This window comes from Sciurus carolinensis, chromosome X (assembly GCF_902686445.1).
Source record: "Sciurus carolinensis chromosome X, mSciCar1.2, whole genome shotgun sequence".
NCBI classification, from domain to species: Eukaryota; Metazoa; Chordata; class Mammalia; order Rodentia; family Sciuridae; genus Sciurus; species Sciurus carolinensis.
The window spans coordinates 113,276,556-113,348,644 of record NC_062232.1 but is presented as its reverse complement, the minus strand read 5'-3'; the positions used below and the strand labels follow the sequence as shown (position 1 = coordinate 113,348,644).

Genomic DNA, 72,089 nt, shown 5'->3' with positions numbered 1-72,089 from the left:
TTCTTATTCCAATGGGGGAAATGTTGTGGGATAAACAATGGAGTTGTAGAAAACAAACTGTATTGGGGAGAGGGGAGGAGAGAGGAACACCCCAACTCCTTGCCATCTAACAGTGTGAGCTTAGAAGTGTTGTTTTTCTTTTCTTAGTGTGTATCCAATTTGGTAAAAAACTTACTTAAGCTACATACAGTGTCTGGTAATAAAATGATCCCAATACATATTTTTCTGAATAAGTGAGAATGAGAGAGGAAAAAAGCAAGAGAGTGAATGAATCCATGACGGAACAATAAGGATCTTTGTGGTTCATGGAGTTGGTTTGAAGCTTCATTGAAATAATCATTATGAGTTTGCATGTTTTCAACAATTTTATGGTTGGTCAATTACTTGCATGTTCACTATTTTAGCTGAATCTTACAAGGCATCTATCTACCTGATAGATACGCAGGGTGAGAATCATTAGCTGCCTGATAGAGCAAAAAGAGGCTCAGAGAGGGGACGGGGCAATATGATAGAACTGAACTAGGACTCTGGAACCAGCACTCCTTTAAACACACCATACAACCTCTTCTGCTGGGCGCGGTGTTGCACACCTGTAATCCCAGTGGCTCGGGAGGCTGAGGCACGAGGATCACGAGTTCAAACCCAGCCTCAGCAATTTAGCGAGGCCCTAAGCAACTCAGTGATACCCTGTCTGTAAATAAAATATTTTTTGAAAGGGCTGGGGCTGTGGCTCAGAGGTTAAGCACCCCTGGGGTCAATCCCCAGTACCAAAATAAATAAATAAAATTAAAATTAAATTTAAAAACCTCTTCCTTCCAAATTGAAAGGAAAAGTGCTACAGACCATTGCATTAGATCTATTCCTTACAACTAAGTGTCCTTTATGTGAAGGCTTGAACACTGGAAGTGGGTGTAGAAGAAAAATCAGGCTGTAACTAACAATGCTATTCAAGATCGCAGTAAGACTCAGTCTACTCACAGCACAAGAGGCCAGGGGGAAATGGCCTTGGAGTGACTTGAGTTGGGATTATCTAATATTTTTGTAAAAGAACAATAGGGCCTCTAGTTGGCAGGGAACTGATAGTTGCTATTTGGAATAACATGGGACAGTATAAGAAAGTTTACTGTACAGTCAGGTGAGCGAGCCAATATATACTGAATCGGGCCCCTGGGCCCTCATGAAACCATTGCCTGCTTAACAGGGGCAGACTTGTGGTCCAAATTGTCTCCAGGTTTACATAAGTCATACACCACTTGACTCATGGCACTAAAGGGGTTGTTAAGGTCATAGTTCAATCCCCATCCAGTGAAGTCACTCCTGTCTGGTAAGGGACTTCCCACCCTCCAGTGACAGAAAGCATACTACCATCCTATGTGAAGTTTCTGTTATTCTGGCTATTTCTGATGGTGGTCATCTGTGTCGTTGTCCTTTCTGACTATACGGGAAACTAGGAGAATACAGAGATGTTACTTATAAATGTATCTCACACCAACAATTAGGCATTGAAAACAAAATTCTCATAAAGCAAATCCTGGTTTTTGTGCCCTAGGTTGGCTTGTTACTTAAAGGAATCATTGTTCCCTAATTTATTGCTTTTTAAAACATAGAATTAAGTTTGCTTAAAGCAGGAGTTTTTAACCTGAGGTCTGTTGCTCTTGGATGAGATACAAGAAGCTCAGTGAATTTCTCTAAAATTATGTGCAAAATTGTGGGTTTGCATTTATACATTCCTCCAAGGAGAGGGTCTACAGCTTTCCTCAAAATCTCAAAGGGGTCCATGCTCAAAAAGGTTAAGAACCATTGACTTAGAAAAAGAAGGAATTGTAATTGCATTTATGAATGTTAGAATATGCAATATCAGTTGCCATTTATTCAGAAAGTGACTTTGCTTCTGTCAATTGCATGGTCCGATTCTCTTCCTTTTGCTGCCTATGAAAGATATTTACTGATGGGACAAGCTTTGTCCTTCTTTATCACTGTCTGATTTAAGAGTAATAACTGTGTGTACCTGTCGGGGAGATTCTGTGTTTGTGCAGGTTTATAACCATGCTAATAGAAGTTCAGTAGCAGTTGTAGACTGGAATAAGGTATTTGATTAAAAATTCCAAGTTCTTGCCTGCAGTTCTCAACTCCAGAGTGTAGCCTATCAGGCAGATATCTTTGTTGTACGGCATGAGTTTTGGAATCAGACAGCTCTGTGACTTTAGGTAACTCACTTAATCTCTCTGGGCCTCATTTTCCTCACCTGACAGAGGGGGGATAATAACAATAATAATAGGGTGGTTGTGAAGATAAATGAAATCATGGATATGATGTGCTGAACACATAGTAAGTGCTCAATAAATAGCAGTACCAAGAGTGTCTGTGGCAGATGGTCAGGTCCTTAGGAAGATCCAAAGCTGTTTTAAAAAATTTATTTTATTGGTTCTTATCAGTTATACACGACAGTAGAACCCATTTTGATAAAATTATGTAAGCATTTGATATATTTTATTCTAATTAGAGTCCCAGTCTTGTGGGTGGGCATGATGGTGGGGTTCATGTAGGTGTTCTCACATAGGAACAGGAAGATAGTAGAATAGATCCAAACCTTTTTTCCTGAGGATATGGACAGTTATGCCTGGGCAGCTCTCTTTCGTGAAGAGCCATGCTCTGTAGCCCATTCATGAGCATGGGAACAGAGCTGGTTGGATGGACCTTTGTTACTTTATCCAAACGTGGAGTTTGGCCTGCTCAACAATTGCCCTCTGCTCACAGCTGAGGAGCCCTGAAACTATGTTTGACTACTGAACCCAGAAGTTCTACATAAGGATTTAGGCTGTGTTTATAGAAGGACAGAACAATGGGAGCAGTCAAATCAGCTCAAAACCTCCAGTTGATGCTTTGGCCTAGCAACAATTAGCAGTGTCCAAAGGGTTTCCCACCCCTGTTCCTATTTGATCCTCCAATAGCCAGATGAAGTAAGTAGAGTGGGCGCTGGAGAAGTTGCTTATCATAGTAATGATGTAAGTCAGTCCAGGGTTTGAGGACTTTGAAAATACGGTGGTTCACAAACAAGTGTTTACTGAATATTAGTTTTTGAATATTGAGTTTATTGACTATAACTGAATATATCACAGAGCTGGGCAGATGGAAAGGCTTATAAAGTCAGGTTAGGATATGGAGAACTACATGACGACAGTACATCAAAGAGATTATGTGAACCAGGTGTGGTAGTGCCTGCCTGTAATCCTAGTGGCTCAGGAGACTGAGGCACAAGGATCACAAATTAGAGGCCATCCTCAGTAACTTAGGGAGACCCTGTCTCAAAGATTTTTAAAAATTTAAAAGAGCTGGGAATGTAGCTCAGTGACAAAATGCCCCTGGGTTCAATCCTCAGTACCAAAAAAGAAAGAAAAACTCTAAAGATCACACACACACACACACACACACACACACACACACACACTCTGTTAGTAACAAGTGAATTCAGGAAAGTTGAAGGGTATAAAAGCAACATGCAGCTGTGCATGGTGGTACACACCTATAATCCCAGCATCTTGGGAGGCTGAGGCAGGAGGATTGTGTGTTCAAGGCTACCCTCAGCAATTTGGTGAGACCTTCAGCAACTCAGCGAGACCCTGTCTCTCAATGAAACATAAAACAGGGCTGGGGATGTAGCTCAGTGGTTAAATGCCCCTAGGTTCAATTCCCAGTACCAAAAAAGAAAAAAAAAAAAAACATGCAAACATCAATTGTGTCCCTCTACAAGGAGCTATATAAAAAATTGAGAAAACAATCCCATATATGACAGCATTGACATGAATGAAGTACTCAGGAATAAACTCAACCAAGGAGGTGAAAGATCTGTACACTGGAAATTATAAAATATGAATGTAAGAAATTGAAGAATATACAAATAATTGTAAAGAGACCCCATATTCATCTTTGGAAGAGTTAATAGTGTTATAAAGTCCATGCTAACCTAAGTGATTTTTAGGTTAAACACAATCCACATCAAAATTCCAATGCTATTTTTCACCAAAATAGAAATAATTCTAAAGTTTGCATAGCACCACAAAAGACTTCAAATAACTAAAGCAGTCTTCAGAAAGAAAACTGAAGTTGGAAGCATCACACTATAATTTGAAAGGTTTCCAATTATATTACAAGGCAATAGTAATCAAAACAGCATGGTACTGGCATAAAATAGACATGTAGATGAATGAAACACAGAGAGCTTGAGAAAGAAACTCAAGTTTATATGGTTAACTCATTTTTGACAAGGGTGCCAAGAAAACAAGGAGAAAGGATAGTCTCTTCTACAGGTTGTGCTATGTGCCAAAGAATGAAATTGGACCTTTTTCTTACATCATGCACAAAAACCAACCATCTAAATGTAAGACTTGATATCACAAAACTCCTCAAAAAAATATAGGGAAAACACCTTGACATTGACTTTGGCAATGACCTTTCGATACCATGCCAAAATCTCAGGCTACAAAAGCAAAGAGAAACAAACATGGCTATGTCAAACTGAAAAATCTCTGTATACCCAAGGAAATGATTGGCAAAATGAAAAGGCAGCTATGAGCCGGCCCAGTGGCACTCACCTGTAATCCCAGCAGCTTGGGAGGCTGAGGCAGGAGGATCACAAGTTCAAAGCCAGTCTCAGCAAGTTAGTGAGACCCTAAGCAACTCAGTGAGACCCTGTCTCTAAATGAAATATAAAAAGGACTGGGGATGTGGCTCAGTGGTTAAGTGCTTCTGGGTTCAATCCTTGGTATGAGAGAGAGAGAGAGAGAGAGAGAGAGAGAGAGAGAGAGAGAGAGAGAGAGAGAGAGAAGAAAAAGGAAGAAAGGAAGGAGGAAGGAAGGAAGAAAGGGAGGGAGGGAGGGAGGGAGGGAGGGAGGGAGGGAGAAAGGGAGAAAGGGCAGTTATGGCATGGGAGAAAATATTTGCAAACTGTGGTTTCGATTTGCTGTGAGAGTTCCTAGAAAAACTGAGCCCTGGCTGTGGAAAGAGACAAAGGGAAGCAGAAAATTCAGTGGGAAGATGAACAAGAGCACAGGGGCAGGTGGGCGTGCTGGGTGAACGGAGGGACTCACGTACTGGTCATTCAGGAGCGCTGCTTTGGGTAGTAGCAGGAATTTGGAGTTAGTGAGGAGCGGCAAGGTATGGCAACAGTGTAGAGCAAAGGGATGGAGTCAGAGAGGTCAGCTGCAAGCCAGGACTAAGAATGCAGCCATCAGTGGTCAGAGCATGAGCAAGCACAGGGCATGGAAACAAGGAGAGGACAGTGAGGACGGCGCTCATTGGTTTCTAGAGCCTTTGCCTCAAGTCGCACAAAGACTTTTCTCACAATAAGGAGTAAATCCATTTTTGGTTTTTATATCTCACTAGTGTGAATGATGCCTCTTTCAGTGTGGGAGCATGTTCTCTGCTTTAAGAAAACTAGGCAAGCTGGGTACAATGGCTCACGCCTGCAATCCCAGTGGCTCGGGAGGCTGAGGCAGGAGGATCGCGAGTTCAAAGCCAGCCTCAGCAGATTAGCGAGGTCTAAGCAATCAGTGAGACCCTGTCTCTAAATAAAATATAGAAAAGGGCTGGGGATGTGGCTCAGTGGTTAAGCGCCCCTGGGGTTCAATCCTCAGTACTGAAAGAAAAAAAAAACAGGCAAAAGAACTTGCAAAATGAAGAAACTGAGAGAAAACAGTTGCAAAGAGGTTCTTTACCAAAGGATGTGCAGAGGGTTCCTTGACATAGAAACTACCCTAACTCCCTATGTGTGCGTCAGTGCTCTGCACCCAAGGGAGGCTCTGAGCTGAGGTGACAAAACACCTCCATACTCCCCTCCTGAGCCTTTGCCCAGGATTCGAATTGATATAACAGGTCTAGTGAAGCTCTCTAGATGGAAAGACACCTCTCAGCCTGCACAGGTGGGTTATTACCTGGTCTGCTAAACATGAAAGTTTTACAAAAGTGATCTGGAAAGGGACTTAGTCCATGGGTGATCCAGGACATTTCCTTCTGGTTTGAGAATTTCCCTTGGAAATCTTAATCTTTAATCTTCCCCACATCCCTAGGAGCGAGGTACTATGGTTTTGTGTGGAGACTTCTTCAAGGACTCTGAAACACTATTTCTACCTGCTTCCTGGGCCTGAAAGGCCTGTGCCTAGCCCAATGCCCATACCGTCCAACAGATGTTGGGCATGGGAGCTCACACCTGTAATCCCAGTGTCTCCGGAGACTGAGACAGGAGAATCGTGAGTTCAAAGCCAGCCTCAGCAATTTAGTGAGGTCCTAAGCAACTCAGCCAGACCCTGTCTCTAAATAAAATATGGAAAAGGGTTGGGACGTGGCTCAGTTGTTAAATCCCCAGTACCAAACTAAGAAGTATCCATTTCCCTGTTTAATCCAACTGCAAACAGAATGGCAGCTGGGCCAGGGGTGAGGGGACACTGCACTTGACCAAGGTTGCCCACAGAGGCTGAATTCATCTCCTCGGCCTCGGGGGCAGGGCAAAGCAAAGATACCATGCATTTGCACTGGCTGGAAGGAGAGGATTTGTTTTGACAAACTTCGAAGGAATATAAAAATGCTTTGTTGCCTGTCAATTGCCTTTGCTGGATGAATAGAGCCCTGTGGCTTCAGGGCTTGGAGACGATTGTGTGGAGATCACATATTTCCTCATGTGTTTCTATATAGACATATTTCCTTATATCACAAACATCTGTGCAATTGGGCTTGGGAGCCCCAGGCTAAAACTAAGACACTGATATTTTTGATACTTTATTGGATAGAAGCTACGGGTAGGGAAACCCTGTTTAATTGCCACAAAGCAATTTTTAACTTACAATAGACGAAACCTTTGATCATTTGTTTAGGACAAACTTCCCATTTTAATGACAAAACCTCCTATACATTGAGAGCATCCTTTGTGTGGGATATCATACATAATCTCATTTAATCTTCCCGACATCCCTAAAAGTAAGTTACCATTGTTGTCCCCCATTTTACAGATAAGGAAAGTAATGGAAACGAAGTTTAGGGACTTGGCAGCTAGGATGTGGAGGGCTGGGCAATTGAACCCCAGGCCTTGCACTTGCTAGGCAAGCACTATACCTAAGCACTAAGCTGCATTCATGGTCCTTCTAGAATCTTCTCTGTGCACTTTTTTTTTCTCTCTTAGTTTGGTACCAGGGGCACATAACCCCTAAGCCAATCCCCAGCCCTGTTTTGTATTTTATTTAGAGACAGGGTCTCCCTGAGTTGCTTAGGGCCTTACTAAGTTGCTGAGGCTGGCTTTGAACTCATGATCCTCCTACCTCAGCCTCCCGCCCTGCAAATTTAAAGCATATACTCTGTTGTGAAATGAAAACATGATTCAAGAAGCAAAAATGCCTTCATGAGGAAGAAGCTATTCCAAGTTGCCTGCCCAGGAGACCGGGTGGCATTTCTGCAGGCTAGTATGATTTTGGATCAATTGTATCTGGAATGGGGGGGGAAAGGGGATGGAGAGACCATGGCATGAAGTTCGACAGAGGCTAATAGGCTTGGATATCTGGCACAGTGGAGCTGCATCTAAGCCTGGTGCAGAGGTGACACCCACATTTGCACTAAACTTAAGCCTGTCTTGTGGTGTCTTTTTTCATATTTTAAAACTAGTAGTTACTGTTACACAGGCATGTTTTGGTTTCTGCATGCTCACTGTGCATTGTACTGAATTCTAGTTATCCTTGGGTGTTTTGTTTTATTTTATTTTTTTTTGTTTTTGGTCTCACTGTCTTTGCTTGGACTGACCTCAAACTTTCCAATCTTCTACTTCAGCCTCCCAGGAGCTGGGTTACAGATGTGCATGCATCACTGGGCCTAGCTCACTTGTTAATTCCAATACAAAGTTATACCTTGCATCTTGGGTTTTCTAGATATGCAAGCATATGATTGCAAATTTATGAATGTATATCATCCCATTTTACAGATAAAGATACTGAGGTTCAGAGTGGTTTAGTCACTTCTAGATCACACAGCTAATGATGTATGTGGACTAAAGAATAGTCCTAACTTCAGATCCTGAACTCCAAATTACTATACAACATCTTTTATCCATATGTTATATTTTTAAATGGGAGGATATTGTATACAATCTTTTTGATCTTCTTTCATTTAATAACTTTCCTATATGCCTGAGTATTATTCAAGAACATGATTTTAACAGAAACAAAATATCTTCATCTATGTGTGTGTGGTGGCACACAACTTTAATTCCAGATATGCAGGTTGCTGAGACAGGAGGTCAACCTGGGTAACTTAGTAAGACCCTGCCTCAGACTAAAAAAGTAAAAAAGGGCTGTGGATATAACTCAGAGGTAGAGCACTTGCCTAGCATGTGTGAAGCCCTGGGTTCAATCCTAAGTACCACAAAAAATGCTTGTTGTGAAAGGATAATAGTTAACATTTATTGAATGCAGTTGTGTCAGGCACCTTCACATGGATTATTTCATGTACGTTATGTTTACATGAAGCCAGGATTACAGGATGTTGCAGTCATGTCAGTTGAAAAATTCCAGCCTGCCACTCTGCTGGTGGCCCAGCCTGTCACCCCTGACCAGCTTAGGGAGTTGTAAGATCTGCACGGCTTGTGGATAAGAAGCAAGCAGCAAGTATCTGGGCTGAGCAAAGGGCATGGTAAGAGTAGCAAGAGTGACCTTTGATGTCGCAGGGGTTCCTGGAGGATTTCATATTACAGCATAGATAAGGAACCAAACGCCTGGTGGCACATGCCTGTAATCCCAGTAACTCAAGAGGCTGAGGTAGGAGGATTGAAAGTTCAAGGCCAGCCTCAGCAACTTAACAAGACCCTAAGCGACTCAGTGAGACCCTGTCTCAAAAAATAAAAAGGGCTGGGGATGTTGTTTAGTGATTAAGTGCCCTGGAGTTAAATCCCTGGTTCCAAAATAAATAAACAAATAAAAATGCCTCAAACGATTATTGAGTGCCAATTACATACCAGATACTCTTCTAGGCAGTGACTGAGGCAGACATGATCCCTACCTTCTTGTATCTCACAGTCTAGAGGGAAAGGCATGCACTGAATGAATAATCCTGTAAGGAATGATTTAACCATTGTTATGTGGTATTAGTGAAGGAGAAATGCAAGGAGCTACGAATGGATATTACACAACCATGACCTAGAGAGGGAGGTAAGATGGCTTCCCTGAGGCGCACGGGTCATGATGGATCAGTAGGAATTATCAGGGCAAAATGTCTATGCACACGCGTGTGTGTGTGTTCTGGCAGGCATGGTGAGAGATGACGGCAGAAAGAATGGCACCACACTTGTTTTATTTTGGTAAAATACACACAATTCTCCAGTTCTAACCATTTTCATTGTAGAATTCAGTAGCATAAAATATATTCCCAGTGTTGTGCAGCCATTACCACCATCTAGTTCCAGAACACTTTCATCATCCCCAGAGGAAATCCTGTACCCATTAAGTAGTCACTCCCTGTTCTTCCCTGCCCTAGCCCTACATAAACACTCATCTATTTTCTAACTCTGTAGATATGCATATTCCAGATATTTCATATAATGAGGATGATATAGTATTTGTCCTTTCATGTCTGACTTCCTTCCCTTAGCATAATGTTTTCCAGGTTCATTCATGTTATAGCATGTATCAGTACTTTTATGGCTGAATAATATTCATTGTATGAATATACCACATTGCGTTTAGCATTCACCGGTTGATGTGCATTTGGTCATCACGAACATTCTGAATATTGTGAACATCGTGTGTGGACGTTCATGTACACGTTTTTCTTTTAATATCTTTTTTTTTTTGTACTGAGGAATTAATTTAGGCTGCCTTACCACTTTCCTATGCATCCTTCCCTAGGCAGAGCCACCTCCACAAAGTAGGCTGGGGAACTTTCCAGGAAACCTGGCAACTGTTGCTCCTTGTATCCCACCCTAGCAAAGTATAAGCAGTATATATTCAGCCTTATTTTGGGGGAGGGTACTGGGGATTGAACCCAGGGGAACTTAACCACTAAGCCACATCCCCAGCCCTTTTTATTGTGTTTTCTTTAGAGACAGGGTCTTGCTGAATTGCCTTGCTAAGTTGCTGAGGCTGGCCTGGAACTTGCGATCTGCCTGCCTCAGCCTCCCGAGGAATTATAGGCATGCACCACCTTACCTGGTCTTAGTTACATCCTGAAGCCATATTTTTATCTATTATGATAAGTAGTCTGGCCAGATTAGTGACAAATGGATAGTACTTTCAAGGAAGAAAGTCAAAGTGAGTCCTTCAGTGCATAGCCATCAGTATAGTTGGAAAGAATGCACAAATCTTCTTTTCTATTGGCCAGCCCAGGGATGAACATGAACCTCCTTGAGTCTGAGGCTGGTCTCTGTCATAGCCTCCAATCACCACCAAGATTGGTGATACACTCTCATCCAACTACAAGTACCTTGGGGACAAGGGTTTACCCCAGTCATCTTTGTCATCCAGTGCCTGGCACAGTCAGCATTTGTTGGAAAAAGGAAAGCAGGAATGCCAGCCAGTCCCCTGGGAAAGACAGTGTTGGGCACAATCCCTTTGCTATGCCCCTGTAGTGTTTTGAGCCGCCTCGCCCCTCATAGCAACCTCCTCTGCATCACCAATCACTTTAGGTGGCAACAAGTGACAAGCAAGCTCATAGCACTTTTCACACAAACAAATTGGCAAATCATAGAAATGAACATTTGTTGACCCAGGTATCCTGATTCTTGTTTGAACAAAATGATCATCTTTCCCCTGTCAAATCCCCTGTTCTCCTGGCATTTGCCTTTCCACACTGCAAAATGGGAATCCTATTACTGGTTTCTAGTCACCTCACAGCATTGTAAGAGTCAAAGCCGGATGTATGAACATTTCTGGACTTGTGGAGTTCTCACCAGTGACTGGGCATGATCCCCTTTGGAGCCTGTCACTGCTGTTGACATTGAGAATACCAGTGTGGGAACAAATGCTGTCTTTGTCACAAGCTCAACTGTAGGGGCCTCTCCTTTCCTAGGCTGGCAGCTGAGGCTAAGGACTTAAGATCCCCAGGCCAGCTGTTGTGAAGTAAACGCCAGGCAGTAGGTAAGGCATGCTTCACAGCTGGGCAGAAAGCCAGACTTCAGTGGGACAATGATAGAGGGCGAGGGCAGAAGTTGGCAAACAACTGTTTTCTGAGGACATTTTAAAACATACAATCTTGCTTCCAAGGTAGACAAAGCTCCAACAGGCGGACTGCCTGAAACTTCCTGTTCTGATTCACCATCAGCTAAAGAAGATTCTAGATCTAGAAAGGCACTGTGAGCACTTTGCCAAAGAGGCTTCCCTTGGAGCCCAGAAAGATGGCTGTACCCTTTGAACTTAGGGGGAGCTTACAAAGGCCAGTGTTGTTTCCACTGAGGGAGAATGATAATCCAACATAATGGTGTCCTTATTCTATAAACCTCAGATCTTATGTGATGAGGGGCAATTGAGCCTGCAACCCTGACAAATGGGGAGGGGCTGTTTGGCAGTAGGCGCGTGCTTTCAGCCTGCTTGCTGGTCATTATGGAAGGTCTTCTCCCAGGAAGTTAGTATGGTCCAGTCAGGAGTCTGCTTCAACTCTTCCTAAGAGGATTGCTAAACCACACTGAGATACCTCTTTAATTGATTGATGGCTGATAAAAGTTTTCAAGTGGACATTTCTTCTGGCCTACTTGATGTATTCTAGTGAACTATGTCTTGAGCTTAGAGATTATAGAGATAAAAGAGTGATGAAGAAACTGTGATAAGTCCATTGTTTTAAATCACAATGAGGATGGTGGTATTTTTGAGCGGAGGTATTCCTATCACAGAAAAATATCAGTAAGCTAGCAAAAGCCACCAAAGACAGCTTATTGGACAGTTATTAGAGAATGGAGCCCCCAAATTGGACTTCAGCATAGCCTTGACCAACTTCAGGATTCCTATGATATTACATCATACATGTTTATGTCAGGGACCTCTTCCAAAAGTCTGACTCATCTCCCAGGCCAAGGAAGCCATGTCCTTATGTGAATTACACCCCTGCTGTCATCTCAGGGAACTTTTGCCAGCTCTGGTGCTGGGGAATGATTCCATTAGGCCTGGAAAAGCTATGTGGTATAATGGCAAGAGCCATGAGGAGCCCTGAACTCTGTCCTAGCTCTGTTGGTAATTAGCTATCATCCCAAGTGAGTGTTTTAACCAATCTGTGTCTTCTTTTCTTCAGCGGTTAAAAAGAAACTGTTTATACTTGGTGCAATGGTGCATGCCTGTTATCCCAGCAACTCAGGAGGCTGAGGCAGAAGGTCTGCAAGTTCAAGGCCAGTCTGGGCCATTTAGCAAGACTCTCTCTCAAAATTAAAAAAAAATAATTAAAGGTCTGGGGAAGTAACTCAGTGGTAAACACCTCTGAGTTCAATCCCCAGTACCCCCCCCAAAAAAAGAAAAAGAAATTATTGAAGTTGCTGATTTAGTCCCTTCCAGATTTAAAAATTAAAAATCTATTTCTTAGCTTCATGTTCAACAAAGAATCATTGTGGTTGTGCACATAATCTAATTTATAATTTTCTTCAGGTGTGAAAGGGATCATAAAGATCATTTAATTCAACCCCTTTTTCATACAGAAGTAGAAACCAAGACCTAGAGAGGAGAAGGAATTTGTTCAATTTGTGCAGAATCAGGGTTAGGGATCAGGTTTCTTGACTCCCAGTCCAATACATTTTCCACTACATTTATTTTTAAATCAAATTAATACATGAACATAGTTTAAAATATCAAAAAATACAGAAGAGCTTCTAAAAAAAAAACAATCGTACCCCATCTCTTTGTACCCCTAATCCCACTCCTCAGAGGCAACCATTTTTAACAGAGTCTGTTTTCAATTTGTCTGGTGATTACTTTTATATCTCTAGTATGTTTCTACTGCTATTTCTTGATTTATCCATTTTGGACCATATTTGTTGACTCTATGCTATAAAACCTAAGAATTTCACTACCTAACAATATTCCCAACCACCCTTTTCAACCACCTCCCTTTGTTTGATAATTTTTATGAGACTTTTTGATTCACTTTTGAAAATAGCATCCAGTAAAATCTGTATTTTTGGCATGCAGTTCTATAAGTTTAGGCAAATACATAAAATCATGTAACACCACCACAATCACTATATGGAACAGTTCAATCACCCCCAAGGAGTACCCTCATGCTGCCCTTTGAAACCAACTCCTCCCTTACACCCAGACCCTGGAAAACACTGATCTGTTTTATGTTCCCAGTTCTGCCTTTTCAAGAATGTTCTAAAAATGGAATCATACAGTATGCAATCTTTTGAGACTGTATTCTTTCACTCAGCATAAATTTTGATGTTCATGTATCATTAGTTCATTCTTTTGTATTACTGAGTAGTATTCCATTGCATGGATGTACCACAGTTTATGCATTCAATAGTTGAAGTAAATGTGGGTTTCCAGTTTAATAGTATTATTTTTGGTTATTCCATGGATCACTTTTAACTTGAAATCTTATACTTAATCCTCTGTATTTTATACCATCGTCTACTGCATATTAAGTACATCTTCCTTTTCAGCACAGTAAATGCTTTTGACTGATTTCAAAACGTGACACTGGTGTTTCTCTAGTTTTGGTTTTAGGTGGATTTGGGGATGTGTCTTTTCGTGGGGGTCAGAAAGCTTGATTAAATGCTATCCAGCAGCCCTATTGAGGGCTGCAGGCATTCTAAATGGCTCCTTTGGCATAGGGGACCTTCTCTAGTACCAGACGTGCTTGTAGCTGGGAAGAAATACATGTACTTTCTGTTCTGACCGTTGCTAACTCAGGCAGTAATTTTTGGGAAAAAGACCTTTCTTCATGTGGATTTCAGCTTTTGTCTGTCATGCTTTTTCTGTTCCAGCTGCCTTCACCAGCGAGCACAAAGCCACATTTCAAAAGAGACTGACAAATCATCCCCAGCTGCCAGAAGGAGGTTAGTTTTCTGTGTGTTCTGTGTCCCCTTCTCTGATAACCAACAGGTTAACTTTCCAAAGGGAACTGACAAAAGCAGAAATTGTCCTTTCACCCAAATGAAGTGGTTTTGCTCTTTTTTTGAAAGACGTGGACTTGTAATATTCTTCTCCATTCCTGCTCCAAGTTACACCAGGAAATACAGTGTAAATGATCACAACCCACCCTCTGCTTTTTGCAAGATTCACATTAACCATACCCTTTTTAAGACGTGCTTATAAGACTGAAATTATTTGTTTAATTAGCTAGTATGGTGTTTTCCCTCAATGAGTAGCCATTTAAAGGCTGAATGATGTCAGCCCTGGTCACGAAGATTTATGTGTTTTATATTCTGCTTGCATTTTGAACTGTCTTTGTATATGTTTTAGTTGTCTAGCACTTACATAGTATAGCAGGAGCGAGTCTAATGCCTATCACAGCAGTGTACACATAGTAGGTGTTCAGTAAGTGCCCTTTTAATTAAAATGATACAAAATAGTGTCATGTATACATACTAAAGTTCTCCATGTTAATGAAGTGACTAAGGGGAATGCAAACTGGTAAAAGTCTCCCACAGGGCAATTTGGTAAAATGTGCCAAAGCCTTAAGAATGTTATTGTTCTGTTATCCAGTGATTCTCTTTCTAAGGAATTAACCCTTTTTAAAAAATGCAATTACTATGTGTTAATCAAAAAATTTTTTCAGTATGTATAGTATGTCAAAATACATTCTACTGTCATGTGTAACTAATAAGAACAAATAAAAAGAAAAAAGAAAAAAATCATGTTAAAAGGGAGGAATTGCAAACTACCCTGATATAATTATTATACACTTTATATATTATCAAATTATCATAATATACCCCATTAGTATATGTAAACTTAAAAATAATAACTTAAAAATAAATAATTATAAATAATGAGAGATGCACTAAAAAATACTACAAAATTCAGTACAGCATCATTGAAAATAAAGAAAAAGTAGAAACATCTTAAGTTGTCCATACTATGAAATCCTAGGAAGTAACATTTATGTTATGGAATTCTACATAGTTATTTAAAATCATGTTTAGAAGAGTATTTAATGACATGAGGAAATGCTCAAATTAGTTGGGAGAAGGGAGAATATACAAATGAAAAAGGAATATGATCTCAAGTGTGTGTATATGAAGAAGAAAGAAGACTGGAAGGAAGGAAATAAATAGAAATAACTAGAGTTATCTCCATGGGAGGGACATGAATGATTTTCATTTTCTTCTTTTTGTCTTACTTTAAAATTTTAAGTTTATTTTTAATGTGAAAGAAATAAGTACTGCTTTTAATAGATAGAAGGCATATATTCATAAAAACCTAGTAACTAGATGTAGAATTGTTTCTCCATCCAAAGTAAAAAACAAACAACAACAACAAAAAGTTTCACATGCAGTGTGGACAGTCACATCAGTGTTCAGTTTCCAGAAAGACAAAACCCAAAAGTCTTTTCAGCTTTAAGTTCTCTGAGTCCCAGTTTGATATTGAAAGGCTAATGTGTTCATCCTTTTCTCTAATTCATTTTCACCCTTCCCCCTGTGCATCCCCACCCCCATTTTTAAAAAAAATATTTTTAGTTGTAGTTGGACACAATACCTTTATTTTATTTATTTATTTATATGTGGTGCTGAGGATGGAACCCAGTGCCTCACATGTGCTAGGCAAGCGCTCTACCACTGAGCCACAACCCCAGCTCCCCACCCCTTTTTAAACTGTCCAGATCTGTGGAACAAATGTTGAGCGAACTGGAAATAAATAAAATCCAATGGCTTTAAGATACCACAAAGCCCTCCCTTCCTGTGTACTAATGGCTCCCTGCCCATTATACTCCCCAGAGTAGAGTATAGCATGAAAACTGAACACGTTCAAAACAGAGAAAAACTTAGGAAGTCTGGAAAGATTGAGGCACACTTGTGTAACTCTCCCTCCTCTACTTTCTTAGCTTCATGTAGTATAAACCAATGGGATCCACTAGGGAAAAGAATTACTAAGTAAAAAACCAGTCATTGAAAGCAGACATGTTAAGAACTGTTCCTGGTTCAAAGAAGTCACAGAATCCTGGGCCTTTTAGAGCTGGAAAGAAAACATTCCAACAAGTAGAGGGTTCCTTCCAAATACCTGATACTTATGTTGATCCAAGTGTTAATTTGTAAAAAAAATCTACCAATGGACCCCATTTTATAGATGAGGAAACTGAACCTAAAAAGAGATTAAGAATTGTTTTAAATCACATTTTTTTGGCTATAAAGTTTGGACTAGTTTCTATGTCTTCTGGAGACTGTCAGGAGAAAAGGTGGATTTTTCTGGTATAATCTTTCACTCAGCTCTGGATATTCCAAATGCTTACTGTGCCCTTCTGCTTGAATGTTTTGCTAATAGCTCAAGCTCATGGGGTATAAAATCAAACTCATGGTATTCCCCTTGTTTTCCCGACATCCAGGATCTAAACCAGAGTCTGTTAGGTTTGTTTTTTCCCCCTTTGCTGGTGCTAGGGATTGAACCGAGGGTTTCACATATGACAGGCAAGCACTCTGCCACTGAGCTACATCCCCAGCCCTGAACCAGAGTCTGTTTGGCTTTTTATTCTCTTTTAACCCCCAGTCTTTTAACAAGTCCTGCCAATTTTCCTTTAAAAGATACCTCTAGATTTTACCCTGCTGACAAGACAACTCAACTGGTACCTTCTTTAGAAAACCCTTCTTGACTACTTCAGCCCATACTGTCACCTCTTTTCTGGCTTCATATACCACTTCTACTCTACATCACACAATTCAATTTAGCACTTGTCATCCAAGGGCAATTAGCAGCATTCTTTCACCCAAACAAGTACCTACTGAGTGTCTACTATTTACCAGGCCTTGAGATGGAGAATTCATTTTTCTTGTCTTCCCAACTAGATAGTAAATACCCTGAGCCAGGTGCAATGGGACACACCTGTAATGTCAGTGGCTTGGGAGGCTGAGGCAGGAGGATCACAAGTTCAAAACCAGCCTAGCAAAACTGAGGCACTAAGCAACTCGGTGAGACCCTGTCTCTAAATAAAATACAAAGTAGGGATGGGGATGTGGCTCAGTGATTGAGTGCCCCTGAGCTCAATCCCTGGTACCTGTCCCCCCAAAATACCCTGACAGTTGAGGCCACATCTTTATTCATAGCCTCTTAAGTATCCAGTCTAGGCAATATCGAAGATTTATTAATTCAAGAGCAGTACAAACACAAGGAATGTGTCACTAACTCATCAGTTGAAAAACTCTGGGGATACTTTAATCTGTGGTTATACCTCAACATCTCCAAAGCTACATGAGTATGATCCACTCAATCAACAAAGACCACATATTAAAATGTGGGGTTTTCACACCATACCTTAGAGCTAAGTGAGAAGATTTAATAACTAATCCAAAATGTGGAATTCCAAAAGTTAACTAGATTCTTCTTCCAGTAAGATGGAATAGATATGCTTTTCCCTATTCTTCTCATTAAGTACAACTCAAAACCCTAGACATTATATATACGATAAATACAATGAACATTGTATGCATGTATTGAAATGCACACTGTATCCCCATAAATATGTACACTACTAGTTACTAATCTTTTTTTAAAAAAAAGATGGAGAGAAGAAGACAGACTAGCCAAGAATCTCAGGACCCAAAAAATGACATTTTGGTGAGTTTCCTTGGGCTTTTTTAAATTTCAAATAGCCCAGACTGGCTTCTGGGGAAACCACAAATTTAAAAATCACCGAAGGGAGAATATTTTTAAAGCCCCAACAATTGCTTACTCTTTCTAAACAAAGGACAAAGACAGGAGCAACCTAGAAAAGAAAATTCTTAGACAAATACTACTCTATTATAGCCACACCACATGAAAATCTGTGCTTCCCCACCCCTAGGCATGCTAGCAAAAGCTGACCTGAACTTCTACACAAATCAGACAGTAAAAAGGCAACACCTCTCCTTTTTGTTGTTAGAGCATGTCAAAAGAAATCCACTAAGACAGGAGATTTAAATAAGATCCAGAGTCTCATAACATAATTTCCAAAATGGTCAATATTCAGTTGAAAATCATTCATCATACCAAGAACCAAAAGATCCCAAGCTGAATGAAAAGGACAGTCAATATATGCTAACACTAAGCATGTATTAGATGTTAGAATTATCTGACAAAAAAGTTCTTCAATGAGCATTTACATACATTTGAAGCCAATAAAAAGAAAACGCAGCTGGGCGTGGTGGCTCACGCCTGTAATCCCAGCAGCTCGGGAGGCTGAGGCAGGAGGATCTCGAGTTCAAAGCCAGCCTCAACAATGGCGAGGCACTAAGCAACTCAGTGAGCCCCTGTCTCTAAATAAAATACAAAATAGGGATGGGGATGTGGTCAAGGGCCCCTAAGTTCAATTCCCAGTACCAGAAAAGAAAAGAAAAGAAAAGAAAGAAAGAAAATGCAGTCTCAGCAAAGATATAAAAACACATAAAGAACCAAATAAAAGTTTTAGAACTGAGAAACACAATGACCAAAATGATATTTCAGTGGATCAACTGATCCAGCAAAAAATGGGAAGGATCAAAGGGAAAAAAATCAGTCAACTTGTTAATACATAGAGAAAAAAGACTGGGAAAATGAATGGAAGTTCAGGGAGCTGCAAATCTATTACAAAAGATGTAACATTCATGTCATTGGAGTCCAGAATGCCAGAAGGGTGGAGCTGAAAATTATTTGAAGAAATAATGCTGAAATTTTTCCAAATTTAGCAAAAGATATAAATCTATTGATTCAAAAAGTCGAGAAGCCAAAGAAGTCCACACTAAGACACATCATAGTCAAACTTCTAAAATCTAAAGAACGAAAAAAATCTTAAAAGCAGACAGAGGGGAAAAGATACTACTCACAGGGAAAGAATGATTTAAATGACAGTAGATTTCTCTACAAAAACTACATAGGCCTGAAGGAATTGGCACATTTTTCAAATGCTGGAAGAAAATAATTGAAACCCATATTCCACAAATATATCCTTTAGGAATAAAAGGGAAATCGAGACATTCTCATATGAAGGAATATTAAGAAAATCTGTATCAGATCTACACTAAAGAATAGCTAAAGGAAGTTCTCTAAATAGAACAGAAATTATAAAAGAATAAATCTTGAAACATCAAAAAGGAAAAAGAACACAACAGGCAAAAATATGGATGAATACAATGGACTTTCCTTTCCCTCTTGTGTCTTCAAAATTTTGTTTGATGGTTAAAGCAAAACTAGCAACACTGTGTGATGTGGTTCCAAATGTATGTTAAGGAAATATTTAAGACTCATAACTGGGAGATAAAGGGATATTAATAAAGAAAGGGTTTCTACAGTTCACTCAAACTGGTAAAAACAACACTATCAGTACATTGTGATAAGTTATGTATATACACTGTAATACCTAGAACAACCATTAAAAATCTATGCAGACACTCGAAACCCATTACAGATTAATCAGAGGGTAGTCCCAAAATATTCAAATATCCATAGGAAGACAGGAATATTCAAACAAAAAAACAGAAAACAAAAAAATAAACTGACATACTTAGACCCTAGTATATCAATAATTATGTTAAGTGTAAAAGGTCTAACTATACCAATTAGAAGGCAGATTGGCACAGTGGGCAAGAAAAAATGATTCAATGATATGTACTCTATAAGAAATTCACCTTAAATATAATGGTATAGGGAGGTTAAAAGTAAAAGGATGGGAAAATATGGAGCTGGGGTTGTGGCTCAGTGGTAGAGCACTTGCCTAGCATGTGTGAGGCACTGGGTTCAATCCTCAGCACCACATAAAAATAAATAAATAAAATAAAGATATTGTGTCCATCTACAACTAAAAAAATAAAAGATGGGAAAATATATGTTATAGACAATCATAAGAAAGCATGAATGTCTATATTAATGTTAGATGAACTTCATAAAAAGAAAATTACCAGAGACATAAAGGGACATTATATAATGATAAGATTCAATCCAGTAAGAAGATATAGCAACCCTAAATGTGTATGCACCAAACAAAGAGCTGTTTGTGAAGAAAAATATGTGAAGCAAAAACTGAGAGAACTGAAAGCAGAAACAGACAAATCTTCCATTGTCATTGGAGATTTCAACACTCTTCTCTCAACAATTGGTAGATCAACTAGACTGAAAGTCAGTAAAGAGATAGAACTCAACAATACCATGCACTATCAAGATATAATCAACATTTATAGAATACTCCATCCAACACCACCAGAAGACACATTCTTTCCAAGCATCCATGAGACATAGCCCATGGGGGACCACATCTTGAACCACTAAAAAAAGAACTAAAAAACTTAGAAGAATTGATATTGTACATAGTAGGTTCTATGACCATAATGGAGTTAAGGTAGAAATTAATAATAAAAAGGTAACAGGAAGATATCTAAACACTTGAAACTAAACAATATATGGGTCAAAGAGGAAGTCTCAGGAGAAATTTTTAAAATACATTGAACTGAATTGAAACTAAAAATATTCAAAATATGTATACCACAGCAAGAGCTGAACTGAGAGGGAAATTTATATTATCATACATTAATAAAGAGGAAAGGGCTCAAAGCAATAATCTAAGTTCCTGCCTCAAGAAACTAGAACAGTAAAATGAACATAAAGAAAGCAGGAAGAAGAAAATAATAAAGAACAGAAATCAATGATACTGAAAAGAGGAAAATAATAGAAAAAATTAGTGAAACAAAAATCTGTGCCGTTGAAAGAGCAATAAATTGACAGATGTTTACTAAGACTGATAAAACAGAGAGAAAAAACAAAGTACCAATACCAGGAAAAAATAATCCTTCAGACCCTGCAGACATCAAAAGGATAATTCTATATACATAAATCTAACAAGTTGGGTGAAATGGACCAATTTCTTGGAAAACACAAACTACCAGAACTCACCCAACATATTTATGCTTAGTAGCTCTATATCTACTTAAAGAAATTAAATTAATAATTTAGAAATCCTCCATACAGAAACCACTGGAGAATTTTACCAAACATTTAAGGAAAAAGTAATGCCAATTCTGTAGAAGTTCTTCCAGAAAACAGAAGTGGAGGGAATATTTCCCAATTCATTGTGTGAGGCTAATATTACTCTGGCACCAAAATAAGACAAAGATAGTGAAAGAAAGCTACAGACCAATATCACTCATAAATATAGATGCAAAAATTTGTAAAAATATTAACAAATAGAATTCTTCAATACAAAGTAATTACACACCGTGACTGAAGTGAGATTTATTCCAGTATGAAATTCTGATTCAATATTCAAAAATCAATTTCAATGACCATATTAACAGGCTAAAAAAGGAAAATCACATGATTATTTTAATTAACCCAGAAAAAGCATTTAACAAAATTCAACATCCATTCGTGATAAAATCTCTCAGCAAACAAGGAATGGAGAGGACCATCCTCAATTTGATAAAAAGCATTTACCCCAAAACCTATAAAACATTGTAATTTGTGATGAAAATCTGAATGTTTTCACCAAAAGATCAGGAAGAAGGAAATGATGCCCATTTTTAATGCTTTTATTCACTACAGTGCTAGAAGTTCTGGTCAGTACAATAAGGCCAGAAAAATAAATAAAGACATACAGATTAGAAAGGAAAAAACAAAACTTTCCGTATTTTCAGATGGCATCCTTGTTTATATAGAGAATCCCAAGGAAAGCATCTTTAATAGCAAGGTCACAATATACAAAATAAACTTTTACAAATCAATTGTAATTCTATATATTAATACATACTGAACATATTGACACCAAAATTAAAAATATACCTTTATAATTGCTCAAAAACTTAGGTGTAAATCTAACAAAACAAACATAAGATTTTTATGTTGAAAACTACAAAATACTAATGAATGAAATGAAAGAAGATCTAAATAAATGGAGAGGCATACCATATTTATGTTTTTGAAGACTCAACATAATAAAGACATCAGTTCTCTCAAAATTGATACACAGGTTTAACATAATTCCTCTGAAAATTCCAGAAAGACTTTTGTAAAGTTTTATCCAAAAATTATACAGAAAGTCAAAGGAACTAGAATGACTAAAAACAATTTGAAAAAGAATAAAGTGAATGGAATAAGTTGACCCTATTATACATCTGCAGTAATCAAGATTATATGGAGTTGGCAGAGGGATAGACACATAGACCAGTAGAATAGCAGAACCTAGAAGTAGATCCACATAAATATGACCAACTATTTTTTTAAAGTACAAAGGCAATGGCGTAGAAACCATAGCTTTTTAAAGAAATGGTTATGGAGGAATTTCTTATCCATGGGGGCAAATAGGGTTTCTTGTAGTAGTTAAGATTCTGCAGAGAAACAGAACAAATAGAATGTATGTATATGAGGGGAAGGAGAAGAGAGATTGATTGATTGATTTTAGGGAATTGGCTTATGGAATTATGGAAGATGGCAAAATTCAAAATATGTAGGGTAGGCCAGCAGGCTGGAGACCCAGGGAAGAGTTGATATTGTGGTCAGAGTTTTAAGGCAATTGGCTGGGACAATTTCCACTTCCTTCGCAATTCCCACTTCCTTAAGCTCTTCAACTGATTGGACAAGGCCCACACATTATGGAAGGTAATGTACTCCACTCAAAATCTACCAATTTATATATGCTAATCTCATCTCAAAAATACCTTCACAGCAATGTCCAGATATGTTTCACCAAATATCTGAGTACTATGGCCTGGCTAGGCTAATATATAAAATTAGGCATCACAAATCTCAACTTAAGTCTCATAACTTTAAATAAAAATTATCTCAAAATGGATCATGAACTTTAATGTAAGAACTATAAAACTTTTTAAAATAAATATGGAGAACACCTTCAGAATGTAGGATTTGGGCAAAAAGCTCTTAGACTTGATGCCAAAAGCACAATACACAAAAGAAAAAAGCAATAAAATGGACCTGATCCAGTTTTTGAAATGTTATCACTTTTGCTTTGTGAAAGACCCTGTTAAGAGATGAAAAGACAAGCTACCGGATGGCAGAGAATATTTGCAAACCACAAATCTGCCTAAGAGTCATATCTAAAATACAAGAAGAACTTTTTTAAAACTCAAGAGCACAAAATTTCAATTAGAAAATTGGCAAAGAACATGAAGATATGTTTTACCAAAGAGGAAGTATGGGTGGTAAAGACATGAGAAGATGTTTGCCATCATTAACTATTAGGGAAATGTGAATTAAGATCATAGGAAATATCACCACACACCTATTCGAGCAGCTGAAATAAAAAACAGTGACAATACCAAATGCTGACGAGAATGTTGAGAAACCAGATCTCTCAAACATTGCTGCTGGGAATGTGAAATGCTACAAAAACATTCTGGAAAACATTTTGGCATTTTCTTACAAAACTAAACATGCAATTACCATAGGACCTAGTAATCACACTCCTGGGCATTTATCCCAGAGAAATGAAAACTATGTCCACACAAAATCTCATACATGAATGTTTATAGCAGCTTTATTTGTAAGAGAAAAGAAAAACTAGAAACTATGCAAATGTCCTTTGATAGGTGAATAGTTAAACTATGGTACAGTTAAAGGAATGGACAACAACTTTGATGAACTTCAAAGGTAGTATCTTGAGTGACAAAACTATTTGCACAATGTCTGCCTCTGGCTCCCTCATCATTGCAAACATTCTAGGCTCAATTCCTTAGGATTCAAAAGAAAATTTGGCAAAGAGAAGCACCCCAGGTGATTTCAATTTTGTGGCAGTGTATGCGAAGTGTTGATCTCTAAGGCAATATTTCTTAAGTACTATCATGCCCCATCTACAAGACACACATACACACACATTTCCAAGATGACAGAATTTCCATGCAATAGGACTCCTGCCCCTTGACTCATTTTCTAAGATGAAAGATAAAGACATACTGAGCTGTGCTCTGATGAGGGAGTGGGTGATGGTTGATAGCAATACAGAGGAAAGAGTAGCAGGGGAAAGAGAAAGATAAGTCCACAGAGATGCAGGGAGAGGACTGTTTCCACCTGGGCTCCAGCATTATGTCTGTGGCCTTGGCCATTCCAGTGGCATGTGACTTACCCCTTTCCCATCTGCAGCCCCAACACAGTCTCACAACCAACGCAGAAGTATTTCTTCCTTAGGGAGCCCTTGCCAGACCCCATGACTAGGTTAAATCCCTTATGTCCTACCTTTTCTATACTGGGGAATGAACTCAGGGGCACTTAACCACTGAGCCACATCCCCAGCCCTTTTTATACTTTATTTAGAGACAGGGTCTCACTGAGTTACTTAATGCCTCACTAAGTTGCTGAGGTTGGCTTTGAACTGGCGATCCTCCTGCCTCAGCCTCCTGAGCCACTGGGATGACAGGCATGTGTCACCATGCCTGGCGCTTCTGTTGTACATTCTTACACTACCTTTGTATCATTTATTGCTACTACAATCGCACATTTTTTAGATTAACTATTTACTGTTAAATAATGATATGTGACTTATCATTCTGTGTCTGTTTCCCACTCGGGACTATAAGTTTCATGAAAGTAGGAAACCTGACTTAATTCCCTTTTGTTTATTCCCAGCACCTACCCCAAAGGTGCTCAGGACGTGATTGTTGGCTGAGTGGAGAGAGGGTAGCAAGACCCTGACTCAATTAAGCATACTGACTCAAAGTCATATTAAGGAAAATAAACTTTGATTTGTATTCATTTTCTCTCTTACAAAATAAGAAAATCATTTTCTATCCCACTTATTATGTAGAGCAAAGTAAATAGGTATGGGGATGTCCTGGAATAAAAAAAAGTATTATTCATCTACACAGGCCAATGATAGTAAAGCAATACCTCGGAGTCTGGAGGCCCATTATACATTCTTTAAAATAGGGAATTTCAAGCCCTGAAATGGTGCATATAAAATGGTGGCTATTTAGTGCTCGTGTATCCATCATTGCAAGGGGTGGGTTTTTTTCCATCCACCAAGGATTCCTTGAAATCAGTTAGTGGTTGGTGGAAACATTAGCTAGGTCTGAACACTGGTATGTATCAAAAGTCATGGTTTCCATTACCTGTATTTATTTCCCCCAGTGGAAAACTGAGTTGAACAAGTACAAAGGATTCAAGAGGAGACTCCACTTCAGACTTCATTCTTAAGGCCCAAATGCTGATCCTCATACTTCTACAGGTTTCCCAGTCCCTGTCACTCATATTTGGAGCCCTCCCTGTCAGTGAACTAGGAAGCACAGATTCCTCCAGTGGGAGAAATGGAGAAGGGGTGCATGTTACAAGAAGGTACATCTCAGGGACAAGTCCAACTTTCACACATCACACATCAGCTTGCCTTTTCTTCTCAATATGCCAAAGACTCAGCCCCAGGCCACCAGAGCTCCCCCCACATGCTCACTCCAGTCCCTTAAAGGGACACAAGGTCCTTTCTGGCTGAGTTCCACACTCAATCCCCAAGTGACAATGAAAATCACTCTCTTCACAGCCACCTGACACCCAAGTTATTGCCCAACCCTCCCTGTTCCCACACCCAGTGTTGCTTGAATTAGCTTTTCTCCCTGGATGCCAACTAAATCAGCTTGCCCCCAGCTCCTTTTCTGTTTTCTGCTGCTCTTGATTGAATCAATCCCTTCTCCCATGTTTTTCCTTCTCACTTCCTTGAGTTTGTGTTTTCTTCATCCTTAAGTAGTCTCTGGGCTCCCACCTTCCCTTTCCATCATGTTCGGGTCTGATCCTTTTCTTCCTAGTGCTCTCGCCCCGCATCAGTCCTGGTCCTGCTCTCTATCCTGGTCCTTTACCCGCCAGGAATTTGCAGTGGATTCCAGAAATCACCTTAGTCTCCACTGCACACAGGTGCTAACTCCAGAACACACAGAATAGGGAAGAGGTTCGAGAAAAAACAAAAGTGTGGATATGTACTTATTCCTCCTACCTGTGTTTTGGTACTTGTTGATGACTGTAGATTACAATCTATTACGTATTTTTTAAAGAACTAGAAGACAAGAATCTGAAGTTCACCAGCACACACAAAAAAATGAAAAATGTTTAAGGAGATGGAAATGATAATTATCCTAATTTGACTATTATACATGGCATACATGTATGGAATTCTCACACTCCGTAAATATGTACACTTTAAAAATAATTAAAAATTAAAAGTTTTAAAGTATAAAATACAAATATTACCAAGATTTTTATCAGTGCATTTTAATTATACAGATGTCATTGCGACATATCCATACATGCAAACAACATTCTTTGATCCTACTCACCTCCCCCCACCATTACCCTCCCTTCACATCCTTTCTCCCCCTCCCCCATTTTACAAAGTTTTAAGGTGAGAGTAGTTTTCAGCAAAACAGCTAGAGCTGGTGGTAGCTAATCAAAGCATAACCAAAGAAAATCTATTCGAGGACATTTTATAACAGTTTTTGTATATGAAACTTATTGAAATTCCTCCAAGAAAGACTTCAAGTACCAGAACTTTATAAATTGTGCTTTCTACAGTCAACCACATCTTTTCTAAGTGGGGAGGAAAACTGTCCCAGTTCATAAAAACAAGAAATATGTTCACAGTTGCTTTCTTCTACATGAGACTTGCCTCCCCGCCCCCTGCCACACTTTTATATCTTGGAGGTTAAGAAAGGAGAAGGAAAGAATCACAACCTTTATTTTAATCCCCATCCCTTCCCCACATGCCTGCCTCATTGAAACCTGGCAACTAAAAAATAACCTGAGAATGCCTGAGAAACATGACAGAGGCCATCCGAAGAATCATGGGAATGAAGTGAAAGATAATGGGACGTTGGCAAATGTCTGGTGGGCACGCCCCTCCCCCTTAACTATTTTGTGTGCTGTGCCTGGGCCCTCTCTTCCCGAAATGGTTCAAGAGAACTGAGGATTTCGAGGGTTTATCCACATGGCTCAGTGGAAGAGCACTTGTCTTGCATGGATGAGATCCTGGGTTCCATCCCCAGCATCACAAATAAAATAAAGGGGTACCCTTCCTGAAGTATCTGGGCCTTAACAGGGTCTGCAGGAAGAAGCTTCATGAGAGAATTTATGGTTTCTTTGGGGATAGAATAAACTCTGGAGTCCACTGGGCCTGGCCTCAAGTCCTAGTCACTCACTAGGGTGTGACCTATGTGGGCAAGTCATCTAAACTTCCTGGACCTCAGTTTCCTCCCTTCTGGTAGCGTGTAGTAACAATGTCCACCTCGGTGAAGCTTAAACTGAGTGAGGCCCAGAAACCCCTAAGTACAGTGCCTGGCATATTGTTAGTGCTCCACAAACATCAGTGAAGAGAAGGAGGAAAGAGAGAAAGTGACAAGATGACCTTGGATTCCCCTGAAAAGAACGGACCTGCCTACCATCTCTCTCCTTCCCCTGCCACTGCTTTTCATAGCCCAATCCCAGGGCTGCCTTGTGGCCCCTCAGGTTTAATGCTGGGACTTTGTTTCCCAACTCACAGGTGTGCTGTACTGGGCACCTGGGTGGAATATCACTGTCCCCTTCCTGCAATTACCAAATGACTTTAAGGATATGACTGTGCATTTTCCCCCCAAATGAAGCCTGTGCTTGTATTTGCTCACAGCAAATTTTAAAATATAGAAGATGATGAGCTTGTTTACTAAATAAATATGGAGGTTTGGATCCATTTGTCATCTCCTCCCTCAAAGATGCCCTTTACCCCTCCCCTGACTGTGGGCTTCAAAAACAGGGCGGGCAGTGGGGTAGGAAAATGCGAGTTGTTGGTCTTCTTGGACCCACAAATTATTTACAGAGCACAGGATTTACAGTCAGGAAGGATTTTTTTTTTTTACAGAAATGGGCAAATCCTAGATACTCTCTATGTATACAAACCTCCTTTCCAACAGTTATGAAAGGACATTTTAAACTTTAAATGAGAGCCCTGTTCACAGTACATTCTCAATACCAAGTTCCATCAAAACATCATATTGAAGGGGAGGAAGGAGGTCACATGGAATTGCCACCTTTGTGTCCCAACTTTTCCCCAATAATGCTGTGACTCAGGAAGTAGGCAAAGCGCCTTTCTTTGCAACCCTGGTTGTCCCCCTCAACTCCTTGTGCATCTGGTGTCTAAGCATAAGCTAGTAACAAGTACCGAGGAATAGAATTCAACCCAAGGTCAGGTCAACTTGGACACTTCCACATGGAAGTTCAAGTTTAAATGCTACCCTCCACAGAAGTAGTCCCCTTCCAACAACTGTTCTCCACCAGCTACCTAACCAGCTGCCCTTAGGCCAAAATTACTCCCACCTCAGGGTCTCTACCTCAGGACATTATAAACACACTCCCTGGGGCTCATTCGCTGACCCATTAGCTGGGCAATTTATAGATAGCCCTCATTCTCAGCACATGTGGAATGAGATAAAGCAGAGGTTTGCTGAGTCAGACCCCAATACCAGAGCCAGCCAGAACTGCTGTGAATATGAAACCAATCAACAAGTTACATGTGTTAGAAAGGTCTGACTTCATGGCTCCCTTTAAAATGATTTTTAAAATTTAAATTGCATCATGAAGGGTACAATCTTTTTTCCAATTCCTTGTTTTTATTTGGTGGTAATGGGGGATATTTTTGCCTGTTTTGTGTGTCATTTGCAGAATTTGTGGGTAACAGGAGTTTGGGTGTGAAATCAAGGCCAGAAGCTCATAGAAAACAAAAGGTAAAGAATCGAGGATTCAGAATCCAAATCACTGTTGCTTCTGTGGTGAGAGATTGTCACACAGACAACTAATTAGATGTTTATTAATTTTCCAGCAGTGTAGTGTGAAAATCAGCACATGAAATAAAATATTTAACGCCCAGGAAAAGCCAAATGCATATTCTGCTTGTGGGTTCTTAAGTGGTATTTTTATGGAAGGAAGTCTGATTTGAAACAAATGTCAGAACAGAAGTTGAGTTTATGAAGGGCACTGAGAAACCATGGCACATAAGGTTTGAAAATGTTGCCCATAAAAAGCATAATCCTCAGCCCCAGATCCTTTGAATGTCAGCATGCACATTCAGCGTTCATGCTCATTCACCTGTGTGTACAGGTGACTTTATTCATTGGCAACTCTTTCACAGTAAAATCTGGTAGTCACATTGCTTATACGGTGCTGAATTAAAAATGGAAGCTGACTGGTGTATCCATTGTCTGGCACCACAGTTCAGTTTCAGGACAAGAAGGGAACCTCAAATTGATGGATATATTATATCTGGATATCCCTGGAGGAGCTTCCAGGGACTGGCATTAGAATGAAGCTCTGTTTTCTGCCCCAGCTGAGAAAGTCAGGTGTTCTGAATCCAAAGTGGGGATGCCCCCCCCAAGCTACTGTCTGGGTATCTTGATGTGGCATGTGACCTTTGCAAAAGGAAGGAGAGAGTTAGAGTTGGCTACAATCCAAAGCCAGGGGACACCCCCAAGGCAGATGTCATGGAGGCAGGAAAAGTTTGCCACCACTGTCATTTCTGTCTCTCCCTTCCCGGATGCCTACCCGCCGTCTCTCTTTTTTCATTCACTTGTACATACATTCCTCAAGTATTTACCGAACACCTATTTCAGGCATGAGCCAGGGCAGGAGTACACAGAAGACGTTTGTTTTCTCCTCTCCCTCTCAATGGATCTTCTCTCCTGCTCTCTCTCCCCATAATTCAGTGGTAACAGGGGTGGATGCAGGAATATCCAAAATTCGTCCCTGTAGGACACATCTGCGCCAGGAATTTCCAGCAACCCCCCAAGGAGAGTGGCAGATTGATGGCACTCTAGTTGGGACTAACCAGGGAGTGGAGGGAGGTGGGGGCAGAAGGAGCCCTGCAGCCAGGCTGTCTGCCTGCGCCTATTCTATAGCTTCCATTTATGGGACCCTTGCTCTGTGCCAGTTCCTGTACGTGCAGATTCTCATACCTTCTTCAATCTTCCAGTCCTATTAGGTTGCTGTTGTTAACAAATGTTCCCTGTTTTATATGAGGAAACTGGAACCAGGAGGGGGAAGTGACCTGCCCAGGGTCACACAGCTAGGAAGTGACAGAGCTCCAATTCTAGTTCAGGTCTGTATATCTAATATATTTGAGGGTTTTAAGCGCTAGGGCATAGAAATGATAGTCTAGTAGCTCAGAGACTTTGGTGCCTCAAGAGAGACCCAGAATGAAACTGCACTGTTTTTATTAGCTATGTGACCTTGGATGTTATTTTCTAAGCATTGTTTTCTTCTTGTGTAAAAGAGGGCAATGCTTATAATAGCAATAATACCTCTAGGGTTCTCAGGATCGTTAAATGCAACAATGAAACTGGGTACTGTGGCACATTCCTGTAATTCCAGCAGCTCGGAAGCTCAGGCAGGAGGATTGTGAGTTCAAAGGCAGCCTCAGCAACTTAGCGAGGCCCTAAGCAACTCAGTGAGACCCTGTCTCTAAATAAAATATAAAATGGCTGGGAATGTGGCTCAGTAGTTGAGTGCCCCTGAGTACAGTCCCCAGTACCAAAAATAAATACATACATACATACATAAAACAATGAATGTAAAACTGTTCAGTTCCTGACATAAGTGCTCAATCACTGTTAGTTATGATTTAAAATATTACTGTTTCTATCCCCAGCACCCTGACATTTTAAGAATTCAGATGTGGGCTTTTTTCTTAATTTTTTTATTAGTGCATTATAATTATACATAATAATGGGAGTTGTTATTATATATTCAAACATACACATGATCAGATGTGGTTTAGATGTAAGAAAGAGCCAGATACAATGGTGCATGCCTGTAATTCCAGTGACTCAGAAGACTGAAGCAGGAGGATTCCAAAGTTTGAGGCCAGTAGGGCAACTTAGGGAGACCCTGTCTCAAATTTTGAAAAATCAGAAGTACAGGGGATATAGCTCAGTGGCAGAAAACTCCTAGGTTCAATCCCCCCTACTGCAAAAAAAAAAAAAAAAAAAAAAAAAAAAAAAAAACCTTAGATGTTAAAAATAGAAGAAAAAGGGCTGGAGTTGTGGCTCAGTGGTAGAGCACTTGCCTAGCATGTGTGAGGCACTGGGTTCGATTCTCAGCACCACATATAAATAAATAAATAAAATAAAGGTATTGTGTCCATCTACAACTAAAAACAAAAAATAGAAGGAAAAAAATAGATGTAAGCAAGAAAATAGATTAAGAGCTTCTAAAAGGTGCCCTGAATGCTGTTTCCATATGCAGTTTAGCTAAATTTCTATGTTCAACAATAATTTCATCCATAATTAACACTGGTTGAGCATTTATATGTCAGGAACTATACTAAACAATTCCACACTCATAGCCTCATTAATAATCACAACAAATTTATGAAGTATTATTGTTGTAATATTATTCTCATTTTACAAAGGAAGAAAATGATGCTTAGAAAGTAACACCCATGATTACCCAGCTAGTGGAAAAAACAGCACTTTCATTCCAGTCTCTCTTGACACAACAAAATCAGCCCACCAGGACCTCATTATCTGCAAAATTCTTCCCCTAGACTTTCTCCTCACCCTTTTTCTGTCCCTCTAAATTGCACCCACTTCTGTCCCAAGAGGTAAACTATGTCGCTGTCTCCTCCATAAACTTTCCTTTCCTCCTCACAAAGATTACTTCTTATCCGCAATATGCAGTCAGCCAAATCTAGAAGTCCCAAGGACGTGCCCATATAGGGGCACTCAGAAGCAGAATACTACTAGTACTAAGTTGCCAGCCACCCTTGTACATTCAAGGAAACTTAAGAAGAGAGTCCAACTCTCACCCCTTGTACTTAGAAATAATAAATCTACATAAATGTTTTTTAAAAGATACCTCCCACTTCAACAATCTCCCACAGGCAAAATCTCTAAAAGAGGCTTAAAGAGAAGTTGTTCTGCTTGAAAATCAGGTTATTTTATAAATAATGTTAGGGTGATCCCTTGAACTGGGCATGGTGGTACACTCCTGTAATCCCAGTGACCTGCGAGGCCGAGGCAGGAGAATGGCAAGTTTGAGAGCAGCCTGGGCAACTTAGAGAGACCGTGCCTCAAAATAAAAAACAAAAGGCACTGGGGATATAGCTCGGTGGTAAAGCACATCTGGGTTCCATCCCCTTTACCACTCCTCCCACACACAAAAAAGGGCGATCCTTTTGAGAGTGTTTTAAGACTTAGATCACTAGTGAAGGTGTATTTCAAATTCATGTTCCCTGACAAACACAATCCTTCCTATTTCTTTAGTTAGCTCTTCCCCACCTAGTTCCATAGCACAACCACCGAAGAGCCATGGCAGCTGCCATTTTGTGCCAAGAGTCTCTTTCCATTTTCCAAGCAAGGGAAGGATAGGGAATGTCTGACTTACTTCCCCATCCCATATGGGGTCATGCCCTTTGAGGACTTATTCTATTTCAGCTTCTACCTCTAGGCAGTCAGAAAAATGAATCTGAATAACCCATAGAATGAGCACCTGCTTCAGTCCTTGCCCCAATGTTGAACATGCTAATCCCTGGATTTAGAAGAGGTTCGCCTTCCACACAACACAGCCAGGCCCTTCTAATGGACCAGCGCTTCTGGTTTAATACCCCAGTCTTGATTTCTAACAGGTGGGTGCCACAGTTGTTCAGCTCTTATTATGAGCCAAGTTCATGGCTCAAATAATATAGGATTCTTCATAAAGAGGCTAAGAAACCACCAGATGGTATTACTGGGGGAAATAAGCTCAATTCCTTTCTCCAGTACCTCAAGCCAGTGGTTTCAACTAGGAATAAAGAACACCTCAGTCCTGCTGTTTTCTTCAATCTCACTAAGTGGGTTCTTTCTTTTAAAACGAGTACTAAAAGTCTATAAAAACCTACTGTCAGAGCACAAGGGCTGCCTAGCTCTGGCCATGTAAAACATGGCGCTAATGGAAAGTCACCCACTGACTACGTCATTGGTTATCTGTATTCCCCTGCACCCCCGACTCCCATCTGGACTCTGCCTACAGTGTCACAAACATCCAGGTTTGCTAGGTGAAGACCAGCATTTTTTTCAAAGACATGATGAAATCAGAGAGACACAATCTCTGTCCTCAGGGTGGAATTAGGAATATGTGATTCTCCACTTCTGCAATATTTCTAAGACTTCAAGAATGTGCGGTACCCTTTATTCCATCAGGAAGATTTACTGGGTGAGATGGCAGGACATTCTTCATACTTTGGAGTTGCCATATCTGGTGGCTTTGTGCAAAAGCCATACACATTTCCCTTGTCAAAATAGATTAGGAGAGCCTGAATATACCATGTGTCCCCAGGTTCATCATATTCTAGATATGCATGAAGCTTATGGAATAAATGATGTGCATATTGAAATAGGGAATGGCAGTTTGCTCTCACAAAGTCTAAAATATAAGGGGTGATACCATACAAATGATGATCTAGAATGATCTACGCTAAGTACCTCTGAATTTCTGTCCCTTATTTATTACCTCTTTTTTTCCCTCTATCTCCCTTCTTAAAAAGCTATTAGCTTCGCCACGTCCCCCATCACCCTAGACCCCAATGTCTAAACAAACTTTCCCTCTTTTATTTTTTATTTTTTTAATTTTTTTTGGTACTGGGGATTGAACTCAGGGGCACTTAACCACTGAGCCACATCCCCAGACTTTTTTATATTTTATTTAGAGACAGGGTCTTGCTGAGTAGCTTAGTGTCTCACTTTTGCTGAGGCTGCCTTTGAACTCACAGTCCTCCTGCCTCATCCTCCAGAGCCACTGGGATTGTAGGCATGTGCCACCACACCCAGCTCTTTGCTTCTTTTTTGAACATTTTCCCTGTGTTTACTTTCTACTTATTGGTGTATACCAGAAAGAAAATTCTGGAAGCTCCATGAGCATAGTGCATACTTCTCATCTTGTCTTTGCCATTTACTTAGCCTTGTGTGTTTAGTGAGTTTTCTCACGTTTCTGGTTCTCAATTTCTTCTTCCACAAAATAACTCTAGTAATAATAGTTCCTACACACAGAGTTACAATGAAGATTAAAGCGAGATACTGCACACAGAGGCCTTGACCCAGTGCCTCCATAAAAGTTCATTTCCTTCCTCCCTTCTGCAGGGGAATCTCAGTTTCCACAATCTGCAACTACTCTCTGAGGAGCAGCCTTATCTAGTGCATGGACTCAGTTTTTGTCTTTGTTCCCATCACATAAAAGTAAAAAAGAAAAATTTTAAAGTGGTTTTGTTTTTTTGTACCAGAGATTGAACCAGTAGCACATAACCACTGAGCTGTTTTCCCAATCCTTTTATTTTGAGACAGGGTCTTGCTAAGTTGCTTAGGACCTCGCTAAGTTGCCAAGACTGGCCTTTAAACTCGTGATCCTCCTGCCTCAGCCTCCCAAGCCACTGGAATTACGGGCTTGTGCCATCACATCCAGCTGAATTTTTTGAGGGCACATGGAAAAGTTCTTCATCTCTATACAAGACAAAATATTCAGGTTTCAAAATATCCTGATGGCTTATTTACCCTGAACTTTCTTCTGCTCTTTCACTACTGAGGACACTCCAACTTGGTGGAAGGTGGGCCATTTGGGAAATTAAATGGTCCTTCCATATCGCCATATACTGATACAAGAGTGTTGGGATGGATTTAAGCACTGGTGACTAGGCCTGAGGAATTGCTGTTTGGGTGAAACAGGGAAGGTTCATAAACAGGTGCACAGAGTTGGAATATGGGGATCATCTGGTCTTCTGGGGAATGACTGTCCTCCCAGGGTTGAGCATCTCTGTGCTGTCCTGAGTTTCGGCAGTGGAGTCTTCCATTCTAGAGTATTTGTTTTCCACCTAATCAGTCTCCACTTTTTGGGAAGGCACAAACTGCACACTCAGCTGGTGTCTCACTGGGTCTATCCCCTCCAGTATGTGATAAGGGCCTCCTATGAGAGCTGAGCTTCCTCTTGTCATTTTCAAAGTTTAGTCTATTCTAGAAGGTTTCATTCCCGCCCCTCAGTGCCATCTTACAGTTTCTCTCAGCTTTCCCCAGCAATGGAAGTTGCTCCCAGAGCCCCTGTGTGCTTTGCTCTGCTCCTAAATAATGCACCCATCAGACAGCAAAGCAGATCTCCCCATGCATCTTGTACAGTAGTCCATAGGCCAAGCTACCTCAGGACTTTCCCTTCCTTTCCCAATGATTGACTCATAATAACGTCTTGCGATGGTGTATGCATTGTAAAGGGGAGAGAAACTGAGCAGGCTGGTGGAAGAGCCTGAGGCCCAGATTGACTCACCCAACCTTGATCTTGGCCAAGACTCTCTGCCCTTCTGGGCCCTTATTTCCACAGCTTTAACATGTGACACCTGCCTTTGGGGACTTTATAAGATAGCTGCAAGCATTAGGAGGGAAAACAGAAGGAAGTATACTCTATTGGCAGGGGGAATCTCTGTACAAATCAAAGATATCCAAATTAAAGTAAACAGGCTATATTTTTGAGAGTTGATGCCATACATGACCCAGATATGTTCAAACAAGCTTTTTAAAAATCCCTGAATTTGGGCTACCTGGCATGTGTGAGGAAACTAGGTTCGATCCTCAGCACCACATAAAAATAAAATAAGGGCTGGGGAGATAGCTCAGTCAGTAGAGTACTTGCCTTGCAAGTACAAGGCCCTGGGTTCGAACCCCAGCACTGCAAAATAAATAAATAAATAAATAAAAATAAAATAAAATAAAGATATTATATCCATCTACAACTAAAAATATATATTTTAAAAAGGTCCCTCAATTTTATAATGGCTTAAAACATTTCAAAGAAACATAATACATTTATTTTATTTTATTTTTAAATAATTTATTTATTTTGGGCATACTGGGGATTGAACCCAGGGGTGCTCTACCACTGAGTCACATCCCCAGCCCTTTTCATATTTTATTTTGAGACAGGGTTTCACCAAGTTGCTGAGGTTGGCCTCACACTTGCAATCCTCTTACCTCAGCCTCCACAGTTGCTGGGATTCCAAGCGTGAGCCAACATGCCCAACTCAAAGAATCCTATTTCTAAAGGTCATTGCTATTATTCCTTTCTAGATAAAACAGAAGATATTTATGTTTTTGAGAACTTGCCCTACAGCTGTGGTAGGGCCTCCACAGACTGTCATTCCAAGGAGCAGAGCCCCCAACCTCTTCAAAGCAGGGCAAGAAGGCTATAAAGAGAAGCCCACTGTGGGGCTTTCAGAAATCATGCTGCTTAGAAAAGCCATCTCAACCCCCGTCCTTCAGAGTTGGGCAGTATGCCCCATTCTGAGTATTTGCCTCTATGTCATAACACACTCTCCCTTCTTCCCTGCCACCTTCCCCTTGATATTGCCACCAGTACACAGTTACATCCAGCTACAACAAAAACCAAGTCCCTGTTAGGTAGGGTGATGTAATCTTCTATGTATCAGATTTAGAGGCTGTGGGCATCGAGGACATCAAAAGACTTTCAAGAGAAGACCTACATAAATAAACTGTGCATACGTGCAAAGTGTATGCATGTTTGTATTCCCAGCATGTGTTCATAATAAAGGCACTAATCTATGTGCCTATCTGTCCAACACACACACACACACACACACACACACACACACACACACACACACACAGCATTCAGTGATAGAACCTTGTACATAGGACAGGTTATTCCCTCTCTAGCCACCCTGACAAGTGATCACCCAGCCTCTACCCAAATGCCTACAGGGAACCAAGGGAACTTAATTTCCACACCAGATTTCTCCATCCATTTTTGAGCAACTTTTAGGATTAGGCCCGTCTGCCTCATATTATTCTAAAATCTCATGTCCTAATTCTGTTTCTGCTAGAGGTATCAAAGAGCAGCGCCAACAGCCCTTATGATGGGCTCATTTCTTTCTTTCTGTCTCTGTTCCTTGTTGTCTCACTATCTTTCTACTGCCACATGGAATTTAAGGTTGGAGCAAGACGTAGAGTTGGGACCTTAAAAGTTGGGGGCTCTTGCCTCAGGAAAGGGATATGTGTGTCCTCAATTTGTTGGGAAAATATGTTTTTGAGTTTTCTAGGTACAAAGTTCCACAGACTGGATGGGTTGAAATAACAGAAAGTTGTTATAGTTCTGGAGGCCAGAAGTCCAAGATCAAGGTTTCAGCAGGGCCATGCTCTCTGATGGCTCTAGGCAAGCCTCAAATATCTAATTCTGATATTTGTCAACACTCCTTGGCTTTCCTCATAGATATATCAAGTCATATGGCCATAGTCTCCTTGTCTTTACATCTTCCTCACTCTGTCCACATGTCCATCTCTGTGTCCAAATTCCCCTTTTTTGTAAGAACATAAATAATATGGGATTAGAGTCTACTATAATGGTCTCATATTAGCTAGATAACCTCTGCAAAGAACTTATGTCCAAATAAGGTCAATTATAAGGCACTAGGGGTTAAGACTTCAACACATCTTTTTCGAAGGGACACAATTACATACATATACATATGTAGTCAAGTAATATAAATATAAAGACTTGGCCCTTGAGAAAAATTTCAAGAAAATATCACTTATTCTTATTTAAGGAAAAGATAGATTACCAAGAGGGAAAGAACTTCCCCTTTCGTGGCTTGTATAATAGTATTATAAATCATATATGTGTGTATTATCAGATACAATAACATAAGAGCCTTTATATTTATTTTTAACATTGTATATTATTATTTTAAATATTTATGTATTACAATATATACATGATGAACACAAGTTCAACCTATTACATTTATGTGTTCATACATATACATATATATAAAACTAAATACCAATTGCAGGAAGAAGATACCAAGACAACACTCATTCCTAAGTATTTTGATATTACTAGGATGAGGCTAAGGAGCTTCAATGCCCAAAGTCAAATCATGCTTTTAAAGTACAGATGAGAGACTCTGGGAGTGATTTCACAGGAGGCTGAGGCAGGAGAATCACAAGTTTGAGACCAGGCTCAGCAACTTAGTGAGACCCTGTCTCAAAATAAAATAAAAAAGTGCTGGGGATCGGGGTTTGGGGAGATAGCTGGATTAGTAGAGTGTTTGCCTTGTAAGCATAAGGCCCTGGGTTCAATCCCCAGCACTGCAAAAAAAAAAAAAAGTGCTGGGTATGTGGCTCAGTGGTAGATCACCCCTGGGTCTGATTCCTAGTCCCCAGTACCACAAAAAAATTGAGTGGATGTGGGTGAGAGAAAAGGATAGTGATATTTAGCAGAGAAATTCTCCATCATATGTGTAGACGGGATCAACTGCAAAGCACTTTTCAGAAAACTCAGGGTGGAAGATGTGGAAATAAGACCTAAAATTGGTCTTATTGCCATAGTAGAAAACCCAGCCTAGAGTGCAAGAAGCGGGGAGAGAGGGAGGGGTACAAGGTGTGTTGGTGCTATTGGGGGTAGCTGGCACAGAGCCAATTGAGAGGGGGATGGGTTGGGCAGATGTAGAGCCCTTGGCATCAGCAAGTCCCACAGAGTAGCAGGTGAGCAAGTAGACAGGCCCAGATGCTTCATAGGGCCCTGCACTCTCAACTTAGAAAGCATTTTGTGCTACCCCAGACCTTCCACTGGGAGTTTAGAAATGGAATGGGAGACAGGGATAGGCAGGAACCAGATTCAGGCTCTTAGGACCTGGACAAGGAGGCACAGGAGCAGGCAGCAATTTCTGGTGACCACCTACTTATTCATCATTCTTCTGTTCAGAAAATATTTACTGGGGCTGGGAATGTAGCTCAGTGGTAAAGTGCTTACCTAGCAAGTGCAAGGCCCTGGGTTCAATCCCCAGCACTGAAAAAAAGGAAATGGCAAAAAATATTTACTGATTACTTATTAAGTTAGATACCATAGTAGACCAAGACCCTTTTCCTTAAGGAAGTTATAGTCCAAGACTTAAAGAATGGGGAGAAATAGTAGGAATCAGGGCAACAGCAGGAAACAGAATTGGGGTTTCCTTCTCATCAGTGTGCATGTTTGTCCATCCATCGCCCCCTTGGTGTGTGCATGCGTGGTATTTGCTATTCTCACAATATCCCAGCCACATAGCTACTTCAATATGGATGCAAGCCTCCCAAATTGTAGGCTCCCTAAAAATGACTGACAGCCTTCCCATCAAAGGAACCTTTTCTAAACCTTTTCTGCCTCTCAGCAGCCAAAGGATGGCAAGTGGCCTCAGTCAGGGTGTCTGCACATGCACTAAGTAGCCACATTCTGCATGGAGCGTACACACGATAGCTTTGGGTTAGAGAAAGATGCACACTGGTCAAGTTCGTTAAAAGTCAACCACACAGCCTATAAAGTCAGCTGCGGTTTGATTTGGACTTAGGCCACCCTTACAGGATCATATATGTGCACCTCTCTTTAAGCAAACCTGAACCCAAAAATCCCAATTTTGAAAGGGAGAGAGGAATGTGCCTGACCATTTTTGGAAGCCATCTAGAGTCCTCATTTATTGACACAGGTGCATCAAAGAAGTGGTGAAGTCCTGGAAGAGCCTCTGATCCAACCCTCTGCCTCCTGATGGTAACACCCTGAAATCATCCCAGGCAAACGGGTCTTTATCTGGTCTGGGCAGACTTCCAGAGACTTCTAATGGGTTAAAAATGTGGCTGTGGCTGCAGCGCAGATGAGAGCCCTGCACAGACACAAACCTGCCTTGTCTTTTAAAATGAGAAGGGACTCTGGGGCTTTGTGGCAAAGGGTGTAGTTTTCTGAAAAATCAAACTGAAATAAATGATTAAATTAAAACATAAACTGAATTAGAGACATGCATTTGGGATTTTCCTTACATTTTATGGAAATTATGAAATACACCCCTTTGTTCAACTTTAAAATTAAGCCAACTTAACTTCTCTGCATGAAAGAAAAGGAGTTCCCGTGACCTGAAATTTGCAATTTCCCCTAAAGTACAGCTTTCTGTATTTATTTAGAAATATTTATGTTCAGCTAGGGCATGGTTTACCCTTTTCATGTAGGCTTATTATGGTTTGCCTTCACATTGGACGACTCAACTTTTAGTAACCAAATTTGTGACCCAACGAAAATTTCTCTCTCTTACAAGGAGCTCGGACTCTTATTTATTTCGCAACCTTTATTTGTGTATGAGATGAACCATGACATTTAAACTATGCTTGATAGCTTAACAGATTATAAGAACAAAACCAGATGGCCCAAACAAAAATAATGCTTTGATTGCTTTCAAATTCAATGTCAAATATTAAAAACAGCTTTCAAAAAGCCTTGACTTTTTTTTTCCAGAAATGACTGAAGCATCTATATGTACAGACGCTTTTCCCCAAAAAACTACAAGGATGTAAAACAAAAATTTAACATCGGTTATTTTGGAGTTGAGGAAGAATTATTCTTTTCTATTTCTCCCAATTTTTCTACAGTGAGAAATCAGAAAAAAAGAAACTAGAATGAGAAAAAAAAATTTAATGACTGTGAAAAGTTTCATTTTAATGAAGTCATTTTTAGGATTTAGTCAAGGTGTTTTCTTCTGCTGAAAAAATGGGCATTGTTAAGTATTAGCAGTTCATAATTCTTCTTCCACACAAAATGATGAAAAACCTGCAGTTACTTTAACACTGCTTGGTGAGGATGGAAAACTGAACCGGTCCTAGAGTCTGTAGAATGAGTGTGAATTCTACAAAGGCAGTTATTTCATTTTCAAACTCTTTAATGTACCTTCAATATGATTAGCATTAATCACAATCCTCTCTTTCTTTGAGAGCAGGGGACACACTAATTCTTTAAAACTGGGCTATAAAAGAACCTCAATTTAAAAAACGCTCTCAAACCTTAAAATAGTTTGCAGGAAAAAGTTGGAATGTGAGTCTGTGAATTTCTAAACTACAGACTTCACCAAGTGTTGGGATTCTTTTCTGCCCGTTCTTGTTTTGCAAAAGAATCTTTATTCCCACTCAGATGCATTTTTTCTTCAAATCAGCTGCAAGAGTGGACGAACTGCTGCAAATCAAATTCCTGACAGTTATATTTCCCTAAGATAATTGCATGCTGCTTCGTAGTTTCCTTTTCCCCTCTGTTTCCCTTTGTTTTGACAACAAGATTCTGGGAAAACAATATACAAATGATAACTAGGCTGTCACGAGTATACTGAATTTTAAAAATAAATAACTGTCGACCCCAAAAGCTTCCAGGAGCCTATGGAGTGAGTTCTTTTTCCAAACTGTTACAAAACCAGATGTGGAAATGTTTAGCTAATTCCCCTCCCCATTCTCCATGCAAAGAGTTCATATATGTCTCAAACGGCATCAGAGGCAATGGGGTGGCAGGGATCCCATCTGCTTTCAAAGGGATTTGTGTTTGACTTCTCACTTTGCTCACTAGCATCCCCAAACTGATTTGGACTTAAGCATTTGTGTGTGTTTTTTAATCTTTTCTTCCCAAGATGAAAAATGCTAATAATCAACCTCTTTTAGTTGTCGTTGTTTTTTTTTTTTTTTTTTTTTTTTTTTTTTTTACCAGGGATTGAATCCAGGGGAACTTAACCATGAGCCACACCCCCAGCCCTTTTCTATATTCTATTTATAGGCAGGGTCCCACTGAGTTGCTTAGGGCCTCGCTAAATTGCTGAGGCTGCCTTTGAACTCGTGATCCTCCTGCCTCAGCTTCCCGAGCTGCTGGGATTACAGGTGTGGGCCATCACGCTCTGCGTAATATTCAAACTCTTTCTTGTAAGACATTAAGACATAGAGTTCCTGGTGAAAAAAATTAAAATATATTTTTAGCTATTTTGAAATATACAGTACATTATTATTAATTATAGGCACCACACTGTACAGTACATCTCACAAACTCATTCCTCCTTCGTGAATATTTGTACCCTTTGACCAATGTCTCCTCTTCCCATTCTCTCCTCCTACTCCATGTCTCTGGTAACTACTAGTCTTACTCTTAAGTTTTAGAAGTCAATTAGTTTGATCTAATCACTTCACAATGTACATATGTATCATAATATCACATTGTTCCCCATAAATACTGCTGGTCCTCAGTATTCATGGTTCCACATTCACAGATGGAATTTGCAAATGTGGGTGGGAGACAGGACAGGGGATTAACCCTGGGGTGCTTTACACTGAGCTACCTCACCAGGCAAGTTTGATGATTTTAGATCTTACATTTATGTATTTGATACATTTTAATTTAATTTTGTTTAGACTGTGAGGTAAGGTCTAAAGTCTCCTCCCTGCAAATGGTGTTGGAGTATGGGGGAGTAGACATGGAGCTGTTTATAGGAAGAGTCAGTTTTGCAAAATAAAAAACGGTTTTTGGTTTTTTTTTGGTGTTTTGTTTTGTTTTGTTTTTGGTACTGGGGACTGAACCCAGAGGTGCTTTACCATTGAACTACATTCTCAGTCCCTTTTTATTTTTGATTTTGAGACAGTCTCAATAAGTTGCTGAGACTGGGTTTGAACTTGTTGTGATCCTCCTGCCTCAGCCTCCCGAATTACTAGGATTATAGGCCACCACACCCAACCTGGAAAATTTTTCTTTAAATCTTGTATCTGTACTGAACACATACAGATATTTTTCTTGTCGTTAGTCCCTAAATAATGCAGTATCACAATTATTTACATAGCATTTACATTGTATTAGGTATTATAAGAAATATAGATATAATGTAATGTATACTAAAGGATACATGTAGTTCTTTGCAAATATTATGCCATTTTATATAAAAGACTTGAGCATCTGTGGATTTTGGTATCCTTACCATTCCTTCTGTTCCTGGAAACAATCCCCTGTGGATACTGAAAGATAACTGTATATATATAATTTTTGTCAATTTTTAAAAAGATCATTGCTAAACTTTATAAGCAACATTTTCAGCATAAAAACGAATGATAGTTAAGTGGCAACTCTTCTTTCCTCTTTCCTTTGCTTGTGCCAGTTCATTCCATTCCTATATATACAAAGAGAAGTAGAACTGGGCACAGTAGCACATGCCTGTAATTTCAGTGACTTGGGAAGCTGAGACAGGAGGATCTCAAAGTCAGCCTCAGCAACTTAGTGAGGCCCCATCAGAAAATAAAAAATAGAAAAGGGCTGGGGATGTGGTTCAGTGATAAAGCGCCCCTGGGTTCAATCCCCAGTACCACAAAAAAGGAGAAAGAGAGGAAGAGGAAAAGCAGACTGTCTTGGTCTCATATCTAAGTTCTTGAATTTTGCTAATCTGATTATATCATTCTCGGTGAGTGACATAGGCATCTCTTCAACATGCATGCTTGGATTTTTCTGAACTTAATTCAAAAAGCAGTTTTGATTGCAGGGGGGAAGGAAATAGAGTTGATATTACCAAAGTGAAATATTTCATTTTTTTAATGTAAAGGATTTACCAACAACTAGGCTTATTAGGGAGTTGTCACAGGGAAAAAGGAAAGGAGGAGAAACTCTGCTAAAGGAACTAATGGGGAATGTATGTGCATCGACCCCATTTGGAAAAACAGAAAGCTGTTTGTGCTCTGTCACTGCAAGGAAAGTAAACATTCTGCATCCAGGTGCTATGAGCAGCTCTGGGTTTGCCCAGCCTCTATAGCTCTGTTCAGGACAGTATGTACCAGTAGTTGAGCCCTGCTTGGTTAGACAAATGCATCTCAGCTCAATGCCTGGCGAATTTGCAATCAACTGGAAATGGGGCCCTGGTCATACAAACCCTGAGACCTGCTTTCTAAAGGCTCTGACACCAGAAGCTGCACAGTAGTCCCAAGGTGAGCACTCCTGTCTTTGCATTTATTTCTTCCCCAGTCTCCAACTCCCCCTCAGTTCTGAACGTTTCTGGAGACTAACTAGAATTCCATCCATAGCTCCCAGGCTATCCAAGTTCTTGAACTTTGCTAATCTGATTATATCATTCTCAGTGAGTGCCTTGCCCTAGCTAGGGTTAAAAATACCTTCTGTCTGGGGAACTCACACAGCCCTCTTCTGACCTCTCCTTCCCATCTCTAGCCCCTTGGCCTTCCTTTTCCTCTGCCTCCAGTAACCAGAGCTCACTGTCTCCCTCCCTCCTCCCAGTCCCATTCTGCCAGCGCATCTCAGCTAGGTGTTAGAAAAGCCAGCTGATCTGATCAATTCACACAGTGTTGTGACTGACTTATAACCATCCCCCCACACACAGATACATGCACACACACCACACACACTACACGCACCTCCCCTTCTCTGGGAATTGCAGGCAGCAGGGGAAGGGAAGCTGCCTGTTTTGATGACCTATACTCATCTAAAGGGAGCCAGTCTCAAAAATGTGGCATTGAGCTAAACATTAGCAAGCTCATGAGCAAGTACGTTCCACTCTCCTCCTCATCTCCTCCTCTTCAGTCTCACCTGAGAGTCCCACAGTCGCCTGAAATGTGGATCCCCCTGACTTCTTCATAAAGTCATATATATATATACACACACACACTAGTTGTAGGTGGACACAATACCTTTATTTCATTTATGTATTTTTATGTGGTGCTGAGAATCGAACCCAGTGCCTCACACGTGCTAAAAGCGCTCTACCACTGAGCCACAACCCTAGGCCCCATAAAGTTGTTTTTCTGAGCTCAAAGGTATGTTGTCACATGCATAGGCATGTTTGTTTTTTTGGTCACATCACATAGCAATCTGCTCCTGGCTTTAAGAAAATCAGTGGAAACAGATTCTATCTTGTCCTGTCCAAGTTTGGAGAGTCAGCCTAAATGAATCCCCAAGCTCAGTGATGTCACCCAACCCCTTCCTCAGGCCTGATTCAGAATGGGGAGGTAGTCTAAAATGACGGCTTGTTTCTCAGAGAATCTGGCCAGTTTGTACCTTTATTTGAATTATCCGGAAGAGAGAGAGGGAAGAGAGAGCAGTATAGGAAAGATAGTTGAGAGAGGGAGAGTAATGAATGACTTAACTCCCTGGACAAGAGCAACCTTCACCTTGGGCCTCAATTTGGGAGTTTGAACAACAAAAATAGGTTGAAAGAGTTGTTTCCCTGGCCTATTGAGTATGTTTTCATTTAGCTCAGATAGGTCCAGGCTGTGAGATGATGTTAAGGAAAGAAAGAAGGGAAAAAGAAATGGGGAGGGAGAGAAAGCCACCCCTAAAGCATGCTTAGGACTAAGTGGTCTCCTTTAGATCAAGATAATGGTGTAGTAGTGACAGGGTGATTTTCTCAGCTTCCCAAAGAAACTTCAGCAAAAATCATACATCATAAGTGGTTTGTTTATTTAACTGTTGAGTCATCTAGGACTAGCTCACATCAGAATTTACTTGTTTCGTTGTTTTATTTTGTTTGTTTTGTTTTGGGGGCAAGGGGACAGGGTTTTTGTGTGTGTTGCTGCTGCTGTTCTATTTTTGCTTTGTGAAAAATAGAAAAACTGCCCAAGGAAAGTCATGAATGAACAAAGGGGAAAGGAAAGAACTGGGCAGACCCTTTTGACTTCTCTTTATACCCCAACACCCCCAAGAGAATGAGGAGTCATTAAGGAGAGAGCAAGAGCGAGCTGTCCCCATAAACAAAGCATTTCATCCAGGCCAGCGCATTTTGCTAGACAGCCCCTATGCCATGGTTTCCATTAAAGAATGCAGCAAATTCATCACTAGCAAAAGAAGAGAAAGAGCTGCATTTTGTTTGCAACTTGGAAAAGAGGAAGAAAGAATGACCTGGGATGCTTTTTATCCCAAGACACTTTTTTTTTTTGTGGTGTTGGGGATTGAACCCAGGACCTCGTGCTTGCAAGGCAAGCACTCTACCGACCGAGCTATCTCCCCAGCTCCCACAAGATACTTTTTGTACATAGTAGGCACTCAATAAATATTAGTCAAAGAATAAATTCCTTTAAGCAAGGGTTACTTACCTCTGATGGGAACAAAAGTGAACCCCTACCCTTATGCACAGGCATTTCCTTCCAAATTTTAGGAACTTTGTTTTTGGTGTATCATTTTCACTTTTAAAATGAAAACTGAGTCAGACATTTAATGTCCTCTCTTCCTTCCTCCTTCCTTTTTTGCTTGTTACCTCTTTCTGATATCATGTCTTAGACACCTTTTTTTTTTTTTTGGATACTGAGGATTGAACCCAGGGATGCTTAACCACTGAGCCACATCTCCAGCCCTTTTTTAAATATTTTATTTAGAGACAGGGTCTCACTGAGTTACTTAGGGTCTCACTAAGTTACTGAGGCTGGCTTTGAACTCACAATCCTCCTGCCTCAGCCTCCCCAGCTGCTGGGATTACAGGCATGTGCCACTGCACTTGGCTTATACACTTCACTTTACTTTTTTCTCCCCGCTGGTCCGCCTGCCACTCTAAAAGGTAACAGGTCTAGTAAGAGACTACAGATCTCCCTACTGAAAAAGAAAGAAAAAGCTAGTGAACATAAAAAGAATCTAAAGCAAAGATTTGAGGAGTTTGTCAATCAATGAGTGAAACATAAGCCCAGTAGTCCCTTTCCTTAATACAGAACTTTTAAGTAGTTTTCATGTATGATATGCATTTAAAAATGTAAAATTTAAGACTGGCATGTTTTTATGTTTCTGTAACTTCACTGTTTTACAAGGTGTTCCGATTAATGTACCAGGGAATCTTTTGGTCATAATGATTTACAATGGTCCTGCTGGAATTCATGAAGCATTCATTTGATCACTTATAATTAAGACATTCAACAACATTTCAATATTTAGTTTGTCAGGAATAAGCTATAATTCTTCTTGGGGTTTTCTTTAATTAAATCTGTTGCTAACCAAAAGGCAATGAGGAGGGATTGATTAGGAAGATCTACTATTAGAAAACAGTACATAATATTTAAGGCAGGAAGTGTCACCAGGTTGAATTAAACTGTCTCCTATCTCTCAGTTTTAATGTTTGACACAAAGACTATTTGTTTTGGTTTCATGTTGGGGTCACACACAAAGGGATAGCACCCCTGATCAGTGTATATTCTCATTCTACACACGAGGGAGGCATATGTGTTTTATAGCAAAACAGTATGGTAGAGACACTTAAAGAAGTTATCATAGGGCTAGGGATGTAGCATTTGCCTTGCATGTGAGATGCCCTGGGTTATGTCCCCAGCATTGGTGGGGGGTTGGGGAGAAGCCATTGTAGTCATGTATAAACATGAGAGTTCCAATAATGCAATTAAAATTCAGTTCTGTCTCTCACAAAGGCTTGCCTCCTCCTTTTTCTCCTCTTCTTCCCTCCTCCTCCCCCCTCCCTCCTTCCCCTCCTCCTCCTCCTCCTTCTTCTCCTCCTTCTTCTCCTTCCCCTTCTCCTCCTCCTTCTTCCTCTCCTCCTTCTCCTCCTCCTCCTTCTCCTCCTCCTCCTCCTCCTCCTCCTCCTCCTCCTCTTCCTTCTCCCACTGAGCTACATCCCCAGTTCTTTTTCACATTGAGGCAGGATCTCCCTAAGTTGCTGAGGCTGACCTTGAACTTGCCATCCTCCTGCCTCAGCCTCCCAAATCACAGGGATTACAGGCATGTGCCATTGCACTTAACTCCTATTCTTAATGTTTTAGGAACAACCTTTTGCTTAAAAAATAAAATAGATCATATTTGAATTTTCAATAGAAATAAAAGGTGTCACTTCTTTTGTTTTTCTGTGTGCTCTAGAAATCCTTTGTGGAATCCTCCTGCTTCCTGTGGGTTGTCACCTGATCAGCTGCAAAGATGAAAATTTTCAACTTGGTCGGAGGCATGATCTTCTTCACCTCTCTGTTTTCAGCCTGTTCTGGACAAAACCCCATGACTGTGCTGTGTTCCATAGACTGGTTCATGGTCACGGTCCACCCCTTCATGTTGAACAACGACGTCTATGTACACTTTTATGAGCTGCACTTGGGCCTGGGTTGCCCTGCCAACCACGTTCAGCCACACTTCTATCAGTTCACCTACCGTGTTACCGAATGTGGCATCAGAATCAAGGCCATCTCTCAAGACATGGTCATCTACAGCACGGAGATACACTACGCTTCGAAGGGGACCTCATCTAAGTATGTGATCCCAGTGTCATGCGCTGCCCCCCAACGGTCCCCATGGCTCACTCTGCCTTCTTCCTTGAGAACAGAGAGCGACACCACGGCTGTAGCTCAGAATGGCGACACATGCTACAGGGTGTTCAGCTTGTCGCAGTCCAGTCAAAGGCCCAACTGTGACTGTCCACCTTGTGTCTTCAATGAAGAGCGCACCCAGGCCTCACATCACCAAGCAGAGGCTCAGGAGACCCATCCTGTACGTTCATCCTACTTTCTTGATGTTTATGAGGACTGGTGTCTTCCCTCAGATGATCTGATTGAACCCATGTGATCCCCAGGTTTTGGGTCTCCCCTAAAAATGCTGTTTCTAGAATTAGTGTGTAGTATTTTCTAATATCATATGAATAAGTGCCCTATGACCCTCTTAGAAGCAATTTTGAGAAATGGCAACTCATGTTAACTTCATGATTATAGCTTTTGTATATTTTTATACCTTTTTTAAAGAAAACAATAAAATTCTTGTGGCATGAAAATACCAGTTGGGCATTTTTATTTAACAAACACATATACAGCTTTTACTACAAGTCAGGCACTGTTTAAGTGGTTTACAAATATTAGTGCCTGGTCTCTTCTCTCTAGCATGACTTATCTCTTCTTTAAGGTCCTCCAAGAAAATCCTCCACATCTGAGTATCTTCATTTGTATACTCATTTCACTTATTCTTTGTACCACTAACATATAACTTAGTTACATGTGTTCTCAGTTTGATCGTTAGCTGTATCACTTTACATGCACGGAAAGATGTGTTGTGGTTTAGATATGAGGTGTCCCTCCAAAGTTCCTGTGTTAATAGAGGAAGATTCAGATATTGGATTGGGAGAGCTGTAACCTTTCCAGTCCATTCTAGTTTGAATGGACTAATTATTGGGTGGTAACTGTAGGCAGGTGGGTCATGGCTGGAGGAGGTGGGTCACTGGAAGTATGCCCTGCAAGGGTACATCTTCCCTGTGGCCTCTTCCTCCTTTCTCTGCTTCCTGACTGTCATGAGGTGAGCAGATTTCCTCTGCCAAGCCCTTCAGCCATGATATTCTATTTCGCCTCAGGCCCAGAGCAATGGAGTTGGCCAACCATGGACTAAACCTCTGAAACCATGAGCCAAAATAAACTTTTCCTCCTTTAATTTGTTCTTGTCATGTATTTTGGGCACAGCAACAAAAAGCTGACTAACACAGCCTCATAATACTTTGAAAATTTTTTCCCCAAACATATATGATCATAAAAATGTCACCAAAGTTTGGATGTCCATTAGCTTTCTCACAGGCTTGGAGGAAAAAGAGTAAGTGAATTGTTCAACAAATATTCATTTTCCAGTACTGTTACATGCTGGGCATGGCTGTAGGCACTGAGAATATGTCAGTGAGCAGAAAGAGACTCAGAAATTGAAGTCACACCGCTGGCAAACAAGTAGGTAAACAAAGATAAATTCAGATAGTGACACACGCCATGGAGAACTTTAAACATAAAACATGAAATAAACTGGTGAAAGGGCCAGAGTGTTGTCAGGCAAGGCCTCTGAAGACTCATCATTTGAACTGAGTCTTTTTTTTTTTTGGTACCAGAGGTTGAATCCAGAGGCACCTTACCATGGAGTTACATCCCCAGGCCTTTTTACTTATTTATTTTTATTTGGAGACAGGGTCTCACTAAGTGGCTGAGGCTGGCCATGGACTTTCAATTCTCCTGCCTCAGCCAGCCTCCCAAGTTGCTGGGATTACAGGTGAACTGAATCTTGAATGTGAAGAAGGAGTCAGTCAGTGATGATCTGAAGAGAAAACATTCCAGATAGTACAAGCATCTCATTTAATCCTCACTACAACCTATGAGAGAAGTACTCTCATCACACCTATTTTACAAATAAGGAGACTGAGGCACAGAGTGATTAAGAAACATGTACCTATTAAGAAGTAGACTATTTCAAAATATCACATTGTATACCATAAATATACAATTTTGGCCGATCAATAAAAATTAATTTTTTAAAGAAACAGATATTTTAGCACAATGTTTGCACATGTTGACATTGGTTAAGTACATTAGATGATTAGATATTAGAAATACTATCAGGATAGTTGAAGAAACATAGTGGTTCATTTTAAAATCTTGCCCCTTCCAGAGGAGAGCCAGGTAATGACTCCTGAAACCAGTGGATTCATGGAACAAGTGTTTATTGCACCTGTCCTTTGTGCCAGGCACTATGTTAGATGCCAAGGATGCAATGGGAAACAAGCTCAACCAGGATGGGGAAATAAGTATAGATGTCTAAAGAGCTAGACACTATATACAGAGGCTATTCTAGCCCAGAGAATGGGCCTGTGCAAAGACAGGAGGAACTGGGCCAAGGTCATCAAAGTACAAGAAGACTAGTCCAATATAATGGAGGCAGAGTGGAGGGACCAATGATGGTGCAAGGGGGCCAGAGAAGCACTGTAGATGAAACTACGTAGAAAAGAACTAGCACTTCCTGCCCCATCCACTCCTCAGATTATAGATCATTAAACACTAAATATATATGCAACTTGGCAAATAATGCTAAGCACATCAGACCTACTATGTGCAAGTTGAGGCTACTGTGTGCAAGTAGAGTATTTCACAAGTATGAGGGACAATCTTTGCAGCAACGCCCTCGAGTTGTGTGTAGTGTATGAGCTTTGGAAGATACCCAAGACAATCCTGGTATAATAATAGTTATCATGTTCCAGACATGTTATTTGCAAGATCTTATTTAGTCCTTGCAACAATTCTGTATGGTAAAAATTATTTTTCTGTTTTATAGATGAGGAAACTGAAACTCATAAAAATTAAGCTTGCACAGTGAGTAAACATCACTGGAACCCAAATCCAGGTTTTTCTAGATCCAAAGTTCCCTTTTGCCTCTCTACTCAACACCCCCTTGCACAGAAGAGAATCTTCCATGAGAATTGGAAGATTCAGGAATATTGGTTGCCCACTCTTAGAAGAGGAAAATAACTTAGCTAAGCAGAGAAGAGGGAGAAGAAAATTCTCAGTGAGCATAAGCATTGAGACAGGGTAGACAAGTACACTGTGTTGTGGGTGGACACTTAGGAGGCACTTGTTCTAACCTAAGTGAGGGGAGATGAGGAGAGCAGACATAGGAGGGGGTTGAAGGATAGGAAGAGAAGAAATGAGAAGTATTGCAAATGAAGAATAGGACTTCATTCATTTTAGCCTACAGGAAACAGTCAAATGTTATATTCAGTTCCACTCAGGAGATAAATTGAGTACAGCACATGAATTTGAAGCCTGGAAAGCTCCAGATCCTGGAGCAGAGTCAACAGGCTTCATGAAAACATAAGATTTAAATTAAGGTCTGATCTGCCTCACTGGATATATGTAAAAAGGAACAGTTTAACTCAAAGAAGTCATTTAGAGCCCTAAAGGCTCAGAAGACATGGCTAGCTCTGGATTTAAGGAAGAAAACCAAGTCCAGGGTAGAGTACAGGGGTGAAGATGAGTGTAGGTTATACATGTTGAGTCTGAGGTGATGGTGACATCCAGGTGGATATGTTCAGAAATCAACTTGAGAAATGGAGCTACAACTCAAGTAAAGGATAGTTACCAGGAGATTAGGCCTTGGGAGGAATCATACAATGCAAGCAATTAAGACCACAGAATCAGAATTCCCAGACATTCAATCCTCCAAACAAAATTTCAGATAAGGTCATAGAAGAACAGACATCAAAGAACACAGAAAAGAAATACTAAAGAGAAGAAAGGAGAAGTATCATTCATGAAGTTCTAGGGAGGGGGGACTGAGTGGTCTATAGTGTCCAGTACAACAGACAAACCAAGATGGGGCAAGCCTCAGATTCATAGAATTGAGAGCCTTCGAACTGAACCTGAAATGACAAGTAGAATTTCATCAGGTGAGGATGGAGGAGAAAAGCATTCTAGGCAATGGGAACAGCAAAAACAAACATGCAAAGAAATACTGTGATCAAGCATCATATTTTAAAAAAGAATCCTATTTTGCATGAGTTGACATCCAGTACAATTAAGCATAATTTTTCAAAATTCAGTAGTAATATGCATTTGTCTTCAACATATCTTTACTCAGTAAAAGTGCATTTTGACCATTTCAGGTGCATATTTGATCTTCTCAATTGTGTGCTTCTTGTACCTGATCCCTGGCTCTTATTCACTTTGCATTTCTCTCATACAGATAGTACTTGTTAAAGATATACAGCAGGTGCTCAACCCAGTTGGCTAACTGGATGACTGGTTCTAAGAAAGGGCCTGAGAGTCTATAAAAAAGGGAACCATTCTAAAGATGGAAAGATCAAAATATCCTAACAAAAAACTACATTTTTAGGCACATTCTCACTATGTTTCTGAGGCTGGCTTTGAACTTGTGATCCTCCTGCTTCAGCCTCCTGAGTTACTGGGATCATAGGCAGGTGTCACTGTGACCAGCTTAAAAAAACTGCATTTTTAAATTTGACTAATTTAATTGCCTTTTGAAACACCACTTCAGAACAGTGCTTCCCTTTATTGTGGTAATGTTCAGTTAATTTTTAAAGTGAGATGATTTATAAATATCAATCACACAGTGTTCATCACACTTGTGATCATAATAAGAAATGCTTTGTTGCCATCAGAAGAAATGGGCATCTTCACCTTTCAATCTCTGGGAAAGCCAAAACTGTCTAAACTATTTGTTAGGATAATCACTTGTCAGATATTTAAAAATTAGAGCCCTAATGAGATTTTTCCACTGATAAAAGGAGGCTCAAAATAATGTTCAAAATTTTGTTCTTATAACCTGAAAATGGCAAGTCAAATTTTTTTTAAAAAATGTGTAAAGTCCTTTGGGTATAGGCCAAGGAGTGGTATGCCTTGACTCTATGTACAAATAGAGAAACAACATGTATCCCATTTGTATACAATAATAAAAAAAATGTGTAAAGTATATATAAATGTTAAGGAAAAAAGTCTCTTATCCTTAAATTTGACTTTAATGCATAACCCATTTTTGAGATGCATATAAATGCCCCCATCACTCTATTCCTCCACCAATAATGAAAGCTGGTCAAACATTAAAAGAAAAACAGTGCTACTCTCTGCTACTCTCTCTCTCTCTCTCACCCCCCCCACATACCATGTTCATAAGAAATACATTATCAAGGGACAAGTGTTTTTTGTAAAGAGAAGGCTGACTTTCACAAAAACGTCTGTTAGTTCTAATTAGTGTTAATCCCTATGATGGATCTCAACAATATCCTGTTTAAATTGTAATTATAGTTGTTTATTCCAGAAAAAGAAAGAGAGAGAGACTTTGAGTCCTGTGATTTTCTACAGCATTTTTTCTAGAAGAAAACAAATGAGGTCAGATTTCAGCCTCTAAACTCGCATTGGTTATACAATTACAAGACCTTCTGTATTAGTTATCTATTGATGAATAACAAATTACCCCCAAACAACAAGCTTTCATTGTCTCCCAGGTTCTGTGGATCAGGAATCCAGAACATCTTAGCTGGGTGCCTCTGGCTCAGGGTCTCTTGTAAGTTGCAGTCAAGTTATGGGCGGTGGCTTCAGTTGTCTCAAGTCTCATTTGGAGCTGAAGAATCCACTTCCAAGCTCACTCAAGCAGCTGTTGGCAGGAGACCTCAGTTACTCCCTTGTGTCCTTCTCCATAGGCTGTCCAGGTGTCCTCATGACAGTGTGATGTAAAGACAGAGAAGGAAAGGAGAAGGGGTGACAAGAGGCCCAAGTCAGAATCCACAGTTTTCATTACCCAATCTCAGAAGTGACATCCCATCATTTCTGCCATATTCTGTTTGCTAGAAGAATCTCTAGGTCCTTGTCCACACACTAGGGGAAGGGATTACTCCAGGGTGGGAATACCAGGAGGTGGGAGTCACTGGGGACCATTGTACCCATACAGGCTGCTACCACATTTTCAATCTGACATGCTGGCAAACTCCACAAACACATTCTTCAAATGATTTAGGTTTTTTTTTTTATAAATAAGTATTTATGTAAATGCAACACTTTCAATTTATTTGTGTAAATACATATGGCAAGACACCAACTGAATGGCAAAATATCTGCTATGTCACTGCTGCATCTTTGCCTCAGTCAGTTACTTTTTCCTTCTTTAAGGAAAATAAGTCCCACTAGCTGCGAATTACAGAACTGACTGACATGTAAAAATCATTCTGTAGAAGGCTCTTATTGAGGCCAGGATGAGGTGGTGAACACCTGTAGTCCCAGTGACTGAAGAGACAGGAGGATCTCAAATTCCAGACCACCCTGGGCAACTTAGTGATATCCTTTCTCAAGATAAAATTAAAAGTTCTGAGGATGTGGCTCAGTGGTAGAACACTTGCCTAGCATGCATGAGGCCCTGGGTTCCATCCTTAGAACTGCAAAAAAAAAAAAAAAAATACTCATATTTACTTCTTGTTGTTGTTTTTCTGGTACCAGGGATTGAACCCAGGGTCACTTAACCACTGAGCCACATCCCCAGCCCTTTCATATTTTATTTAGAGACAGGGTCTTGCTCAATTGCCTGGGGTTTCACTAAGTTTTTGAAGCTGGCTTCAAACCTGCAATCGTCCTGTCTCAGCCTCCTGGGCTTACTGGCATGCACCGGCATGCCTGGCTCCTATTTAGTTTTATAAGGAGACATTGATGTGGCTATTTAAAGCCAAAAGAAAAAAGTGTATAACAGAAAATAAACAATATAAATAATGATACTGGGTAGAAGTGCTAGTGTTATTTCTAATGTTACCCATATTGGTGATAATAGAAACTCAACAATCCTCCTATGTACAGGGCAGGGGATATGGCTCAGAGGTATAGCACTTGCCTAGCAGAAGTGAGACCCTGTGTTCAATTTTTGCATTACAAAAATAAATAAATAAAACAATCCTGTAATGGCATTAAGATCAGACCAACAATCCTCTAAAGTAATTCTCAGTAGGGTGGGGAGGTGAGGGCTCCATGTAATTAGTCACCCTCTGCCCTCCAAATCTGTAGTTTCAACATCCATGCATCCAACCAAACATGGATCAAAAATATTTGGAAAAATTTGCATCTGTACTGAAAATATACTGAATTACTTTTTCTGGTCACCGTTCCCCAAGCAATACAGTATAATAGCTGTTTACATAGCATTTACATTATATCAAGAATTATAAGTAATCTACAGATGATTTACAATCATCTGGGAAGCTGGATGTGGTGGTGCATACCTGTAATCCCAACAACTTGGGAGACTGAAGCAAGAGGATTGTGAGTTCAAAGTCAGCCTCAGCAACTTAGCGAGGCCCTAAGCAACTTGGCAAGATCTGTCTCATAAAAATTAAAATTTTAAAAAAGGGGGGCTGGGGTGTGGGTCAATCCCTGGTACCAAAATAAGCAAACAAATAAATAAAATATATGGAAAGATGCACATAGGTACATAGTGATATACTATGCTATTTTATATAAGGGACTTGAGCATGGAGGAATTTGGGTATCAGCAGGGACTGGGGTCCTGAAACCAATCTCCTGTGGATACTGTCAGGGGGCTATGCCTCTTATCCTTAGGTAGTTGATAAGAATGGACAATATGTAAATATACATAATATATGTGCATGCATATGTATGCACACACACACACACCACAGTTGCCCTTCAGTATCCACAGGGGATTGTTGTTTTTTTTTTTGTTTTGTTTTTGTTTTGTTTTTTGCTTTGTTCTTACCCAATTCACAACCATCTGGTTTGGCCATTGGTGAAGTTAGTGAGACTTAACTAAAGGGTAATAATGCATGAAATCAGAGTGGCTCATGGGATTATTAAACACCAGTAGCTGAGAGGGGCTAACTTGACATAGGCAGGTGGTGGGATGGGGAGGGGAGCAGGTTGCCAGAAGTGAAGTGACAAGCCTGCTACAGAACATTGTCAGCGTTTATTTGCAGATGTTCTCTGATTGGCATGGGGGAATTCTTCTGAGTCAGGGAAGCAAATGCTATTCTATGATTGTTAGCAGGAATATTTAAATTGCCCAAGTTATTTTTATGTTGTTTCAAGTTCATCACACATACTTTATTATAGAAACACCAGTTATGTAAATGATTCACCTTTTAAAGTTATTTTAAAATTTTTGACTTTTAGCCAAATACATATTTCTTTCTATCAAGAATTCTTTCAAGAAAGATTAGTGCAGTGGAGGAAGAAGAATGAGGTGGGGAGACTAGGGAAGGATGGCACCAGGGGCGTGTATAATTTTGTTAAAATGAACCCAACTACTATGTATAACCATAACACTCCAATAAAATAAAAGAATACTTCTAAGATCTGTCTACAACTTAAAACACATACACATCTTTAGAAGTTTTTTTTTCAAGTGATGCCCACAGAATATTTATTCTATTTTCTAAACTACGTTTGCACGACAAAGCATGAAATGAGTCCCAGTGTTGGGAGAAAAGAGACACATTTTAAAGCCATAGGGAGGCTGGTTTCCTTGGGTCAGAGAAATTCCAGCCCTCTCCACTTCCAAGGGTGGGTCAGGTTAGGAACAAACTGACCCCAAATAAGCTTCAATGTCATTCCTACACGGACTCCCTGTAAAAATTTATAGTTTACAATCAAAATAAAATAATCTCTTCAAAAATCTTGTGCTTTTATGGTTTAAGCTACAGATTAATTATCATTTTCATTTCATATTTCTCCTGCTTAGTTTTTGCTCCACTAAGGTGGAGAAATCTCACTGTTAGGATAGACGTACTTATGTTCTAAATAAGTGGTGATATTTGGGTTACAGCAAGCACAGGGAACATCTAAGTTGCCCAAGTTATTTTCCAATGTTGTTTTAACTTCACGAAAATATTTAATAACAATTTTTTAAAAACTGCCCATGAAAAAGAACATGGTCCAGTTAGAAGCACTGCTACCACCAAAAAACAATTAGGCTCAATCCAGAAATCATGTATTTTCAGTTCTCTGTTCTGTCCAATTAGCACGTGATGGTAAATTTCTGGATTCTTCAAATTAATTTTTTTTTTTTGGGGGCTGGGGATATAGCTTAGTCGGTAGAGTGCTTGCCTTGCAAGCACAAGGCCCTGGGTTCAATCCCCAGCACCATGAGAAAAAAAAGATACTGGGTTTTAATTTTTTTTTTGCCTGATGTTTATTGGCATTTTAAAACATACTATGAGTAGCTAAATAGGAAATAGATTAAAGGTCAATTAAAATCAAATCCTAGTGGGGACTTTTGATGTGTGCATGTGCAGGTGGGTGAGAGGAGGAAGAGAAGGAGGGTTAGGGAGGGGAAGGGAGGAGGGAGAGTAGCTGGAGGGAGGGTCTAGCACATTCCTGATACATAGTTGGCATACAATAAGTAGTATTTTTCCACCCTTTCTCTTCCCAAATTAGAAAATTCATTCCATGGACACTGGGATATTCCATTTATTGAGATAGTCATAAGTTTACCATCTTTTGTAGTTCATAGGGACACCATTTAAGCTAAGTGTTGAAAACATTGGTTTGTTACACCATGCCCCTATGCAAGGTCTTTTAAAGGTTCCATATATTCTTACAACTGAAGTCAAAACTTCTCTGCCAACCTCCAACCCCCCTCCATTATCTGACCTCACCCTATTTGCCCAACTGATGCCCCAATAGAAATTCTCAGCCCAGCTAGATCTATCTCCCTTTACCTCTTTTCCACCACCAGTCCCCTGACAATGCTCTTGACCCTGTTCCATCCAAATTCCACCTTCCCTTCTAGGATCAACTCGAAACCTAAAAGTACAAAATGATGGTGATAGTTTTTCAGGAGAGGGTTTATAATAGTGAGCAGCTAATTTAAAAGCACATGAATTCCATATTATTGCAAGGGATACATTGTAAATGTCAGTCCCAGATGAATTTCTGTTGAGCCAACACATTAGATGGGGTTAAATAACCTTTGGTCAGCACCAAAGGTTTTGGAAAAATCACCTAAACCAATGTTTGAGGATGTTTGCGATTATCATAATACCAATGCGACACCTTGTTCTCACCCCTTCTTTTCCTATGCATTCAGCAAATATGTATCAGACATCAACTTATGCCAATTATTGCCCCTGAAGTGCTGAGAAGATACCTTCAGATAGACACATCCCCACCCTCTAGGAACTCCTGTCTGCTAGGAAGACAGTCTCAGCACAGCTAAATTCATTAAAGTTCTGTGACAAGACAGGATAGAGGCAGTTAACTCCAACTCTAAGGCCATCTAAGAAGCCATTTGAACTAGGCCAGGGAAGTCTGAAGAAGGTGCAGCTGGAGGGGTCTGGGGTGCAACCAGGGAAGCAGATTAGAGCCTTGAATGCCACATTACAGAGTGAAACCTTTCAGCTGTGCAATTTTTGTGCAAATGATTGATATGATCAAAAATGTGTTTTGGAGCCTGGGGATGTGGCTCAGTGGTAGAGCACCTTGCTTGGCATGTGTGAGGCCCTGAGTTCCATCCCCAACACCACACAAAAAAAGTGTTTTCTAGGCAGAACTCAGAGAGTCCACTGAGGGGCAGAACTCATTTGAAAGATGAGTGGGGCAGTATGAGAGGGTCACCTTGATGACCTAGTGGTGACAAGTTGAGAGTTTGAACTTGAGGGCAAACATTGGAATGGAGGGGGAAGGATTTGGTATTCTTTTTCTTCTTTCACACTCTCTCTTTCTTTTTTGCATTAGCCCTTACTCTCACTTAACTCTTTTAACAATGCCTATGGTCTAGGCATTCCTGGGGACTATAGGCTAAAGAACCTGTCGAGCCCTGAGGTTTTAGGACAAATTAAAAACTGGATCCAGATTTACATTTCCTTTCTCATACCAATGAATGGAGCTTACTCTGGTCATTAACTACTATAAATTCTGCCCAAGATTTATTATAAGGACTCAGGGTATAGCTCAGTGGTAGAGCACTAGCCTAGCATGTGTAAGGCCCTGAGTTCAATCCCCAGCAATGTAAAAAAATTATTTTAAGAAACAGGAGGTAAAAGAAATGACATTTTCCACCAGTCCTAGAAACTCTGCTCATTCATTCTCTCTCTCTCTCTCTCTCTCTCTCTCTCTCTCTCTCTCTCTCTCTCTCTCTCTCTCTCCCTTTAATACAAGCAGTCTGTGATGGGGACAAGAACAAAAACTTCAAGTAAGTTCTGGATAGTTCAGTGTTAACAACTTTCATGAAAATGTTTCAGTTATCTACATTAACTTTCTCTCCTCTGTTTCAACAAAATATTTCATGCTTTGGAATACACATAACTGCCCCTTGGTTTTAAGCAAAGATAGCATCCCTCAGCAGCCTTAATTTCCTGTTCCCTCCTCTTCTCTCTATCCAGTAAGATATTATTTGCCCCCAGGAGCATTTTCCCTTTACATAGCAAGATCCTGAAAGTGATGTCATTCAGCCTTGGCAGAGCACTGTGCTTTTTACAGGACCTCCTTGGTCTGGTCACTTGTGGGTTTGTTTGTTTGGTTTTTTTTTTTTTTTTTCAATTTTTAAAATTTAAATGGAGAAACCAACTGTCCAAATGCTCTTCAGCCTCCCTGAACATGATTACATTTGACATGTTGACATTGATATATATTGGAGTTTCTTTTTGTTTTCTCTTTTTCATAATTAGGTAACACTCCAGGAAAGTGCTAGAAGTATAAAGTTAGAAACTGATCACTATAATTTTATGGAGAAAGCAAGCAACAAAATCTAGCCTAGGAGTACACTTGAAGTCTTGTTCTAGACACCATGTACACAAGAGATTGGTTTTGCATCTCCAAGTTTGAGTCATTATATTTTGCTCTGTCAGTTCACATTCTGTGCAAAGGACAGTAAGCCATGCCCACTTAGGACAGTCACACTGTAGGGCCAGTACTGTGTCAAGGGAGAGGAAGGCTGCCCTACACCCCTACATTGTGGCCCTCTTTTATGCAAAGGTCTGATCATTTCTATCATTTGAGACAGTCCTTGATTTAATGGGCAAAAATCCAGAAGTAATTAAGACAGTAACAGTACACACCCAACAAGAAAAACATGCCATGTTTAGAAAAGAAATCCCAGCAGTTGAAGGCTGCGATTCTGCATTTCTGAGGAGGGAAAAGAGATCTTGAGATCAAAAGCAAAAGCCGTCATTGACTTACTAAGCTCCTCTTTTGCAGAAAGGAAAATTTTACTAATTCATTCTCCATTTTTCTGGTGAGATCATGGTGGTGGGAGAAATTATGAAAAATTTCCCCAAAGTTTGAAGTTTTGCAAGTAACTATTTTTTATCATAATTAATTTCATAAAAGAACATAAAAATCACTAAAGAGCACTATCTTTTTGGTTTAATCTTGTAGTAGGTCAGGCATTATTATATAGTCGCTAGTCACGACTAGCCTTTGCTTGAACCCTGAAAAAAACCCTTTATAAATAACACAGTAGAAGCTTCATAACACGATTCCAGTTGTTTTCTTTCTGTTAAATCTGTAACTGTATCCTGATTTTTATCTCTCTGAAGACTTCTGGATATTTACAACATAAGGAAAGTCTTGTTTCCCTAACTCAAGGCCTTGGTGAAAACATAATCATAAAAGGCACTTCTATTTAAACTTAAAAAATGCTAAGTTCTAGAAATTTACTTTGTAATTTCAAGACATTTCAATTCAGCATGATTCTTTAATATTTATTTCCAAAGGCTCATTCACAATTGTTTTTCAGAAAACTTTCCCAAAATTATCCCAAATTCCTTGTTATTCATAACCTCGTCCTCGAATATCTCCAGTCTAGAACTAATTTATTTTTCTCCTCTGTGCCTTCAGACCCTTCAAAGCTATAGCTAAACTCTCCTTCCCTGGCTTACTATAATTATTTCTTATCAATGTAATTTCTGAATCTTACGTGGAAGAAAATGGAAAGAAAAGTATATACTATTTTCTTGAAAATACTTTAAAACAGTATTTCAGAAATGACAAAAAACAAAAACAAAACAAAACAGTAGATGGTGTGCGTTTGGTTTGGGGTTCCTAGCTGCTCTGTGAGAAGCCCTTGCCTCCCCAGTTGGCGGCCTCCCTAACACCCAGGTTGGTGAGCTTCTGAACCCTTTTTAGGGCAATTTATGTCCTGTGAATTGGGTCAAGTTGGGAAAGGCCTAATAAATGAGAAGCCATTTGCAGAATCAGGGTTTGCTTCAGAGGTCCTAAGAAAATCCTCGAGACACCATATTTGAAAATATTTGAAGATTGTTCAGTTGAGTAAATACTTAAGCCTGCCCTCCCTCACTTTCTCGGGCCTGTAGCCATATTACTCACCCTCCAAGAATTCATCAATATTCAACTGGCTCGCTAATTTGCTGATGTAGCAAAAGGAGTTTAATAAAGAAAGCTGTTGCCATTTTTCTTTAGAGGACATGCCACAAACTCAACTTTCATCTGTCAGCGCTGGAATCTTCTGAATTTAGGTAAGGAAATGAATGCTTACGTGCAGCAACCCAAGCAAATTTGCCCACCAAGCTGAGCCTTAAAAGCCCACAGAAAGCCTTTCACCCCAAGGACACCGGGGTTTTGTAAATGATCTATCTGAGGATTTGGAAGCTTGTTCTGTCACGTCTGGCAGCCCGGCAAACTTTCAGCCACGTCCACGAAAGATTTTGAAGATGTTAACAGGGAAATTGTAGTTCTTAGTATCAGTTTTAAGCGCCCGCCGAAACAGTACACGTTATCAGCCGTTTTAAAACCTTTCCTGAAAAGAAAATCTTGCTCTGCAAAATCTTTTTGGTTAACTTCTCAAGACAGCTTTTGCAGACCCTAGAAGACTCCACTCTTCTGCCCTCTTGCCCCCCGCGCCCCAAAAGTCACAGACGCCCGCAAAAGGCCGCGCGCGGATTGCAACGCCTTGAGTCCTCAAGATCGCCCTTGCAAAGAAATTCAATTTAAGTTTTTACACCAGTTCAACAGAAATGGCAGTAAAATGCACGCGAGGGTTAAGTGGCTCAAGAAACTGGAGCGCGGAGCGCCGCGGGATCCGTGGTTTTCTTTTTGAATGCTGATTTGGCGTGTGTGCGTGCGTGCGCGCGTGTTTCACTGTTACTGTTTTCTTTCGGCACCTGACTTTTCCTCCCACAGCCCGCACGCGGTTCTCGATGATCTGGTGCACAGTCTACAGGCTGCGACAACTTCGGCTTCCCTGGGGGAGTGTAGGGGTCCCTGGCCACAGCCGCAGCTACAAGCGCGCTGCTCAGCTTTCTGCGGTCGGCGAGTTTCCTTATTAGTCCGCGGGCGCAGCGGAGCCTACCGGGTCGGAGTCGGGCCTCCGGGCAGCTGAGAGACTCCAGGGAAGCAATCCCCAGCCTGGATCTCCAGGCGAGCAAGCCCCGCAGCTCCTCCGCTGCTCCTCCGCAGCGCACTGTGCCCGGCTGCCCACCTGCCCCGGGGTCCCAATGGCTACTCCGGGTCTGCGTCCCTTGCCCAGGGCCTCGGCGGATTCAGGCCAGCGCTACCCATTGCTCTTCCCGTCCAGATTCCCCCTGAGTTTGAGTGCTGCTGGCTCAAAGATTTGTCCCACCCGGGACAGGGGGAGAAAAAGAAGCCGCATTTATTTTCCACGACAGCGTTCAAGCGCTATTTTATAAAGGGATTCTCCGAAAATTTTTATTGTGACATTTTGCAAATATACAAGAAAATTGAAAGAACAGTACAACGAACGTCTATTTACCCCCCACCAGGTCGCAACTAATGTTAGCATATTACAACTTTCTCTCTCTTCCTCTCTCTCTCTCTGCACCCCCCCGTGTGTGTGTGTGTGTGTGTGTGTGTGTGTGTTTGTGAGAGAGAGAGAGAGAGAGAAAGAGAGAGAGAGAGAGAGAGAGAGAGAGAGAGAGAGAGAGAGAGAGAGAATGTGTGCGGATGTTAGCTGCATCATTTGAAAATTGCAGACAACGTGACGTTTCACTTCTCTACACTTCGGTACGTATCTTTTGCGGATAAGGACATCATCCTACCTTCAATGCCATTCTCACACCCATGAAATAGCACCGTCCCTATCAGCATCTAGCATCCAGAATAAGGGCTCCATTTCCCTCCTGTTTCCCCAGTTCAATTTCCTTCAGTTTCCCTTCTTGGACAGGACACATGTATAAATGATTGCTCCCTCCCTCTGGGCCGTGTCCTCAAAGTAGACCACCAGGACCTCAGGGGGCTCGTCCTGTTCCAGGGACTTCTCTAATGAAAGCTTGGTAGCGTGATCAGCTCTGGGGAGTCCCAACAGATCAGGACTCAAGTGGGTGGCGAGAGCGTAGTACGCTCATGCGGTCTGAGGCTCCTTGTTTCATCTCCCAAATCATTTCAGGCACACCCAAAAGCACAATGCTAGAGGCTTCGCTCTACCACCTAGCGCCCTCCTGGCAACTCAAAGGGCACCACGACAGGACCAGTGAGAGCAGGGTGGCTTCTGTCGGGTGGGTCTCTGGGTGTGCCCTTGGCTTTGCCATTTTCCATTCTGCCTTTTTTTCTCTCCGGACCCCTGCTATGTTGCTCTGCATTTACTTATTATGGGCGCCCTGTGTCCTTCTTGGCCCTTCCCGGCTTCGGGCCAAGGCTGTGGCGCTGAGCGCCTGCATACACCCCCCTCCGCTTCCCTACCGCTCCCTCTTTTCCCCTCCCCCCTTCCGCCCCCGGGCCCCTGAGAGAAGCGGGAGAACTGGGGGGCGGGGAGCTGGAGCACCGCGTGGCCACGCCCCCCGGGCCGGCTTTTTCTAGGACCGCTCCAGGAGCCTCTCTGCTGGCTGCTCCCGCTCGCCTCCCTGGGTGCGCACCGCTCCTGCCCCGCGCTCTGCTCAGCGCCGCTCGGCTCGGCTCCATTCCGCCTCCGCCACGCCTCTCTCCAAGCTTCGGCCGCAGCCAGCGGAGCGCGCCCTCAGGGCCGCCACCCCGACCCCTGGCTCTGGGACCCTGTTGCTCCGTGCGAGGCACCTCGCGCCCTGCGACCCCACCGTCTCGCAAGTCCCGGCCCTGCTCTCCGCCCCGGCCCTCGCCCTCTCTCGCTGTGTGTCTGTCGGTTTAGCTGTCTTTCCGCCTCCCCACCCACCTTTTCCTTCCTCCCTCTCTGGCTTGCTTGCTCCTTCGCTAGCTCTCAGACGCCGGCGAAGCAGCTTCGCAGGAAAATCCCAGAAACCTTTGCAAAAAGCTTACAATGAAATTTAAGAAGTTCTTCGATTTCGGCGCCATTTTCGAGTGGAGCGAGAGGTGACATGCGATTTTTTAAAAAGGGACTTGTTGGCTGATGTTTCCCCCATTTGTAACGTTGGTTACAGGCGACTGAAACAAGTCTAGTGGTAATTCTGAAAAAAGTTCTGTGTCGCTTTGGGGTGGAAAAGCACGTTTGGGGGTTGGGCTGGGGGGTGAGACAGACCTTTAAAGTGTTCATCAAGTGAGTGTGGCCGGGAAAATTCTCAGGAAACGGGCCCAGAGAAGTTAAGATTGGGAGGGGCGGGGAGAGAAAACTGAGTAAGGGGCAGTGACCGCCTGTCAGTCTCGCCTGGGTGGGAAGCGACGGGTTTTGACGGAACGTAAATGGGCTTTTGGTGACCCGTATTTGTAAGCAGTAAGATATGTCTTGGGCAGAAATGTGAGATTAATTTTTCATTGTCCCTCCCGAATTACAGCTTTCAAGATTGTTTAGTTTTCCCCGTGGGAAACTTGACATTGGGAAAGTTTGGCCCGAATGCGCACAAGGGAAAGCGCACCGTGTCTGGGGTGTGGGGAACAAGGTATTTGCAAAATTAAAACACAGAACGTTGTAAAATCTGAACAGAGGAAGAGGCGTATTCTTTGGCTCTTAAATCATTTGGCCAAACACGTTGCAGTTCAGAAGGGGGTGGGGCTATGGCAACTGGAAAGTATCGATTCTTTGTCTATTGTATCAGCAAATGACCCTCTTGTGATGTGACAAGACTCCTCTTTGTACTCTCTTTTCGTAAGTAAATTTCAGTCTCAGGGGAAATTCCTAAACTGGGGGACCGAGGTGGCTTCTTTTGGATGTAAGTCGTTGAACAGTCACTGAGAGAGAAGAAAGGGGTTAAGAGAAAAGGATTAATGAGTTCGATTCCAGTGAGTTTACAAAGCAATCTGGAAGGAACTTCACCTTTGATACCGATGTTATTTCGAAGGAACTTTTGTTTTCCTAAGTAGCCAACTAAGGAAATGTTAAATTAGGAGTGATTTTAACATCTGATGTGGTGATTTACGTATTTGTGCAGGACATAAAATATTTAATTGGGAGAAAGTTATGGACTTCCAAAGTATAATTGTACATTTGCTAAACATGCTTTTTTTTTTCTTTTTAAGGGCAACCAACGACGTTTTTCCTCCATTATTCCCAAAGGTCAATGTAAAAGTCATTAATATAGTCAAAGCAAGATGGAATTTAGAGACACTTAATTGTCCCGATTTAGGAAGTGGGGTTATTAAAATTAATGACTGTTTATCATGACAAAAACAGCGTATTTGTTAGTAACAGATCTCAGTCTGTGGTGTTATGAATTTTATACCTAGTCTTATGAAGTACTCCGCATATTTTATTAGCTAATAAATAGGACACAACATTCATTATACTGGTTTTGAAAATCCCACATAATTTTAAAATGAAACAAAAACACTTAGCAGATTTGATTACTTTAAATGTCTTCTACTTGTACCGAAATGTATTTTAATTTTCAAAGCTACTATGGTTTTATTTTTTAGGTTTGTGATTCCAGGTTTAAGGGTGTTGTTTTGCTTATACTTACTTGAATATTTTGTTAAACAAAAGGAGAGGAATGCGTGTAACATTGCTAATGTGTCCATTTTGAAAAGAAAAAAAGTGGTATCTAATGAGTTAATCATTAAGGAGCATGCACAGTGCAGGCCATTTCAGGACATGAGTTTCTATGGAGCTGCTCGAAAAAGGAAGGAGTGATTCGACATCAAGAATTTAAACTTTTTGCTTTGTGTTTTGATGGGTGACATTGATAGGTGTAAATCATTTATAAATAAGATTGAGTCCCAAATTTAAAAAATTATCTCCCATTCTTCACCATTAAAAAATAACTCAAAATGATTATCACCTTTAAATCATCTGTGTCTATTTTCAATAAATGAAAACGGGTTTTTAAAATGGGGACAATTGATGAGACACAATATGCAGCAGGAAGAAGTTTCACCAAGACCTTGAAACTGGCAAGAGTAATCCAGATGTTGCCAAATCGTCTCGATTTATTTAATCTTATTTCTCGTCTATTTTTTCAGAGGTAAGATTCTCTCCCATCTTCATTTCCCATCACCCATCGCTCTGTTTTTCACCACTACACTTTTCCAAGATTCATCCTCGGAGGGGGGGAATCGAGAGCCACACCCTTCACTCTACCTGCAGATCCTGGAAATCAAACGGTGAAGTTATTAAAAGTACGTTAATATGAGCGTTGTGTCTTAGTCTTAACTTTTACTTCATCCCCGCTGTTGGGCAGGGCAGGGTGGGGCTTCTTTCCCATCACGCATTCCTTCTTTACCCGCAGGTGTCCCAGAGCGATCCCCCTTCGTTGACTCCGAGGGGATGCAGCAGCAATTCATGTTTTGAAGTGCTCTAAATGGTTCAAAACGTGAGGCGCTGCTATACCCCCTCGCGGGGAAGGTAGAAGGTAGGGATCTGCTGGACAGGACCAGGATCCGCTCCCTGCAAGGCGGCCTTCAGAACAGGTAGGTGGGCGGGGGTCCTCTGCCTCTCTTCTTTGTTGGTCTGCGCCCTTGGCTGCCCAGGCAGCACCGCCTTAGTCCGGGGAGGGCAACACTGTTCTGCCACACTGGGAGGGGCAGCGGGTCAGGGGTCGCGCGCGCAGGCGGTGCACTTCGAGAAGGGACCTGGTGCCCCGCACTCAGCCGTGTCCTAGCAGCGGGAACAGTACTGCAGTGATCCATTAGTGCTCTGGAGTATTGTTTCTGCTGCCAGGATAAGTCTGGGACTTTCACACGGGCCCAACCCATCAGGTAAGTCCATCACCTGTAGCATGTACCTTGGGAGCAGCGACACACTCTCAGGACTAGAATGTTTTTCCTCCGGGAAACTTTGCCTGTCTTTGAATACGTGACTGGGCGTGACAGGCTTTATTTTAACACCCCCTTTCCCTGCCCAGGTAAATCTGAAATGATTGGGGAAAAAAAAGCCCTTCCTGACGACCTATTAGAATGCCACCCACAGGACAACGAAGAACGCTCATCTTAAGTCCCCAACAACGCAACAGGGGTGGGGGTGCAGAAAAGGAGTAAGGGGAAGCTGGAAGGGTGACTGCAAGCTATCCCCTCTTGTCTTAGCGGTTCCTGGTAAACAGGCTCACGTCCTGTGTGGAAAGGACCTGGGAGTTCAGGAAAGATTATGGGGCCCTATTCGCGCATCTCACCCTTCCCTGGGCTGTGTTGCGGGGAAGCTTTCCTGGAGCTCAGGTATCCAAGAAGGATCAAGCGAGGCCTTTCTGGAGGGCAGGCGAACCCAAGGTGTTGTGGAAGGGCACTGACCCTCCCCTCGGAATCTGAGTCTGAGACCAGCAGGGACTGTGGTGACCTGAGGACATGGCCCGCAATGAGGCTCTGTGTTCCTAGCTTCTCTTTTCCGCCTCTCCCCAAATCCTGCCCGAGATTTCCACCCCGAAGGTGGGACACCAACGACACCTTTGTCACCCTGAAAAAAATCACAGGATGTCCCACTGGAAAGGCATTGGTTTCACAGCTTGGGGCAGCACCTGAGCTGTCAATTCAGGGGCCTTTCGCAATTCCAAACTTGTGGGCAGGCGCTATGGCTAATTAGTGCTGCACATCTGTTGTCTAAAGCCACCTCCACCCCTCACTGGACTGGCCCATTAAGCCTTGGGCGAGAAAACGGGGGAGTCGCCTAAGAACTTGACAGCTGGCCTAGAAAAGGGGGCTAATTCTCCGAGAGGGGTCCTACTATTCCTGTGACAATCACTTTAGATCTCATTTTTTTGATCAGGGGCCTGGGCAGGTAAATGACCTGGCAAACACGAAGGGAGGCAAACACGTTTTTTGTCACCTTAAAAGACAAAGTCAAAACATGCACACGCACACAAGTAACCCTCTTGTCGATATGAAACGCCTTGAACTGGTCTTCCCGGGGGTCCGGGCGTGGGCGCCCAATTTCCAGTTGGGGGAGACCCGAGGTTCGGGGTAGTCCAGAGCTGGGAGTCCGGCTCCAGCCGCCCGAAACATTCGCTCTCCCAGACTCCCTTGCGCCCGGGCAGTGCTTGGGGGCAGCTTGGCGGTCCCTCGGGCTCCCAGGGGCCCTGCGACCCTGCGACCTCTGCGGGCCCTTGACTCCCTGGTTCGCCGGCGGCTATTCCGCCTCCATTGGCCAGGGCCCCTCCAGCCCAGAGTCCCTGGGCGCAAACGGAGAACAGGTCCGCCTTCCGCTGCAGGGGGGTTGGAAAAGGGCACCTTGAGACTCCCCTTCTGCAACTCACCAGCTTCCCTTTTTTTTCTTTCTTTCCGTTCTGTACGGTTTTCCTTCGAGCCAGGAGAGAGTGCCACCCAACCTTCCCGGAGGACCTTGCCCACGCCATCCGGCTCCCTCCAGTGGGCGCCTGCAGGACCCAGGTGAGGCGCCGGGCCATTGCGGACCGCGAGGGGCGGAGGGCGGGGAGCAAATGATCCTAACTTGGGGGTGTTGCCTCCCAGAATCTCGGGCGACCCTTTCCCAGGGCTCCCAAGAGGCGCCCAAATTGAGCTTATCCACACAGTCCTCTGATTGCGTGGTGCCCTTCTGACTTAAAACATTCCTTGCACCTTTATTTACACAAAGTTGCAGTGTGCTTAGATTTTCCTCCAAGGACAAAATTCTGAATAAAACAATATTTTAGCCAAATATTTCTGTGTCAATTAAGAAGATGGCAATTCGTTCCAGACTATAAATTCTCTTTAACAACCCCCTAAGGTATTTTTAAAATTGTTTTGTTTTTCAACATTGCTAAATGTGCAACATAATGTATGGGAGACTTGTATAAAGTGAATCAGTGCATAGTCAGCTGATTAATTGATCCAACTTTACCACCCTCAGCTAGACACCTTTCCATTGTTTGCTCAGTTTTTCCCAGCACATGTTATTTGTTAGTGAGGAAGCTGCTGTACATAAGGCATTGTATAGTTTATTAGACAGATGTGGTTCATAAAACAGGAAAAGCTTGGCCTAGCTCTAAATCTAAACTGACATTTCTGTAAGTTGGGGGACAAGATATACAGGTTACTTTGATAAAGTAGAATTGAATATAATTTCTTAAAAACTTTGATCATAAGAATATTTTTTGAAGGCATCCAACATCTCCAGTTAGCAGTACTGATTTTTTTTTTCCAATCAAGGAACACTACATCAACACTCTTGGCGGGGATCTGGACATGGAAGACTCCTGTTTCAAGAAAATATAATCATCTTTCAAAGGCTGTAACTTATATGCATTTCTAACTGACTAGGTATTGAAAACCACCCAAGTGTCCCACCATAGGGGAGTAAAATAGAATCAATCACTCAGTGTAATATTATACATCTTTAAAAATGTTATTGGAAAATGTATGATCTGTAAGTCAAAAGAATCCTCTCCCACCATTTCTTTCTTCCTGCTGTTCCCCCATACCCGTGTTTCTTTGTTCCAGTTGGCATGTAATTTTATTTTCCCCACCAAATGAGTCAGTCACAATGGGAATGTCAATTGATTTGTATAGATATGTGTCAATGTTACATGGAAAATTAGGTGCCAATAACCAGGGCCACAGGAAAATGCAGTGGTTGCAACTCTGTAACAATTATGCCTGCACACAAACAAGGACAAAAGTGGAACCCCAAACAGAAAAACAAATGCATATTCTCCAGTGTGGGGAGATGGAAGGGTTGTATACTGCTTTTGATTTCAGTTAATATGGGCAATGTCCAATTAAAAAACCCTAATAAGGACTCTGCAGTGCAAATTATTTTGCTGAATGTTTTAAAACACCATGCCTGTCAACCCATCAAAGCAGAAGGGACCACAGGGGACTGGGTTTGTTCCATGAATCTTGGACTGTAGAGCTCAGGGCAACACTTGGAAAAAGCATGATCCTATAAGATGGAAGTTAACAGGCAGCTGTCCCGAGAGACTCTGTAAGAGGAAAATAAAAATAGGTTCAAAAAGCATGCTTGAAGCCAGGCTCGGTGGCCCACAACTGCAATCTCAGCAACTGGGGAGACTGAGGCAGGAGAATGGCACGTTCAAGGCTAGCCTCAGCAACTTAGTGAGACCCTGTCTCAAAAGGAAAAATAAAAGGGCTGGAGATGTAGCTCAATGGTAAAGCTCCCTTGGGTTCAATCCCAGTAAAACACACACACACAAACAAACAGCATGCTTGGGGAAGATCAATGAAAGTTTACCAACGTAAGTTAAAGTTGAGGACTATATCCAAGTTGGCATAAATTTCTAAAGACCTGCCTTCCCATTGGCCTGCAGTATTAGTCTCATTCCCTAAACCTTCATATATACCTTTGTACTTTTAGTGATTACTTTATTCTCAAATGAAAAACTGTGTATATACCAGTTGCAGCAAATGTGTCTCTCCCTGCTCCTGTGTGTACCCACCCATGCCACCCATTAGTTACCGCTTAACTAAATGAACAAGGATCTATGGGCTCTTTCCTGATACCCACCTATCAGCCACCTTTGCCTCCCTCCCTGGCTCCACAATTGATCTCTAGCAAATTCAAAAGGGCTTAAACCCCCCAGGAGGATAGTAAATTGAGTCATTAGGGAGGAACCCGGAAAGAATTCCACTTCCTGTGGTTGCTCCAACCTTGGAGCGTTCCCCTTACACTGTTGAGCTCTAGAATCTGAGCAACTGGTGGGAGTGTGGGGTGGAGGCCCTGCCTTCACCACCAGAGTCAGGAAGCTGAGAACAGTGCGTGCAGCAGGCTAAGGCTTGGTTGCTTTGAACTCTGGCTCTGCAGAGGCAGCTCCCTCACCTATTTTCAGTCCCCAGCTCCACTCCTGACCAGACCAGATTATTTTCCCAAGAGCAGACCTTTGTGCCAGAGACACAATCTTCAGAATCCTCCTAATCCCAACATTTTGCTTTGTATGGTGCTTTTACCCACTTTTCCAGTTGCTTTCCTATCTGTTATTTGCAGCAACCTTGAAAGATAAGTAGAGTAAGGCAGTGAAAAACAATTACAAACAGCAAACTAGGATTCCTGGAGGGTAAGGACATGTCAGGGACTAGCCTCTAGGACCTCTCCCTTTAAATCTATTAATCAGAACTGACTACACAGTAGTGACTGGAGTTGAAGTAGTATGTTTGGTTAGAAAAATTCCAGGTGAAACTGACTAGTTTTATGATGATCTGGACACTTCCTGGGTGAGGCCCGTGATTAGCCTCAGTATCACTAAATAATGATTGTAAGTTACCCAGCTGTGTGTGCAAGTCAATGTGCACAAGCTAAAAAAGCATGATTTAAATTCATTTAAAGTCTCTGGCCCGTGTTTAATATTATCTATAGATTCAGCCAAATTAATCATAGGAAAGCAAATGGAATGTCCAATTATAATTGTTAATTTAGTCACTCAATACTACCTTTTTGGCCAGTACAAGTGATGATTGTAAAAACTACCTAGAAGCCTGGAAAGTGCATACAAAACATGTTTTAAAAATCGGGGCCAGAAAATCACACGGACTCCAGTAACTGAAAACTAGGAGCAGAAACTGGAGTACAAAACAAATACTCTTGTTGCTTAATGGTGGTAGAATAAGACCAGACGTTTCTTCTTTCTGTACTTCATGTATTTGTTGTTGTTGTTGTTGTTGTTATGCTGTGCTTTTTTTTTTTTTACACTGTCAAACATAATTCTCTAAAAAGTCTTTAGGGGTCATGGGCGATACAGCAATTTGGGGCCAAGGATGCAGAGACCTCAGACATCTCGGGGATCATCATGTCACGAGATACCACTGTGCACTTGTGACAGATTGATAA

The 72,089-nt window shown here is 41.2% G+C and overlaps 1 protein-coding gene and 1 long non-coding RNA gene across 2 annotated transcripts in view; both read left to right on the top strand.

Annotated features, from left to right (window-relative positions):
* The first annotated feature begins 13,939 nt into the window (after positions 1-13,939).
* Positions 13,940-48,371, top strand: Plac1 (placenta enriched 1). Its single transcript, XM_047535136.1, has 2 exons — positions 13,940-14,005; positions 47,679-48,371. Exon 2 carries the CDS (start codon positions 47,736-47,738, stop codon positions 48,369-48,371), a length of 636 nt encoding a protein of 211 aa, XP_047391092.1. The 5' UTR covers positions 13,940-14,005; positions 47,679-47,735.
* Positions 48,372-66,720: 18,349 nt separating this feature from the next.
* Positions 66,721-72,089, top strand: part of LOC124972091 (uncharacterized) — a 6,645-nt gene continuing 1,276 nt past the window's right edge. The window contains exons 1-3 of the long non-coding RNA XR_007106434.1: positions 66,721-66,793; positions 68,620-68,698; positions 69,458-72,089. The exon at positions 69,458-72,089 is cut by the window's right edge and continues 1,276 nt beyond it. This is a non-coding gene — a long non-coding RNA (uncharacterized LOC124972091). The remainder of the gene's footprint in view (positions 66,794-68,619; positions 68,699-69,457) is intronic.

What these genes read in the sequence shown, in the direction of transcription:
- Plac1 (XM_047535136.1), top strand. Translation starts at nt 47,736, where the DNA reads ATGAAAATTTTCAACTTGGTCGGAGGCATGATCTTCTTCACCTCTCTG.